The sequence below is a fragment of the Zingiber officinale genome, chromosome 6B (genome assembly GCF_018446385.1).
Source record: "Zingiber officinale cultivar Zhangliang chromosome 6B, Zo_v1.1, whole genome shotgun sequence".
NCBI lineage: Eukaryota > Viridiplantae > Streptophyta > Magnoliopsida > Zingiberales > Zingiberaceae > Zingiber > Zingiber officinale.
Window position 1 is genome coordinate 27964445 of NC_055996.1, and position 72089 is coordinate 28036533.

General features: G+C 39.3%; 2 protein-coding genes across 3 annotated transcripts; one reads left to right on the forward strand and one right to left on the reverse strand.

Moving 5' to 3' along the window:
* Window positions 1-12236: 12236 nt before the first annotated feature.
* On the forward strand, window positions 12237-51092 carry LOC121992302 (polyadenylate-binding protein 4-like). 2 transcript variants are annotated; one of them, XM_042546593.1, is made up of 8 exons: window positions 12237-12523; window positions 15300-15418; window positions 15503-16157; window positions 16235-16312; window positions 16379-16468; window positions 48312-48482; window positions 49635-49838; window positions 50704-51092. In XM_042546593.1, exons 3-8 carry the CDS (start codon window positions 15684-15686, stop codon window positions 50878-50880), a joined length of 1194 nt encoding a protein of 397 aa, XP_042402527.1. In that variant the 5' UTR covers window positions 12237-12523; window positions 15300-15418; window positions 15503-15683; the 3' UTR covers window positions 50881-51092. The 2 variants fall into 2 exon arrangements, with proteins under 2 accessions (XP_042402527.1, XP_042402528.1); XM_042546594.1 differs by having other exon boundaries at window positions 49638-49838; window positions 50704-51091.
* A 1058-nt stretch (window positions 51093-52150) lies between these two features.
* Window positions 52151-53941, reverse strand: LOC121990875 (myb-related protein B-like). The gene is made up of 2 exons (XM_042544929.1): window positions 53663-53941; window positions 52151-53557 (listed from the first exon to the last, which is right to left on the reverse strand). The coding sequence occupies exons 1-2, from the start codon at window positions 53939-53941 to the stop codon at window positions 52151-52153; spliced, it is 1686 nt and encodes a 561-aa protein (XP_042400863.1).
* Window positions 53942-72089: the final 18148 nt, after the last annotated feature.

Sequence of the window (72089 nt, forward strand, 5' to 3'; positions counted from 1 at the left end):
TAGACTTACGGCTATTCAACAATTCTATATGAGTAGAGAGTTCTGACTTTGGAAGGTACTATGTTCACTTCCGTTTCCAGAGTATATCCTTAAAATGAATTTGGTAATTTTTCTAAATAACTCATCATTAATCTACTTATTTCCATAAGAGTCTTATACCTTCCTTTTTCTACACCATTCTGTTGGGGTATACCAGGTGTTGTTAGTTGGGATTGAATCCCTACTTCTGATAAGTGACTCCTAAATTCTCCCAAAAAGGTACTTGCCACTACGATCTCACCGTAGTGTCTTGATACGTTTACTTTGACGTTTCTCTACATCAGCCTCTTACTCTTTGAACTAATCAAAGCACTTAGACTTGCGGCACATCAAGTAAATATATCCGTATCTCAAATAGTTCTATAGACGAGATATTTGAAAATACCTTTTGTCTGGATAGTCATAGGATCACACAAATCAGAATGAACCAATTCCTATATATCTTTGGCTCCATACCCCATAGACTTAAAAGTTCTTTGGTTATTTTCCTTCCAAGTAAGACTCGCAGGTTGGAAAGATTTCCACTACTAATGAACCCAAAAGTTCATCAGCTACCAATGAATCCTACTTAAGTTAATATAACCTAGCTTTAGATGTCAAAGATATAATTGATTCATTTTCGAAGGTTGCTTTCTCTTAAGTTAGAAGATGTGTTATTAATTTCCATTTGTTGCATCGTGGGAGTTATTGGATTATAAATTGTCAACCAACATACCAGAATAGATAACTTGCCTATTTTTCTTGATAACAACTTTGTTATCAAAATAGACACAATATCTATTCTATAATAGTTTAAACTGAAATCGAGTTCTTTCTAAACTTAGTATGTAAAGACAATTCTAATAATCCAAATTTTATTCCTATTAGAGAATAAACCTCTCCCACTGCAACAGCTTTTATTCCATGTGAACGGTGTTTTTTATTTTCATTTAGTTGTCGGGTTTCTGGAACCCTGCAATGATGCAGACATGATCAGTGGCTTCCATATCTACACACAAGTGCGGTAGATAACTCCACTAAACATGTATCAACTAATGAATAAAATACACCTATATTGTTCTTAGTTCTAAGAGAACAATCTTAATGTCCAAATCCTATTTCCAATCAATTATAATTGGGACCACTAAGTCTATCCTAAAGTATATCAGCTAGGGATTAACCATCATCCTAAGAATCACAAAAATATTTGGTTAAGACCAACTCCTTAAAAATCCCCATGAATTTTGTATGCCACGTTAGTGTGGACGTATACAAATTCAAAGAGGAAATTTTATCATTTAATTTTATTATCTCGTCAACCTTACTTTATGACGAATAAAATTAATAGTTGGTCTATCTTTAATCAAATATTTGGTCAAGACTCTAAATTTAAAATAATATTGATTCCTCTAACAATACTATTTAAATTTACCAACACCTCAAAACATCGTGAATTTTGCATGCCACGTTAGTGTGGACGTATACAAAATCAACTTTTGTAAGAGGAGGGTTTTACCCATTAACTATCTTGTCAACGTAACTTTATGACAAATAAAATTATCTCAAACACCGTTAATTTTGTATGCCACGTTAGTGTGGACGTATACAAAATCAATCATTTGTAAGAGGGGTTTTAACCCTTTAATTTTATTATCTTGTCAACATAGTTTTATGACAAATTAATAGTTGGTTTCATTTGGTCACACAAATAATAGCAATGACTCGATGGGGAGGATATTATTAGATGTGTCTAAGTGTATACCATTACTTGACACTAAGTCCATTAATAAGATTATGCCCCTTCCGTTGGGGAGATCACACGCTCTTAATTAACTTCCTATAGTCATCCAAAATGGAACTTCTAGTGATCTGCAAACAAGCTCATCCGATATGGAGAAAGGCACTCGAGCCAACGCAAGCTTGTTTGCATCACTTACAAACCAATAATGGAGACCATGGGATTTACTTAAAATCCCTCCCACTTAGTTATTTATAAATGAGGAATTTTTATCTATGCTAGCCTACTAAACTTGTAAACTAACATGCACACACAGCACAATATAAAAGCAATAAATAGAAAATCTAATTTTCAACTATTATGACTTTTATCTCTAGTTGTCCTCCGTGTGTTGTCATCCCAAGCTGCTGCCATATTTGGCCACCGCCACCGGGTCTAGCTGTCGCCTCCATCTTGCTCCTAGTTCCGCTGCGCCTCTGGTCCTTAGAAAGTTTCACGCTTTGCAAGATTCGATCCGCGACATAAATAAAATTTTACATTTTGATCCTATATTCCATAAAAGGAATGTACATATATCTAGATCAAAAATAAAATCCTAATAAAACTAAATACTGTAACTCCCTAATATTTTCAATCATGCATTATAATTATCCCTTGACATGTCCGGAATCACTACATAATTATTCATAATAGTTGGATTCTGCATCCACAAAGTTAGCACATCCTACTATTAACCTGCCTAAATTATGTATGACATGTGCATAATTAACCTAATACCAAATACACAGAGGCAAAACCCTAGCTCTGATATCAATTGTTGGTTGCTACTCGGAAAACCTAGAGGTTCCACTGTATAAAAATTTTGTACAAAGGTCTGAACCTTTTCCTAGCTACCATGTGTTCTTTTAAATTAAATTTTGGATCGCCTGCGGAACTTAACACGTTTGATCCAAAACTTAATCTATTCGTTCTTTTAGGTTTTGACTTGGGTCTCCTGCGGAACTTAACACGTTCGACCCAAATCACCTTAAGTTATTAATTCCATTAAATATTAATTTCCATAATTAGTTCCCAGTACTGACGTGGCGAGGCACATGACCTTCTTGGATATGGGAGCAACCACCACTGACTAGACAAAACCTTTTATGGAAAGCTAATATTTAATTTCCTAAAATAACTTTAGGTTAACCGAAAAGAACAATCAAATCACAAAGGAAAGAAAAACAAAAGAACACTATATCGAAAACAAATTCGAAAATCTAGAATCGTATGCCTCTTGTATTTAGTATTATTTCCAAAAATAACTAGTATGATGCGAAAACAAAAATTACTAGTTATACCTTTTAGAAAGACCTCTTGATCTTCTACCGTATTCCTCTTCTAACCTCGGACGTTGTGTGGGCAACGATCTTCCGAGATGAGAACCACCAAGCACCTTCTTCTTCCTTACAAGTTTCGGCCATCAAAACTTCTCCTAGGATGAAGAGGTTCGGCCATCACCACCATGCTCCAAGGGATGCTAGAAAAGAGACTTCTTTTCTCTCCTTCTTCTCCTTCTTAGATCCGGCCACCAAAGCTATCTCCACCATGAGAAGGTTTCGGCCACACAAAGGAGAGGAGAGGAAAGAAAGGGCCGGCCACACCCAAGGAGAAAAGAGAGGAAAAATAGAATAGAGTCGTTAGCCTTGAAGCCTCCTCTACCCCCTCTTTTATAATCCTTGGTCTTGGCAAATAAGGAAAATTTAATAAAAACTTAATTTTTTGCCATTGAAAAGGAAAATTTATTTAATTAAAATAATTTTCTCTTTTCAAATTATAATGGCCACCTCTTCTCCCCAAAACAAGGAGAGTTTTAATTAAAACAAAATTAAAACTTCCTAATTTGTTTCTAGAAATTTATAAAATTTCTCCAATAATTTTAATCCCTTCATGATTGGTTAATAAAAGAAATTTTATAAATTAAAATCTTTCTTTTAAACATGTGGATAATTTTCAAAAGGAAAGTTATCTCTAAAATTAAAATCTCCTTTCAATCTACAAATGAAAAGATATTAAATCTTTTCTTAATCTTTTAAAAACTAATAAAGAGAATTTTAATTTTAAACTTTCTTTAAATCATGAATATAATTAAAAGGAAAGTTTTACCAAAATTAAAATCAACCTTTTAATCTACAAATAAGGAAAGAGATTTTAACTCTTCTCTTAATCTTTTGTAGAATCTTATAAAAGGAAGGATTTAAATTTTTAAACTCTCTTTTAAATTATATTATCCACATAAGAAAAATTTTAAAATTAAAATTCCTTTTTATTTTAATAGGGACGACCACATGAATTCACCCATGAACATACCCATGGCCGGCCCTAGCTTGGTCTCCAAGCTAGCTTGGCCGGCCCCTATAGGATGGGTAAGAAGGTGAGTATAGGTGGGTATAGTACTCTATAATTAAGAGGCTACGATAGGGACCGAGAGGAGGAATTGGTTTTGGTCTCCCGATAAAATTAAGCATCCCGTGCTCGCCCCGAACACACAACTTAATTTTATCAATAATAATTCATTCAACTAGAGAACTATTATTGAACTACCGCACCAATCCCAAATTACATTTTGGGCTCCTTCTTATTATGAGTGTGTTAGTCTCCCTGTGTTTAAGATAACAAATGTCCACTAATTAAGTAAGTTACTGACAACTCACTTAATTAATATCTAGCTCCAAGAGTAGTACCACTCAACTTCATCATCATGTCGGACTAAGTCCACCTGCAGGGTTTAACATGACAATCCTTATGAGCTCCTCTTGGGGACATTCTCAACCTAGATTACTAGGACACAGTTTCCTTCTATAATTAACAACACACACTAAAAGTGATATCATTTCCCAACTTATCGGGCTTATTGATTCATCGAACTAAATCTCACCCATTGATAAATTAAAGAAATAAATATCAAATATATGTGCTTGTTATTATATTAGGATTAAGAGCACACACTTCCATAATAACTGAGGTCTTTGTTCCTTCATAAAGTCAGTATAAAAGGAACGACCTCATATGGTCCTACTCAATACACTCTAAGTGTACTAGTGTAATTATATAGTTAAGATAAACTAATACCTAATTACACTACGACCTTCCAATGGTTTGTTCCTTTCCATCTTGGTCGTGAGCTTCTGTTTATAATTTATAAGGAACCAATAACATGATCTTCTGTGCGTGACACCACATACCATGTTATCTACAATATAAATTAATTGAGCAACTACATTTATCATAAATGTAGACATTTGACCAATGTGATTCTTATTTCTAGATAAATGTTTATACCAAAAACTAGGCTTTTAGTATACACTCTAACACTAAGTCCGACTGACTGGACTGCCGGTCGGCTGGAGTGACGTCGCTCTGCCACTTTCTGGAAAGTTCCCCCTCACGGCCGCTCGGCCTCTTACTGCTACTGGCTTTGCAACCGTGTCGACGATCAACGCTGACGCCCTTCGGATCTCCTCGGAATTCATGCAAATCCTCTCCATTAATACCGAGCACGCGCGTTGTGCGTCGTAATGATGCTCATTAAATGCGCCCCTGTGGCATGGTGCCACGTGGCGCCTCTGCTGGCGTCATCGTACGACTTGTCGATGTGTCTGAGGGGACATCGGCGGCTTGAAATGAACGATCTGATGTGAGCCTCGGTTCCTGTGACCTGCATCCGACGGTCGAGGCCGATCGGGCCCAACCTTATAAAGCCTTCACCTTCTTCCTCCGCCGCACCTTTGCCTTCGCGTGTCCCGCAGCCTTCTTCGGTGCTTCAGCGTTCCGGCGACTCCGATTTTCCGTTCTCCGACGATTCCCCGCCTCCTTCCTTCGATCCTCCGCTTCTTTGTAAGGTTCTTCCGCCTTTCTTCCTTTGATTCCTGTGTTTTCTTCGTGCTCTTGGCCGTGTTTCGTCTTTTGGTTACTGCTTTGCTCCTCTTCTCGCTTGCTTATTTGCTTTCCCCTTCGATTTCTGCTTCCTCCATTGCTTTGGCGATGACAAGTTCTTCTCAGCCTGCTGACCCAGCTCTCGGCCCATGGTATACCACCATGGAGTCGCGGTTCGATCGGCGCGATGCCGAGAGCCTGTTTAACGCTTTTGATATCCCTTCCGATTTTGAACTGATTTTACCTTCACCTTCCGCTCGGCCGCACAAACCACCGAGCGACGCCTTTTGTCTTTTCCGCGACCAATTCATAGCCTGTCTATAGTTTTCCCTCCACCTCTTCATTGTTGAAGTTTGCAATTTTTTTGGCATTCCACTCGCCCAATTGGTTCCCAACACTTTTTGCCTCCTGTGCGGAGTTGTGGTCTTATTTAAGATACACAACATTCCCCTCCGCCCGGAGGTATTCTATTATTTTTATTATCCCAAGCAGTCTGAGCTGGGCACTTATCTGTTCCAAGCTCGGCCCGGCTTAGTCTTTTTTGATAAGTTGCCCTCTTCCAACAAACATTGGAAAGAGAACTTTTTCTAACTTCGTGTTCTCGGGCGGCTCCCCTTCCGTACGAAATGGCAGGTCGGACCGCCTATTTCTCCCGAGCTGAAGAAGTTTAAGACCTGACCGGACTATCTTCAAGCAGTGAATCTGCTAGCCGGTCTGAAGCTCGACATCAACAAGCTCCTACCTGAAGGAGTGATGTACATATTTGGTTTGAGTCCGAGTCGGCCCCCCCTTCCGAGCAGCTTTGGTAAGAACTTCACTTGTACATTTACCTTGAGTTTTAACTGATTTCCTTCTCTTTTCTTTGCAGCGAATATCGTAATGGAGTCCGTGCTGTTCGGAATTTTGAAGAAGAAAGCGGCCGCGCTCGAAGCGGCAGCGACCAAGGAAATGGAGCAATTGGGCATTGCTCCGGTCGGCTCTCACGAGGATGAGAGTGAAAAGCAGGCAGGGGAGTCGGCCGCTCAGGCTTCGCCTATAGATGTGACTGGCGGTGCAACTCCTAGCAAGGAACGGTCCGTTCGGGAGGAAGATTACGAACCGAAGGACGAGCTTCCGCTCGACAGGAAAAGACGGCGAGTTGAGAAGCCTCTCCGCTCGGCAACCTCCGCGGTGCAAGCGTTTGAGCGGATAGGCACCGCCTCTCAACGCGGCAAAGCACCATCGGTGGAGGCGCTCTCCTCCGACCGGACTCCCTCTCAGCTAGATGCGCCTGCGGCGCCAATCGAAGCGGTGCCGATTAGCTCCCTTCCTCCCGCACCACGCCGAGTCCTCCGCTCGGGCATTTTGTCCACATTGCCCAGCCCGGCCTCCGACCCTTTGGCCTCCACTCAGATGACCCCGGGCCAGCGCCGTACTATCAGGGCCACTCTGCACCTCCCTACTGAGGCGTTCATGGCCGAGTCTGATCAGCCGACGGCTCCCGAACACATGATCACTATGAAGGAGCCCCTTGCTGAGATGTGGGCGGACGCTCGGGCCCGGGTGGCCATGATACCGCTTGACAAGCTAGCTGACAGCCACATGCAGCAGTCCACAGGGGTAAGGTTTATTTCTTCTTTATGTAGTTTTCCCGATTGGCCTTTTAACCTTTCTGTGTACATCAGCGATGGGTGGAAGAGATTGTTGTCTCCAACCGCTTGGCTATGGTGGAGGAGGAGCTGAAGAGGCTGAAGAGTCAGGGCGACCTGTCTTCTTGGCGAGGTCCTTCTCATGACGAGCTGCAGAAGGAGCTCGACAAAACCAAGGATCTGTTAGAGGCCGAGAGAAAGAAGATGGCCGACCAGGTGTACATGCTGGACCAGCTTAACAAGCAGGTCAAAAGTTATGACCACAAAATTGAGCTCGCCACCACTCGGAAGAACACCGCCATCGCTGATCTGGAAAAGAAGAATGTGGAAGCCCGAGCTCTGCAGCAGCGTGTGAATGAGCTGGCCGAGCTGCTAGAAGGGGAGCAGAAAGGCCGTTCGGAGGAGGTGACCAAACTCAAGGATGATTTGAAGGCCTTGCAGGAGGCTCTTGATGCTTCTCGTGCCGCCTTCAAAGAGTACCAAGAGGCGGAGCCGGGCCGCGTCGCCGCCTTGAGGTAAAACTACATCCGCTCGGCGGAGTTCGTGGAGAAGGTGTGCGACCAGCTGGTCATCGCCTTCGAGTTGGCCATCACCGCCACGGCGGACTATCTGAAGTCCAAGGGTCAGCTCCCCGAGTCCATGGTCATCCCTGCTACGGAGCATGCGGTGCATCTCACCACCATCCCAAAGCATATTTTTGACTTCCTTGAATGAAGTATTTTTAGTAATTCTTCTGACCGGCTAGACTTTAATTTTCATGTGGCGTCTGTAACTTTTAAATGCTAAACTTAAATGAATGCCCACTCTTGCTGCGTTAGCCTTTCATTTCGAGTGTTCCTTTTAACTATGCCGATCGATCGCTAGACCTTTTTCCCGCAGGGAATTTCTTAATTTTGCCGATCGGTTAAACGACCTCCCACTATGCCTGGGACTTCTGAGTTTGTCGCTGGGGTGTTTGTCTTTACTGTGCCGATCGGTCACACGACTTTCCATTTTTCCTGAGTTTTCTGCTAGTGTCTCGCTGAAGTGCTTCAATGCGACGCTGCCTCATCAGGGGGGTTTATAGTCGTCAGTCCGACTCTAGAGTTTAACGTCGCCGCTCGACGGTCTTCCGGCCGGAGGGTTTATAGTCCCCGGTTCGACTCTAAGATTTAACGTCGCTGCTCGACGGTCTTCAGGCCGGAGGGTTTATAGTCGCCGGTTCGACTTTAAGATTTAACGTCGCTGCTCGACGGTCTTCCGGCCGGAGGGTTTATAGTCACCGGTTTGACCCTAAGATTTAACGTCGCTGCTCGACGATCTTCAGGCCGGAGGGTTTATAGTCACATTTAACGTCGCTGCTCGACGGTCTTCAGGCCGGAGGGTTTATAGTCGCCGGTTCGACTTTAAGATTTAACGTCGCTGCTCGACGGTCTTCCGGCCGGAGGGTTTATAGTCGCCGGTTTGACCCTAAGATTTAACGTCGCTGCTCGACGATCTTCAGGCCGGAGGGTTTATAGTCACCGGTTCGACTCTAAGATTTAACGTCGTTGCTCAATGGTCTTCCGGTCGGAGGGTTTATAGTCGCCGGTTCGACTCTAAGATTTAACGTCGCTGCTCGACGGCCGGAGGGTTTATTTTTGCTGGTTCGACTCTAAGATTTAACGTCGCTGCTCGACGGGCGGAGGGTTTATAGTCGCTGGTTCGACTCTAAGATTTAACGTCGTTGCTCGACGGTCTTTCGGCCGGAGGGTTTATAGTCGCCGGTTCGACTCTAAGATTTAACGTCGCTGCTCGACGGTCTTCCGGCCGGAAGGTTTATAGTCGCCGGTTCGACTCTAAGATTTAACGTCGCTGCTCGACGGTCTTCCGGCCGGAGGGTTTATAGTCGCCGGTTCGACTCTAAGATTTAACGTCGCTGCTTGACGGTCTTCCGGCCGGAGGGTTTATAGTTGCCGGTTCGACTCTAAGATTTAACGTCGCTGCTCGACGGTCTTAAGGCCGGAGGGTTTATAGTCGCCGGTTCGATTCTAAGATTTAACGTCGTTGCTCGACGGTCTTCCGGCCGGAGGGTTTATAATCGCCGGTTCGACTCTAAGATTTAACGTCGCTGCTCGACGGCCGGAGGGTTTATAGTCGCCGGTTCGACTATAAGATTTAACGTCGCTGCTCGACGGTCTTCCGGCCGGAGGGTTTATAGTCGTCGGTTCGACTCTAAGATTTAATGTCGCTGCTCGATGGTCTTCCGGCCGGAGGGTTTATAGTCGCCGGTTCGACTCTAAGATTTAACGTCGCTGCTCGACGGTCTTCCGGCCGGAGGGTTTATAGTCGCCGGTTCGACTCTAAGATTTAACGTCGCTGCTCGACGGCCGGAGGGTTTATAGTAGCCGGTTCGACTCTAAGATTTAACGTCGCTGCTCGACGGTCTTCCGGCCGGAGGGTTTATAGTCGCCGGTTCGAATCTAAGATTTAACGTCGTTCTCGACGGCGGGAGGGTTTATAGTCGCCGGTTCGACTCTAAGATTTAACGTCGCTGCTAGATGGTTTTCCGGCCGGAGGGTTTATAGTCGCCGGTTCGACTCTAAGATTTAACGTCGCTGCTCGACGGTCTTCCGGCCGGAGGGTTTATAGTCGCCGGTTCGACTCTTAGATTTAACGTCATTGCTCGACAGTCTTCCATAATGAGCTTTCAGCTCGGGTAATATGCGCCCGGTCGAACGGCACTGGGTCTTCGACATCTAGCTCGTGGCTCGGATCGACATTGAGCCCGTGGCTCAGATATGATGGAAATTCGGCCGATCGGCACGAGAGTCTTTACTCAACAAACTATGATAAATTCTATGACCGAAAAAGAATATAACCAAAAAACTGACCTGCCGACCAGCAGAAAATCTGACTCAATTTCTCGACTCCCAAATACCCGTGGAGTGAGGAGGATACAATATACTCATCGAAACACATCAAAGTCATGAGTAGGGCGAAACTTTCCGGGTTGTCCGTCTTCACGTTCCAGACCAGGTGCGTTCCCATCGGCCCTTTGTTCTGGCCCCATATTGAGAGCTGCTCCGGTCGGTCGTCTGGTACCGCCCGACCGCCTGATGCCGACGTTGCCTGTTGCGCTATCCGATCGGCTTGAGCCTTTTGCTGTTGCTCCACGATTTTTGCTGCTCGCGCTTGGATGAGTGCGTCGAGTTCTTCTGGGGAGAGCGTCACCATGAGTTGGCATCCAGCTTCTTCCATCGTCTCTGCTCGGATTCAGGTGCGTTTCTACAAACGGCGCCAATTTGATCCTGTCCGAGCGCTGAGTCGACGGACGCTGGGGACGTGGCACGCTCCGCTGTCTCTAGTCGGCGATTAATATCTTCGACGGACCTGCAAAGAAGCTGAGTCTGGAGGGGTTTCCCGACGACGTCCCTTCGACGCTCAAGTCAGGCAACGAGAAATGAGAGAGGCAGCGTAACTGTGGCTACAGTGAGGATTGCGCATACCTTCGTCGACGTCTGCGGGTCCTTATATAGGACCTCGGGGAGGCGCGGACACACTTCTCGATGCGTGCACACTTCCCCAAACATACCTTAACGAGCCCATGTCAGAAAAGTACCCCTGACGTCATTCCGCAATCGTCCGAGCATATCCCGGATGTGACGGTGGAAGCTTCCACTGTATGATCCTGTATACGGCTCGACCGCCAACCCTGCTGCCTGTCGGCGGCAGATGTCTCGAGGATGATGTTATCCTCTGTCTCCTTTGTCTTCTTGCGCCTCCTGTCTGTTCCAGGGCCGAGCGGTTCGGCCGCTCGGCAGACATATCACTTCTGCCCCGGTTGTAGGTATCGGTTCGACTGGGAGGACTCCCGATCGTATGCTCGGATGAGATTGCTTCTGCCTCTTTGTTGCCTTGTGACTCGGCCGAACGTACATCCCGCTCGGCCCTGAAACCTTTTTACCTTGAGCATCGGAAACCTGACCCCTAGTCGGGTTGTCTTTCATTCGGCTCGGGGGGATTCGTGGTCGGTCGGCCCTCTCAGTCCGGTCGGTTGGGAGGCCGGTCAGCCTTTCCAGTCCGGTCGATCGGGTCTCAGGGTTGAATCTCTTGATCTTTGACTTCCACGTGTCGTTGACCTTCCGCCAATGAGTATCCCCCGTCCTTACCACCGGATCAATCTTGAAGTATTTTGACTTCAAAATGTTAGATAACATGTCTATCTTGCAACAAATTCATGAGTTGCAAGTGACTGTAAACAAGTTAAAAGCAGTAAAAATTGAAGTACCATAAACTTTTCAAGTTGTGCAATATAATCATTGTAAAATTACCGACATCTTGTAAAGGATATCGAAAAATGATTCTTCATAGTTTCGAAGAATTTTCTTTGGAAAATATTTTGAAGCATATTTGAATTGAGGAAGAATCAAGGGGAAGAGATAAGAATGAAGATTCCTGTGAAGGCAAGAGGCAAGCTCACGAGTCACGAACCCGCACGGCACCGGCAGCGCTTCATGAGCCCGGTCGTGCATCCGCCTCCTGCATCTCCGCTTCCTCGCAATAAACCACATGCCAATGGCGACATCGTCGCCAGAGAACTGCCGTCTTACCAAGGCATCCACCGACTCAGGCTCGGTGCGGGTGGTCTCGCCGTCGTCGCTGGGACACTTAAGCGCTTCGCCGAATCGCCGGCATGGTGGCGTCGAATCGATCAGCTCGCTGGGTGAATCCGGATATCGGGTTACTGGATCCGTTTATTGTTTTTAGTGATCCGGCGGCCCATACGCAAGACGGGTGCGGACCCATCACCCGTTAAAAGAATCCGGAACCGTTGGAGGAGGCCAACGGCGGTACACTTACCAGTGGGGCTGCCAGTGCCACTCCCGAAGCTTCCATTCCCTCGTCCCTCTTCAACTCTCTCTATATATATGTCTTCCCTCTCACCTCGATCCCCCCAAAAAAATCGATATCCCCCTTTTCATCAGTCGATCTCACAGAACGGTGGAACAAGAGTATTAAGGGTAGATGGCGCAGGCTTTGGTCGATCAGCATCCGGCGAACGGGGTGGTCAACGGCGCCGGCGGGAACCCGCCTCCTTTGGCGTCGCTCTTCGTGGGGGACTTGCAGCCAAATGTGACGGAGACGCAATTATTTGAACTTTTCAGACAGATCGGACCTGTCGTGTCGGTGCGCCTCTGCCTGGACTCGAGGACGAACCGCTCTCTCGGCCATGCCTATGTTAACTACAGCAACCCCACGGACGGTGAGCTCATTTCTAGTTTTAACTCAGTTAGTCTATGAAGTATGAGTCACTGTTTAGTTTCTTTATGCTAGATTGCATATTAGTTATGTTGGTTCTTGAAGTTTACATCAACAGTTTGCGACTCTTGTATGCTATCTTTTATAGTTTCCATCTTCGTTTGTTTTAGTCAGCACTTTATGTTATTTATTGTTGGTTGGTGTGGTTAATCCTGTGGAATGATGTTAAGTCAAAGTTTCCAGCTCAAGAATGGGTTTGGAAGATTGCAGTTCTCTGGACAATGCTAATAATGACAGCATCCGTTTGGGAGTTCTCACTAGGCTAAAATAGGATGTCAAATAATTTTCAGGCTCTAGTGAACTATCTTGTTCTTCATGAAATATGAAATAAGGCGCAATAAATTCAATGATGTAAAATGCCTAATTACTTTGTGGCAAGATCCTCTTATATTTAAGAAAGAACTAAGATAGAGTGAAAATTGGTAAGTTGTTTTAGAACCCTAGCTAGGGTATCAACAGTCTTGGTTGCTTTTTTGCTTTTCCATTTATCCAATCATAGGTGTTCACATTTCTAGTTATGATTATTTGAAGGATGTGTCTACTAAGAAAAAACAAAATCTGATCATCTCATTCTGTTTGATTAAGTGGAAATGTTAGTAATAGTTAGAAACAGTCTAGTACATAACTGGAAACTCCAATCTTGAATGATACAGCATGAAGTTTCATTGTACGATGATTGCTGTCAATAAAGAAGGATTATGAGTGTTATACCATTTGGGCCATGGAACTCTTTTACTTGAAGTACTTCTACACCTAAGTTGTTATGTTGGATTCAATGTTATTATCAGCACCTTCAATTGATTTATGTGTTAATTTTATTAGTTTTTATTTTTACTAAATATTTACAAGGACAATAAAGAATCATCAATCATCGATCATGTCGAAGGAGTTCATGCAGGAAATGCTGATTAGAATCATTCTTATCATTGTCCTGATTGATCATCGTTTGTTAATTGCCCATATTATATCTGTGTTTATATAATGTGTAGTTGATGGGAAATTGAGAATATCCAGCTCATCATTTGATTTAACACATGAGAATTTGATAATCTAACTTACTGTTTTGAGTTTATCATGGTTCTCAAGATGATCATTTTGTCTTAGTGCACCCTTTATATTCTACACTTCCCTTCTTTGGTGGAAGCTGCCTTCCAAGGAAAAGAAAACAGAAATAAAAAAAAACACACTGGTCATATAATGGAACAACAGAGAAAATAGCATGAATGTCATTAACTCATCTAGCAAATCTTACATAACTTGTTTACAGGATTCAATGCCTGCTCTTGATCCCAACAAGGGATATTATCTTATTTTAGTGAACTTGCCCTTCTGCAACTGGTATTTTGCTTTTTTTCAATATTGTGTAATTCTTGCTTCCACATCCACATCTTCTTTCCAAATTGGCTGAATCTATTGCTGAACATATGTATATATTTTCCTCTTATTGATGGATCATACGAGGAGTAGGGAGTTCCTTGTAGGTGTAAAGGACAATAACCTTCTGATTTGAATAGGACATGCCACTCATACTGTACATGGCATTTGGCTTCTTTTTGTCACTCTTGCTCTGGTCACCCTTCTGCATCTCCTTAGCTGTATATTAATTTACCTTGGTGGCCCATTACACGGTTAAAAAACTAGTGTAGTTTTGCTTATTGTTCCAGTGTGCTTTATGCTTATTTTTCTTCTTTTGCTTCTAATTGTCTTCACCTTTCATTCAGTTCATTGCCCTGGTCATGCCCTTTATCAGTCTTTTCCACTTGGCATGATTGCCAAAGTTGCCTTAGATACCTTGGCTCTATAGAGCAATTTGGAGAATCAGATGTTGATTAGATAATAGTTGCCATCCAACATAGCTATTACTAGTAGGTCTGTTGGCCACACATTGCTTCTAAGATGGTAGCAGCTCAAAGTGGTATTACTTTATGAGGGTAACAGTAGTTCATGTTAATGCTTGCTTTATATGCCAGTTTAGTTTAGCAATTTGTTTTATGAATTTACTTAACTCTTGATGGTGAAAAGAAATCCGACACTGCTGTTACCATTTTACCTGTCCTCTAATTACCTAAAACAGTGAGCACTGTTATGTAGCATATGCAATTATATTCTGCTTGATATCCATATTATTAACATAGCCTTTAGCACTGTAAAACCTATTTTCCTTTACGCACAATGAAAGGAAAATTCTTGTTTTGATTTTTTTTTTCCTCTCTTAATTATGGGATTCTTGTTTTGTACAGACAAATCTTTCTAGAAATCATTCCACTCAAAGATAGATATTAATCTTTAAGGAGAATTCTGGGTTACTTTTTTTACTGTGTGTGTGTGTGTGTGTGTATTCTGGGTTAGTTTTTTTTTTACTCTGTGTGTGTGCAGGTTAGGTTGGTCTGTTAGCAAGTTAATTAAATTTGGTCATGTTTGATTAAGCTTATGTATCTTTAGAATCTAGTTTTTATTTTGGTAAAAGGTGAATACTGTTGTATTGGTTAATTTCTTGTTGTTTGCTTTTCAAAATTAAACCACTGGAATACTAGTAACAATTGCATTGAATCTATAAAACAATGAGCTATTTTTCTAATGCTTTTATTATGCTCTAATATCCCTTTTGAAGAACTTAATGCATATTCATTGATAATGATCATCATGTTAGATCATGGATCCAACTTTTAGTTGATAGAAGTTTTTCTTCTTTTGATCTCTGACCATCATTTGATTGACAGCTGCAATGGCTTTGGATGTGCTGAACTTCACTCCTATTCATAATAGGCCCATTCGTATTATGTATTCGATACATGATCCTAGCATTAGTATAAATGGGGCTGCAAATATTTTTATCAAGGTATTAAACAGTTTGTATCACTCAATTTTGTTGCTTCCGACAGCCTTCTTTAGTCTTATTTAATTTGTTTTCTCTTTCCTTTAGAATCTAGATAAAACAATAGGAAACAAAGAACTACATGAGATCTTCTGTTCTTTTGGTAATATCTTGTCCTGCAAGGTAGCTATAGATGCATTTGGCCAGTCAAAAGGCTATGGTTTTGTTCAATTTGAACAAGAAGAGGCTGCACAAAATGCCATTAACAGGCTAAATGGCATGCTTGTGAATGATAAACTGGTTTATGTTGGACCCTTCATACACAAGCAAGAAAGGGAAAGCTCTGCAGACGACCAAATTTTGTAATGTCTTTGTCGAAAACCTTTCAGAATCCACTACAAAGGAGGACCTGGAATTTATCTTTGGAAAATATGGGGAAATCACTAGTGCAGTTGTGATGACTTCGGAGGATGGAAAATCTAAGTGCTTTGGATTTGTCAATTTTGAGATGCCAGATGCTGCTGCCCAAGCAGTTCACGAACTAAATGGGCAGAAATTTGATGATAAGGAGTGGTATGTTGGAAAGGCACTGAAAAAATCTGAAAGGGAATTAGATTTAAGGGGAAATTTTCACCTACATGCCAGGGAGGCATTCAATAAGCATCAAGGGATTAACTTATATTTGAAGAACTTTGAAGACAATATTGAAGATGATATGCTGAGAGAATTATTTTCTGGGTTTGGGACAATAACTTCTTGTAAGGTACTTTTTCTATACTGATTTTTTTTCTCAACCTTTACATATCTGTTGGATATGGTTGATATGCAACTGAGTCACAGATTATGCGGGAGCCAAATGGTGCAAGTAAAGGCTTTGGATTTGTTTCTTTCTCAGCTCCTGAAGAAGCAGCTCGAGCTGTAAGTTCTCCTTTTTTTTTGTATTTTGAAAATAGTAAACTGTATCTTCTTTCTGTATTTCATTAGCTGGCAGAGATGAATGGAAAATTAATTGGTGGGAAGCCACTTGTCGTAGCACTTGCACAAGACAAAGCAGAAAGAAAAGCTAAGTTGCAGGTATTCAATTAGATACATAATTGGCTCAGTTGTTAGGATCCTTAATTTAAGCCTACAAATCAAATATGATGCATTTGGGACGGTATTATTATATTTGAATGATATTACTTTCTAGATATTCTATTTAACAGCTCTTGGGTGCTAAACTGCTAAACAAAAGGCAATATGTTCCTTGATTCTTGAATTTAGAATGTCATCCTGATATTCTTGGGTACATTATGTTAATCTGCTTGAAATGAAATTGGTTTTGTACTTGTATGAAAGTTTATTGAATGCGTATAATGTGCCTCTTGATTGCTAAGATAGAAACTCCTTTGAAGGAATATGAAGTCTTTGTTTATTTTTCCAGCCAATTCAAATAATACTTTTGTGGCTTTATTATTTAACCTTTAAAACACAAAGTCATTTTATTACTATTGTGTAAAACATGTAGGATTGAGACACGTGGGGGGGGGGGGGGATTGAATCATGTGTATTTTTCAAAATCTATCTTTTGCGGCTTTATTTAAAACTGAGTGCGTAGCGGAAGAAAATAAAACACAAGAAGAGACATAAAGATAAACGATTTACTTGGTTTGGAACCTTCAGCGACTCCCACTCCAAGATCCATACCCCTCGGACCTATCAATGAGTAATCCACTAAATTCTCTTGCGGAACCACCGGAAGAGTAATCCGAATACAAATAACTAGAGGAAGTGTAACAACCCTACACTTCCTTTATTCAACAATAAACAATAGATAATTGCAGCTTAAATTAAAATATACTGACTCGTAGTAAATGGCAGTCGAGGCTTGGAGTCAGTGTCATAGCGTTGTAACAGAGCAACAACTTGGAACAACAGAAGAAATCGTTTGAGCTCATATATGAGTTGTATATGAAATGCTGGTTGAATAGCTCTTTTAAGGAGTGTCGAAGGCGCCTTCAACCTTATTCAAGGCGCCTCCAACCTCAAAAATTATCTCTTAAACTTTGACTTTTATACTCCGACATCTGCGGTCTCTATTTGTGTGAGGGCACCTCCAATGCATCTAGGAGCCTCCAACGCCTCCAGAGCGCCTTCGCACCACGAAGTCTTATCTGCCAATTTAATCTCCTTGAGGGCGCCTTCGACAAGTTCAGGGCGCCTCCAAGCATCGATCCGAGGCACCTTCGAGCACATCTAAGGAGCCTCAGATACTGTTCATCTGAAGCTGATTTTTGCACACGAACTCTTGCAATGCATGTTAGTCCAAATAATAAAAATTAACTTGCAAAACAGAGTTAGCACAATAACATAAAATAATTATTAATTAGATCCTATCTTCCGGAGACCATGATCTAGTCATGGTCTCAGCTTAGACTTCTAAAATGGATCTAAGCTGCACCAACGCCTAAAATCTCTAATTGGGACTCGTCTTCACTAGATCACTCTCCTTCAGTGACTTACCTCACTTACTATGCATAATCGCTTGACTCTCCCTTGACCCATCAGGTTTTCTCGCCAGTTGTTAGGTTCATAGACCCAACTGGACTTCGGCCTGTTATTAGGTCTTGCGGATCTAGCCAGACTTCTCTCCAGATATCAGGTCACTCCTTGACCTATCTGGACTATCCACCGGCTATCAGGTCCAACAGACCTAGCTGGATTTCAGCCTGGTGTCAGGTCCTCTAGACTCGTCAAGTCTTGCACACTTAGTAAAAAAATTAGATCACATAACATCTAACTTTAATGCATTTGTCATTAATCAAAACCTAAGTTTGATCATTGGCGCTTACTGTATCAACAGTCTCCCCTTTTTGATGAAATGATAACCTGGGTTAAAGTTAGAAAAACATACAGAAAGAAATATGAAAATGCAAAATGATATAAGAGACATAAAATGATTTGATTGTGTTTATTCTCTTAATCATTTTTAGGGTTTAGTTTTTCTTTTCTTATTTTTTTCTTACTTAAATCCTTACCCTCCCCCTTATATTAGGGTTGATTGATACTAGAGGGGGGGAGGGGGGGTGGTGAATTGCTCGTCGCACTCCATTGGCTTATTTCGGTGTTGTTGATATGCGGTGGAAAGAACTCGAAACAAGACTCACAACCCTAACACGTAGATTTACTTGGTATCCACCTCAAGAAGAGGTGACTAATCCAAGGATCCACACGCGACACACACTCCACTAATAAAAACACCCCTTCTCGGTAACTACTGGAGGTGGTGAAACCTCGTACAAGACTCACACAACAAGATATACAGGAAGAGCGAAATACAAGCAAATACAATAGCAAATCTTACAAGATTTACCCTAGCTTGCTCTTCTTCTAGTTTGAATACACCTCTTGACTTGTTTGGAAGTGCAACAACACTCCTCTCTAAGCCTCCAAGATTTGGTGTGTGTGTGTGTGTGTGAGCTCGGTGGAGAAGAACGCGTGAAGATCGGGATGGAGCTGGCCAAGAAGTGACGAAGAAATCGCTCGCCAACGACTTTAACTTATGCAACAGTCACATCCCAATCGATTGACCAATCGATTGGGGAGGCTTGAATCGATCGGCTGGTCGATTTAGAGCGCCTCTGTGCTTTATTGGAAAATGCTTGAATCGATCGTCCAATCGATTCAACCTTTATCGCGTCGCGCGCGATTTCCGGCTGGCAATCGATCGGCTGATCGATTGGGTTGCTCTTTATCGCAGCACTCTCCCAATCAATCGGTTGATCGATTAGGCTTCGGTTCAATTGATCAGCTGATCGATTGACCACCCTTGACTTGCTTAGCTCAAGCTCAAGGGCCTCCAATTCCAACATCTGGTCAACCGTGACCTGTTGGAACTCCTCATGCCTTGCATCCGGTCAACCTTGACCTGCCGGGACTTCTTCACCAAGTGTCTGGTCAATCCTTTGACCATTTGGACTTTTCTCCTCGTGCCAAGTGTCCGGTCAACCTTGACCCACTTGGACTTACCGTCTCGCGCTAAGTGTCCGGTCCTCCATGACCCACTTGGACTTCCTTCCACCAGATGTTCGGTCACCTTTGACCCATCTGGATTTTCTTGTGCCAAGTATCTGGTCACTCCTTTGACCTACTTGGACTTCCCAACACTATGTGTCCGATCAACCTTGACCCACCTACCTGGATTTCCACATGCCCGGCTTCACTCACCAGTTTTTGCATCTGCCTGGCTTCACTCACCAGACTTTCAAACTGCCTGTCTTCATTCACCAGGACTTTCACTTAGTTTCACTCATTAGGATTTTCCCACTATTTGACTTTACTCACCAGGACTTTCACCTAGCTTCACTCACTAGGATTTTCCCACTGTCCGGCTTCACTCACCAGGACTTTCACCTGCCTAACTTCACTCACTAGGTCTTTCACCTGACTTTACTCATCAGGATTTTCCAACTGCCTAACTTCACTCACTAGGTCTTTCCATCTGCCTAATGTCACGCCCCAGAGGAGTCTCTGCCAGACAAAAATCCGACAACATCTTCCCTGTACGGGTGACAATTGAAGCAATGCATACACACACACACAACATATAGTATATTCATCAGCCCACACGGCTGGAGCATAAATAAAATAGAAACAATATATCACGCAGTTTAATATACTCAGCCTACCCGGTTGGACAAAAATGAAATAAACACAACCACGCAGTTAAATAAAAAGCAGTCTACACGACTGAAAGTAAACTTAGCGGAAAAACACAAAATGGTACGAATGAAAGACCAACAAAGTCACTAACAAAATTATTTGTAACGACCAGACCAGACTCCAAAATCCACATCAACTTATTGAAACGCAAATACACAAAGTCACTATACCACTAAACAGAAATAAAATCGAAAAGGGACTGTCCTCGAGTGTGATGTGGGACTGGCAGTCGGGACCCTCCAAGCATCCATGACTCATCTATCTGTTACCTGACGAAAGAAAAACCAGTTTGTGGGGTGGTGAGTACAGGGAACTTAGTGGGTATAGGAAAAAATAGTGCATGAACATAACATATAAATAGAGAATAAGCTAACAGTATACAGTCTCATAAAGGGAATAGCAGCTGCTACCATGATGTTAACTTAAGTGTTCATACCTGACGCCATATCCTAGGCTAACAACAGAAGGTCAGGGGTGACACAAACCTGCTACAGTACTGCTATAACTATAAGGTAATATGTAAGATGTGTCCATTTTACCAATAAATATACCAGTGTCTAAACACATATAACGCGTGTATATTTCAACATAAGTAAGCATATCAGCCTAAGAAACAACAGTAGTATAAACTAGTTACAACAGCATAAGCTCATAACAGCAGCATAAATAAACAATAATAACAACAGGTATAAAAATAGCGTATGCACGGATGGTCATCCCGCCCACCTCTCTACACCACGACCCCTGTATGGTCGAGAGGCCGGATCGATGACAACTGTAGCACCCAAAAGCCGCCACTACTCTCGAGTGACCGGATGGACAGGTGCTAAGTAGCTATATAGCTACCAAGCAAGAGGGGGTCCTTGCTGTTAGCAACTCCAGCTACCACTATTCATGAGTGACCTAGTGCGGCACGGCAGGACAAACGACATCTCCTCCATCTACCACTACCCATGAGTGGCCGAGTGTGCGGCGCGACCCGACGGCTCACTCCCCCACAAGGAAGAAGTGGTCGCCTGCATGCATGCAATGACATGACGCGTACAATGCAGCAGTCATCATATAAACATAAGCAAAAGTCAGGTATAAGGTATGCTACATGAAGCTAGTATGCTTAATACGGTACATAAGTAAACAACAAACAAAACATACAAGGTGGGTATCTCGTATCTGCTAAATATCATTGATAGCAACAAGAGACTGTATGGATATAGAAACGAATATCTTAAAGGTTTTGAGTGGAAGTATCAAGCACAGGAAAAATTACGAGTGGAGTCAAGGTAATGCAGTCCTTATCCAAAATAATTTATGCACTAAGTTCAAAGAACTAAAGAATCAAAGTAAGAAGTATCCGCCTTTATATGTAGATCGTGCCAACCGTCTTCAATCAACGTCCTGCACCTGTGCACACAAAATTAGCTATCTTCAAATAAATCAAATAGTTAATACCAATTGTCACACCATCTCCAACCCAGTCCTAGAACAATTGGTAGTCTATCCAATCTGTTGCTGGAAAAAGCAAGAGAAACATTACAAGGAAGAAGTGCCTCATCAGGAATCAATCGAGTCTCCTTAGAACAGCAACAAACTTGAACCACATCCCCTTATTCTGAGCAAAAATCAAAAACCCTTTCCTAAATCTAACCAAAACAGTAACTACCACAAAATAAGAACACAACAGCTAAACACACCATCTAAATGTGACACAGAACCGAAAATCATCTCAACCCGAGTACATGAAACCAAACCTAGTACCCTACACCGAAAATCTGTCCACCATATTACAACTAGCTTGAGGGATCTAGAACCCCATCAAAACTGAATGACCTTACCCAAATTCACAGTAGGCATAAGAGGAACAAGATAGAAAACAACAACCTCGATGCCCTAGACATCATCCCGGATTGTATTGTAACCTACGGAAAGAAACATTCATCTCATACTTACAAAGGAAATCTGTTTGCTGGATAGCTCTTGTAGGGGCCGGAGGTGGAATAAACTCGGCTGCCGACACTAGGACAGGAAGAAGTTGGTCGACGCTAGGGCACAAGGAAGGTGGCGCTGGGGTGCTCGCGTGCGGGAAAGGGGTTGGTTGTGTGGTGCTCGCGGGAGAGGGTCGGTTGTGTGGTGCTTGCGCGAGAGCCGACGGCTGCTAGGCGCTCGCAGAAAAGAGGAGATTGCCGACCGTGTGGCTCGCGTGAGGGAAGAAGAGGCCGGCAGCTACGTGGTGCTCGTGCACGGGACAGGGAAGAGGCCAGTTGAGCTCGGCGAAGGAGGTGAGTCGCGAGAGGGAGAGGGCTAGGGAAGAGGATCGACGTTGCGAGAAGCTAGGGCACGGGGCAAATTTGAATTTATAACTTAGGGGCTTTCCAATTAAACCCTAGATCGGTTTCTCAATTAACTCCCACCTCCGGGTATTCCAGGCTTTAACTAACTTAACCGATCCATCCCTCTTAAACTCGTCATATGAGCTCCGATTAAATCTAGAAAATTTTTCAAAAATTCCTAAAAAATTCCGTTAAGATTATTTCTCAAATAATCTTATTATTTAGTTATTATTTGGGTACCGTATTTTACATTCTCCCCCACTAATAAAAATTTGGTCCCCAAATTTATTGTTCAACTCAAGGATCCTCATCCAAGGATAACAACCAAGCAACATACTCATATACTACCCTAACCAAGTATCATGAATAAATCACCCACCGTAAAGGATGACTCTGTGGGTTATGAGCTCACACTGCTTCCGCTACTCCCACAGTAAGATTGTTTCAAATCCCAGTACATGCGAGTACCTTCTTGATGGTAAAGATACTACTAACCCATGTGTTCGGTGCACAGGTAGTCTACCGATTCTATTAAAAAATACTATAAGTATAACTGGATAAGAACTACCCGTATCTATCAATAAGTGTGCAATAAAGATATAAACTGAGACCTTACCTCGGAAGACCGATCCCTTGGCCCGCTGTGCCTCTTCCCGTGTGACTGCATAAGCATGTCCCACATCTGAGCTCGGTGGTGGCATCGCTGGGATAGTCTGAGGTGGAACTGAAGGTGCGACAGTTAACTGCTGATGCTGGTATTGAGGTTGCGGCTGAAATGCTGAGTAAGGCTGAGATGGAGGAGAAAGGTTTTGTTGTATAGGGTACGCCTGATGAAAAGATGCTGCGGTAGAGAACTATGTGGCCGCTGGCATGACTCGATACTCCTGACTCTGGATATGATATACCTTTCCCGGGGGGCCGACGGTTGCGATTGATGTGAAGCATTCTGCGTCCTCTGTGGTTCTTTCTGCTGACGTGGATGGGTGGGTCGCCCGCCCTGAGTGGTATCTTTAGTCGTCTCCAACTGAGCCTTCAGGGCATAATCCTGACTCTCATGGCCCGGAAGCTTACAATAAAAGCATATAGAATGATCCAATGGACAATTGGGTTTGAGATGACGTTTCGAGCCGCACTGAAAACACCTAGTTTCACTAATGTCACTCTTTCGGTCTCGCTGAGGGGAACAAGAAGACCCATCCGTTGTTCGCCTTGATTTCTGAGGCCGAGAAGATCCTCCGGAAGTGACCTGCAAGTCTTTACCCTTATTCCCTCTCTTCTGCAATAGCTGCTTATCATTACTTTTCTCCTGAGTCACTTGCTGCTGAGTCATCTCAATGAATAATGTCGGGGCGTGACAATTTATGGTATCAGAGCAATGCATACATACACACACAACATATAGTATATTCATCAGCCCACACGGCTGGAGCATAAATAAAATAGAAACAATATAACCATGCAGTTTAATATACTCAGCCTACCCGGCTGGACAAAAATGAAATAAACACAACCACGTAGTTAAATAAAAAGTAGCCTACACGGCTGGAAGTTAACTCAGCGGAAAAACACAAAATGGTACGAATGAAAGACCAACAAAGTCACTAACAAAACTATTTGTAATGACCAGACCAGACTCCAAAATCCACATCAACTTATTGAAACGCAAATACGCAAAGTCACTATACCACTAAACAGAAATAAAACCGAAAAGGGACTGTCCTCGAGCGTGATGTGGGACTGGCAGCCGGGACCCTCCAAGCTTCTATGACTCATCTATCTGTTACCTGGCGAAAGAAAAACCAGTTTGTGGGGTGGTGAGTACAGGGAACTCAGCGGGTATAGGAAAAAATAGTGCATGAACATAACTGATCAAAGTAAAACCTAAAATCTCGTGTCATAGGAACCCCACGAGTTAGGCCTTTATATAGAAAAGAAGATATACACCAAAAGACACAAATACCCTTTTACTTATTCTAACACTCCCCCTCAAGCTTGAGAATATAGATCATATATACCAAGCTTGTTACATATGTAGTCAATCCGGGGACCTCTAAGTGATTTAGTGAATATATCTGCTAGCTGATCATTTGAGTTGACAAAACTAGTAGATATTTCTCCAGATATGACTTTCTCTCTAACAAAGTGACAGTCAACTTCAATATGCTTTGTTCTCTCATGGAAGACTGGATTTGAGGCAATATGCATAGCGGCTTGGTTGTCACATATGAGTGACATTTGTGTAACCTCTCCAAACCTTAGTTCCTGAAGCAACTGTTTTAACCATATAAGTTCTTGACTAGCAATAGCCATAGCTCGATATTCTGCCTCTGCACTGGATCTTGCCACAACATTTTGTTTTTTGCTTTTCCAAGAAATAAGGTTACCTCCGACAAATATACAAAATCCAGAAGTGGACATTCTATCAGAGGGAGATCCTGCTCAATCTGCATCAGAATATCCTACGACTTTAGTATGTCCTTTGTCTTCATATAAAAGACCCTTTCCTGGTGCACCCCTGATATATCGAACAATGCGAGTCACTGCATCCCAATGTTCTTTGCATGGAGAGCTAAGAAACTGACTTACTACACTCACTGCAAATGAGATATCCAGACGAGTGACAGTAAGGTAGCTTAGTTTCCCTACCAATCGCCTGTACTGTTCAGGATCTGAAAGAGGCTCCCCCTGATTTGGTAGGAGCTTGACATTAGGATCCATGGGATTGTCGACTGTCTTTGAGTTTAACATTCATGTTTCTTCCATAATATCCATTGCATACTTCCTTTGGGATATAATGATCCCATCTTTAGATTGTGCCACTTCTATCCCTAGAAAATATTTGAGTTTGCCGAGATCTTTTGTCTGGAAATGTTTGAAAAGATGTTGTTTTACTTGTGAAATTCCAAGATGATCATTACCTGTGATGACAATATCATCAACATAAACCACTACATAGATGCAACCAGTAGATGAGTGGCGATAAAAAACAGAATGCCAAATGCTGAATTATGGTACTAAATCTACTGAATCATGCTCTAGGTGACTGCTTGAGACCATATAAAGATTTCCGCAAGCGACATACAAGACCAGAAGACTCCCCCTGAGCAACAAAACACGGAGGTTGCTCCATGTAGACTTCCTCGAGCAGGTCACCATGTAAGAATGTATTTTTGATGTCCAACTGATGAAGGGGCCAATGGCGAATTGCAGCAATAGACAGAAAAAGACGCACAGAAGACATCTTGGCAACAGGAGAAAAGGTGTCGCCATAATCCAATCCAAATACCTGAGTATAGCCTTTAGCGACAAGACGAGCCTTAAGCCGATCAACCGTGCCGTCTACACCAACTTTCACCGTAAACACCCATCGACAACCAACCACTGACTTCCCAGGAGGTAGAGGAACGAGGTCCCAAGTCCCACTGCTCTGTAGGACACTCATTTCATCAAGCATAGCCTGTTTCCATCCTGGATGGGCAAAGGCATCACCTGCAGTCTTTGGAACAGAAACATACGACAGGGAAGACAGACAATAATAATAGGATGGGGAAAGACGATGATAGCTTAAAGAAATATAGTGAGGAGAAGGATTACGAGTGGAACGCATACCCTTTCGAAGTGCAATAGGAACATTAGAGTCAAGAGATGGGACCGGAGGAAACGACGAAGGACTTGGCTCCACAGATGTGCCCACAGTAGTGTCAGTGTTGGTCGGCAGCAAAGCAGAACGAGGACGGCGCTGATAAACCTGCAAAGGAGGAGACGAAGCAGGAGGTGATAGAGGTGCCTCCGGAGGATAAAAGATAGTCATTGGTGCAGGTGGAGAGGGAGAAACCTCGGCCTTTGAAGCGGAAGGACCAAAAAAAGAAACTGACTCAAAGAATGTGACGTCAGCAGAGATGAAGTACCGACGAAGAGTAGGGGAATAACACTTGTACCCTTTTGAGACCGTGGGTACCCAAGGAAGACACACTTATGAGACCGAGGAGAGAGTTTGTCAATGCCGGGATCAAGAGCATGAGCAAAACAAATAGAACCAAAGACCCGAGGTGGTAGAGGATGAAGGGACTGATGTGGATAAAGCACCTGATGAGGTATTTTACCCTGGAGAGTGGATGAAGGCATGCGATTGATGAGATAACACGCAGTAAGTACCGCATCACCCCAAAACTGATGAGGGACATGAGAATGGAGAAGAAGAGTCCAAGTGGTTTCAAGGAGATGACGATTCTTGCGTTCTGCAACCCCATTCTGTTGAGGGGTATGAGGGCAAGACGTGCGATGCAGCACACCATGAGATGTCAAGAAGGTACGAAACTGAGTAGATAAATACTCGCGTGCATTATCACTTTGCAAAGTTCGAAGGGAAGTACCAAATTGAGTTTCTATTTCAAGGAAAAAGGATTCAAAAATAGAAAACAATTCTGAACGATCCTTCATTAGATATAACCATGTACAACGGGAAAAATCGTCTATAAAAGTAACAAAATACCTTGACCCCATTGTAGAAGAAACACGACTCGGACCCCAAACATCAGAATGAACCAAAGAAAAAGGAGACATAGCCCGACTCTCAATATGAGGAGAAAAAAAACTACGAACATGCTTACCTAATTGACACGACGCACAAGATAAAGAGTCTAAGTGAGAAAGACTAGGATGTAACTGTTTCAACTTATTAAGACCTGGATGTCCCAATTGAGCATGAATAAGAAGTGGAGATGCCGCCGCCGAACCAACAAAAGAGGGTTGGTGAAGTCGATATAGGCCATGAGATTCACATCCGAAGCCAATCATCCTCCCCGTACTCCGGTCCTGTAAGGAAACAGACGTGTTAGTAAAAGAAATGACACAATCAAGAGATCGAGTAAGTTGACTTATCGACAATAAATTAAAAGGAGTGCCGGGAACATAAAGAACATTATGAACTGAAAGAGATGAAGATGGATGAACAATACCAATACCCCGGGATTGAGTTTGGGAACCATTGGCCATGGTGATCATTGGTAAATTATCAGAAGTAGTGAGAGAAGAAAAAAGGGATTTATTACCAGTGATATGATCGGTGGCCCCAGAATCAAGAACCCAAGGACTCGAAAAACGAGATATGCCAGCAAAGGAAGTACCAGCGTCTGCAATGGTAGCAGTGGAGCCCGAAGCCTGTCGATCCTCAAACCATTTCAGAAAGTCAGTATAGAAAGGTGTTGAAGTCGAATCAGGTATTAACTGTGAAGTGGAAGCTGAAGGAGCAACAGAACTCTGAACAATCCGAGCAGCACGAGGAGGACGACCATGTAGACTCTAGCATTTATCAATCGTGTGTCCCGGTCGGTGGCAATGATCACACCAAGGACGTCCTTTGCCACCCTTGCGAGGTGGAGGTCCTTTGTGTCGAGAGACCAAAGCTGACGAGTTAACAGGAACAGAAGAAGGCATCGTCAAGACTTTGGCCGGGACACGGAGAAGAGTCGCCCAGGTATTTTCCTGTGGGGCTGCCCAGGATCTGGTCACGGACATGAGAATAATCTGTGGGCAGACTATATAAAGCCAAAGACATAAAAAATTTCTTCCGATTTTCAAGCTCTTCAACAGTATCGGCCGCAGGTGGGAGCAGTTCATTGAAGTCACAAAGAAGGCTAGAAACTGAACCCAGATAATTTGACATTGAATCCTTAATCTGATTGGCGCTGAGGATAGTCATGAGATCTTCACAAACTTGATAGAGTCGCCGAGAGGTGTTTGTAAAGAGTTGTTGAGCTTGTGTCCAAACAGCTTTGCAGGTTTTGTGAGTACGGAAGACATTCCTAAGAGATGAATGGATGGTGGCTCGGATAATATAACACAACTGAGCGTCAACCTTCTTCTACAGAGGACGATCGACGTCTTGAACATCTTCTTCAGTTTGAGTGAGATGTGTCTCATATCCCTGTCCAACAAACCAAAGTTCAATGTGAGATGCCCAGGAGATATAATTTTTACCATCCAACTGCTCGGAAGATAGAGGTGCAGTAATATGGTTGGTAAAGATTGAGATATCTGGCTTTGGGGCGCCAGATGTAGCCATGAATAGATAAACTGAGCTTCTGCTGGATTGCTTCTTCTGGTGTCGAGCCTTTCTGCTGGTGAAGGGCAGGGTTAGAGCTTGTAAGGAAGAATAAGGCAGGTAGAAGGGATTTTCGAGCCTTGTTGTAGATCCTTCACCTCTGCCCTTCCTCCTCTGTGCAACAGAAAACCAACAACGGCAGAGGTTTCTCTCTCGCGAGGGATCAGGTCAAAGCGCTACAACAGAAAACCAACAACGGCAGAGCCTTCTCTCTCGCGAGGGATCAGGTCAAAGCGCAGGGCGATCGAACGCAGAGACAGGAGAAGGATTGGGGTTCGTGCTCAATCCTTGGTCGCGAGCCTCGAAGAGGAGGGCGAAGAGATCAAGGGAGAAGCAACGATGATATGGTGGAGACGAGGCAGAGCTCGGCGTCCACAAAACGGGCGTCCCCCTTCTGGACCCTCCTCGCGACTCCCCCTTCTTTGAAACGACCGAAGCAGAGGAAGCGGTCGTCGCCCCCTTCGCGCTGGAGAAGCCGGCTGCGGAAGAGAAAGGCCGACGAGCGCTGGAAAAGCCGGCCCCCTTCGCGCTGGAGAAGCCGGCTGCGGAAGAGAAAGGTCGACGAGGCGCGAGCTTGAGGAGGAGAAAGGCCGACGAGGCGCGAGCTTGACCAGAAAGATGTGCGGCAGAAAAACGGCGCGGGGCAGAGGAAAGACGGCGCGGGGTAAGGAAAGAAATTAGGGTTTTTTAACTTGGCTCTGATACCATGATCAAAGTAAAACCTAAAATCTCGTGTCATAGGAACCCCACGAGTTAGGCCTTTATATAGAAAAGAAGATATACACCAAAAGACACAAATACCCTTTTACTTATTCTAACAATAACATATAAATAGAGAATAAGCTAAGAGTATACAGTCTCATAAAGGGAATAGCAGCTGCTACCATGATGTGAACTTAAGTGTTCATACCTGACGCCATATCCTAGGCTAACAACAGAAGTTCAGGGGTGACACAAACCTGCTACAGTACTGCTATAACTATAAGGTAATATGTAAGATGTGTCCAATTTACCAATAAATATACCAGTGTCTAAACACCTATAACGCGTGTATATCTCAACATAAGTAAGCATATCAGTCTAAGAAACAACAGTAGTATAAACTAGCTACAACAGCATAAGCTCATAACAACAGCATAAATAAACAATAATAACAGCAGGTATAATAACAGCGTATGCACGGATGGTCACCCCGCCCACCTCTCTACACCACGACCCCTATATGGTCGAGAGGCCGGATCGATGACAACTGTAACACCCAAAAGCCGCCACTACTCTCGAGTGACCGGATGGACAGGTGCTAAGTAGCTATATAGCTACCAAGCAAGAGGGGGTCCCTGCTGTTAGCAACTCCAGCTACCACTATTCATGAGTGACCGAGTGCGGCACGGCAGGACAAGCGGCATCTCCTCCAGCTACCACTACCCATGAGTGGCCGAGTGTGCGGCGCGACCCGACGGCTCACTCCCCCACAAGGAAGAAGTGGTCGCCTGCATACAATGACATGACGCGTACAATGCAGCAATCATCATATAAACATAAGCAAAAGTCAGGTATAAGGTATGCTACATGAAGCTAGTATGCTTAATACGGTACATAAGTAAACAACAAACAAAACATACAAGGTGGGTATCTCGTATCTGCTAAATATCATTGATAGCAACAAGAGACTGTATGGATATAGAAACGAATATCTCAAAGGTTTTGAGTGGAAGTATTAAGCACAGGAAAAATTACGAGTGGAGTCAAGGTAATGCAGTCCTTATCCAAAATAATTCATGCACTAAGTTCAAAGAACTAAAGAATCAAAGTAAGAAGTATCCGCCTTTATATGTAGATCGTGTCAACCGTCTTCAATCAACGTCTTGCACCTGTGCACACAAAATTAGCTATCTTCAAATAAATCAAATACTTAATACCAATTGTCACACCATCTCCAACCCAGTCCTAGAACAATTGGTAGTCTATCCAATCTGTTGCTGGAAAAATCAAGAGAAACATTACGAGGAAGAAGTGCCTCATCAGGAATCAATCGAGTCTCCTTAGAACAGCAACAAACTTGAACCACATCCCCTTAATCTGAGCCAAAAATCAAAAACCCTTTCCTAAATCTGACCAAAACAGTAACTACCACAAAATAAGAACACAATAGCTAAACACACCATCTAAATGTGACACAGAACCGAAAATCATCTCAACCCGAGTACATGAAACCAAACCTAGTACCCTACACCGAAAATCTGTCCACCATATTACAACTAGCTTGAGGGATCTAGAACCCCATCAAAACTGAATGACCTTACCCAAATTCACAGTAGGCATAAGAGGAACAAGATAGAAAACAACAACCTCAATGCCCTAGACATCTTCCCGGATTGTATTGTAACCTACGGAAAGAAACATTCATCTCATACTTACAAAGGAAATCTGTTTGCTGGATAGCTCTTGTAGGGGTCGGAGGTGGAAGAAACTCGGCTGTCGGCACTAGGACAGGAAGAAGTTGGTCGACGCTAGGGCACAAGGAAGGCGGCGCTGGGGTGCTCGCGTGCGGGAAAGGGGTTGGTTGTGTGGTGCTCGCGGGAGAGGGTCGGTTGTGTGGTGCTTGCGCGAGAGCCGACGGCTGCTAGGCGCTCGCAGAAAAGAGGAGATTGCCGACCGTGTAGCTCGCGTGAGGAAAGAAGAGGCCGGCGGCCGCGTGGTGCTCGTGCGCGGGACAAGGAAGAGGTCGGCAGAGCTCGGCGAAGGAGGTGAGTCGCGAGAGGGAGAGGGCTAGGGAAGAGGATCGGCGTTGCGAGAAGCTAGGGCACGGGGCAAATTTAAATTTATATCTTAGGGGCTTTCCAATTAAACCCTAGATCGGTTTCTCAATTAACTCCCACCTCCGGGTATTCCAAACAGGCTTTAACTAACTTAACCGATCCACCCCTCTTAAACTCGTCATATGGGCTCCGATTAAATCCAGAAAATTTTTCAAAAATTCCTAAAAAAGTCCGTTAAGATTATTTCTCAAATAATCTTATTATTTAATTATTATTTGGATACCGTATTTTACACCTAATCTCCAGTTGGGACTTTCCTAGTCAAGTATCTTGTCAAACTTTTGACCTACTTGACTTTTCTTCACATCTAACTGATCAGTCCTAGACCAGAGAGGAATTGTATTAACAATCTCCCCAATCAGACGATTACTCCTGCAATCTCTATATATTGTCAAATATCGAAACCCAAGCTTCGAGACTCAAACTTGAGCCAACTCAAGTTTGGTTAAGCTGCTCAACCTTGACCCAAGGAATATTGCACCAACACCTTAAGCATTCATCGAAAATGAATAAATAAGTTCCATCAAAAGTGTAAAACATGTAAATAAACCAAGTAAACTTGTAAAACACTAAAGGCTTTCAGTCTATTTTGGGGAGGGGTTTTCTAGGAAGGATTTTTTAAAATAATTTTTGAAAGATTTTTTAAAGCTAATGTAATTTTCAAGATAAATTTCCAAGTATTTTCTAAAAGATTTTTCAAACATAAAAATTTTGCAAGAGTTTTACACAATATTTGTCAAAGTGTTTTTAAAGAAGTGTTTTCAAGCAATATTCAAAGTATGTTCAAATGAAAACTAAGAGTTATGTAAAAGATTTTAAGAGTATTCCTCAAAAGATTTCAAGTAATTTTCATAAAGATTTGGAAAATAATTTTCAAAATGCTTTTCAAACTATTTTTCAAAATAAGTAATTTTTAAAGCAATGTTTAAGGTATTTTCAAATAGGTTTTCAAGGCAATTTTCAAACTAATTTTGAAAACAATTTTTAAGTATTTTTGAAAAAAAAAATTTCAAAAGAAATTTTCATATAGTTTGCAAAAGTTTTCAAATATTTTTAAAGCATTTTTCAATACAGATCTCCCCCCTTAAGTTGATACTCCGTTTCAAACTATTTTTCAAAATAAGTAATTTTTAAAGTAATGTTTAAGGTATTTTCAAATAGGTTTTCAAGGCAATTTTCAAACTAATTTTGAAAATAATTTTTGAAGTATTTTTGAAAAAATATTTTTCAAAAGAAATTTTCATACAGTTTGCAAAAGTTTTCAAATATTTTTAAAGCATTTTTCAATACAGATCTTTCTCCTTAAGTTGTCACTTTCCTTAAGTTGACACTCCCCTTAACCTGACACCTCTGGTTTTCCTTGTTAGTTACAAGGAGCTCTACCTAAGTGTCTAAGGGACTTAGTGTTAGGAATATTAATTTTCAAAAATATATTATTTTGAAAAACTAGTTTTTTTAATTAAGGTTAATTAAAATTTTTATTAAGGTTGAATTTTATCCAATTTTAGTTAAAGTCAAATTTTAATAAAGGTTTAATTGAAGTAAAATTTTAATTAAATTAAATTAAATGTTTTAAGTTAAATTATGAGTTAATTAAAGTAGAGTTAAGATTTTAATTAATGTTAAAGTTAAGGTTTTAATTAAGGCTTCAGTTAAGCTTTGATTAGATTATAGGTTATGTTAATTGATAATACAATTTGATTAAATTAAGTTAAGTTAAATTAAATTAAATTAAGGTATTAATTAAAATTAAATTAGAATTCAATTAATACTAATCTAAATTTTCAATTAAGGTTTGATTATTAATTAAAGTTAAATTTATGTTAAATTTTAATTAAATTGAATTGAATTTAGTTTAATTATTTAATAAGTTTAAAGTTTAAATTAAGTAAGTTTTAATTTTCCCGTTAATTTTTTTGTTTTAAACAATTAAAAACATTTTTAAAAAAAAAATTAAAAGAAATTTAAAAATAATTTTTAATACATTTTAAAAAGATTTTAAAAATAATTTTAAAAATAATTTTAAAAATAATTTTTAAAAATTTTAAAAAGTTTTTTAAAAAGATTTTTAAATTGATTTTTTAAAGGTATTAATTAAAGTTAAATTAGAATTTCAATTATACTAATCTAAATTTTCAATTAAGGTTTGATTATTAATTAAAGTTAAATATATATTAAATTTTAAGTAAATTGAATTGATTTTAGTTTAATTATTTAATAAAGTTTTAAGTTTAAATTCAGTAAGTTTTAATTTTTCATTATTTTGTTTGTTTTAAAAAATTAAAAATAATTTTTAAAACATTTTAAAAAATTAAAAATAATTTTTAAAACATTTTAAAAATGTTTTTAAAATAATTTTTAAAATGATTTTAAAATGATTTTTAAAAGATTTTTTAATTGTTTTAAAAGTATTTTTAAAATCATAATTTTTAAAATAATTTTTAAATGGTTTTTTAAAAAGATTTATTCATATGATTTTTTTAAAAAAATTAATTTAATTTTTACTTTTTTCTTATTAATCTCATCCGATATGTATTTTCAACCAAGGGTATCCTATAGTTGTGTGAGATGATTAGTTTCAAATTTTATTTTGAAAATAGTTTGACGTTGAGTTAGATTCAGATTTAACAGTCAGTTAATTAAATGTACATTTTAAAAATTAGTTTCTAGGCTGTGGCGAGACATACGAGCTTTCTTGGATATCGGAGTAATGACCACTACTAGATAAAACCTTTTAAAGAAATTGAACATTTAATTTGAAGTGCCAACCATTTTAGAGCCTTCCCCTGAATCATAGATTTTGTTTTGTTAAGTTTAATTAAACTTGATTAAGGTTTAATTAATGTTTTAATTATTTGTGGTTTAAGTTCAATTTAAGTTTTTAATTTTGAATTAATTAAGTTGGTTAAATTATCTTTCTTTCTTTTAATTTTGAATTTGTTAAATTATCTTTGTTTAAAATATTATCTTTAATATTTAACTTTTTATTAGTTTTTATTTTTTAATTTATTAAATTGTTTGAATTATCTTTGTTTAAAAGATTATATTTAATATTTAAGTTTTTATTAATTTTGAATTTTGAATTTGTTAAATTATTTGAATTATCTCTCTTTGAAGATTTATCTTTAATGTTTAAATTTTTATTAATTTTTAATTTCGAATTTATGAAGGGGAGCCTTGGCGCAATGGTGAAGTTGTTGCCATATGACTAAAAGGTCATGAGTTCGAATCCTGGAAATATCCTCTTGTAAAAAGTAGGGTAAGACTGTGTACAATGGATCCTTCCTCGGGACCTCGCATGGCGGGAGCTTCGTGCATCGGACTATCCTTTTTTTTTAATTTCGAATTTATAAAATTTAGTTTTGATTTTATCACAGTGTTTGAATTTATCAAAATCTTGATTGACTTGATCAAAATATAGATTATTTTTTAGTTTAGAATTTTTAATTAAATTTGAATTATGCAAATCTAGATTATCATGCATGATACTAGGCGTAATTTCGTAATTATCTAAATTATCATATAGATTTTTTTAAATCACTAATGACAGGGATATTTTGATAAATATTACTAACCTCAGACGTAACCCCTAATTCAGTAAGCTTCTTCGTTGGGTTAGATTCGAGTCTGGATTTGCTTTTAACTTGATTCTCTAGCTCCAACGTCTTTTCGTGAAGTTTGATCAACTGGGTCTAAAGCTCGTATGCATTTTTGTACTTTTCTAGTCTACATATAACATTGTTAGGTAAAATCTTACAAATTAATTTACTTACCTTTTTTTTTACAATTCTGAGTCCTGAAAAGGCTTTTCAATATCAGTAAATTGTCTAAATTTAGACTTCCTAAGAAGCATTCTATTGCTCGCCTCCGGTAGTTAAAATCTTGATTGTATGGTGGTGGGTGACATTTCGCTCGAGTATTTCTTTGTTCACCATTTTTCAACACTGAAAAAACACACGAAGATACCAAGACTGTCTTCGGGTAAATGGTGTGGGAGATAAAGAAATAAGACTCGAGTGGTATTACACCAATTCAAGAAAAAAATAAAAAAAAAAATAAAATAATGACAAATTTGTCAGAAAAGGTAATTACACTAATTCTGACTCAAAGCAAAAATAAAAAATATAAAACAAGAAAAAGGCGTAAGAATATTGTTTACTCAAAAATAATATATATAATTTTTCATTAAAAAAATCCCTGCTCGATTGGTGGTTGCACCAATTCAGAGCGAACTTTGTCTGATACCACTTGTAGAATCGAGGCACGTGAGTGGGGTGAATCATGTGTATTTTTCAAAATCTATCTTTTTCGGCTTTATTAAAAATTGAGTGCGTAGCGAAAGAAAATAAAACACAAGAGGAGACATGAAGGCACAAATGATTTACTTGATTCGGAACCTTAGGCGACTCCTTCTCCAAGACCCAGACCCCTCGGACATATCGATGGGTAATCCATTAAATTCTCTTCCGGAACCGTCGGAAGAGTAATCCGAAAACAAATGATCGGAGGAAATGTAACAACCCTACACTTCCTCTATTCAACAATAAACAATAGATAATTGCAACTTCAATTAAAATATACTGACTCGTAGTAAATGACAGTCGAGGCTTGGAGTCGGTGTTGCGGAGTCGGGCCGCAGCGTCGTAGTAGAGTAGCAGCGCGGTCGGAACAATAGAAGAAATTGTTTGAGCTCGTATATGAGTTGTATATAAAGTGCTGGTTGAATAGGTTTTTTAAAGAGTGTTGAAGGTGTCTCCAAGCTTATCTGAGGCTCCTTCAACCGTAAAAATTATCTCTTAAACTTCGACTTTGACAAACTCCGACATCGGCGGTCTCTATCTGCACGAGGGTGCTTCTAAGCTCTCTAAGGCGCCTCCAGGGCCCCTCCGTGCCACGAAGTCTTATCCACGGTTCAAAGTTTCGTTCTGTGCCGGGCGGAACAGGCGAAACTTACCATTTCGCCCGCGCACCAAAATAGGCACCAAACTAGCGACGATTTCGTTGCGTCGCGTGTCACGCGTCACGCGCTAGGAGGAATCGCGCGTGCACCAGAAGGAATTGCGTGCGCTTGTCGTCGCAAGACAGTATGGGCAGCGTCGCCAGACGCTTCCGGTGTCGCCGGAAGCATTGCGAGGCACCTAAAGCATCGTAGGCGCTTGAGGCGTTGCGACACAACATTTTTGGCAGTGTTGAAAGCGTCGTCGGACGCCTCCGGTGCCGTCGGAGGTGTCGTCGGACGCCTCCGGCGCCGTCGAAGGCGTCCACGGGGCGTCGGGCGCATCGTGGGCGCACGGGCCGACACGTCGCGGGCATGCGGATGGGTGTGGGGCGTTATTGTTCAAAATTAATATTTTAATTTAAATAAATCAAATAATTCTCATTTGATTGTGATATTTTAAATAGACTTTCATAAACTCTAATTAAATTATCTCAATAAAATATAAAAATTATATTTAAAATTTTAAAAAAATTAATACATTTTATCAAATAATACTATAAAATTGTTTTTACTGTTTTAAAAATTCTTAAAAAAATATTTTTTTTATAAAAATTCTAATAAATCAAATTTATATTCTTATATATATATTTTTAATTATTTTATATTTTTTACTGTTTTAATGTTTAATTGACATTCTAATTTTTTTTACTATTTTAAATATATATTATAAAATCATTAAATAAATAAATAGTTAATTTATATTATTATTATATATAAAATAGTATTTTATATTAATTTTTATAATTATGATTATTTAATCTAGATATTGGAGAACTATAAAGGTTATCTAAGTAAAATATTACAAGAACCATTGTTTTCATTTGATTTACGCCACTCCTTTTAATAAGGTAATATATTATGATATTATGATGTCTCAATTTTAATTTGAGTTATTTATAGATCAATTGTTTTTTAAAGAAAAATTATATTTAATTTTTTTTATAATTACATTAAGTTGTTTAATAATGGAAAACTTATATAAAATTAATATATAACTTATTTTTAAATTATACATAATAAATATATTTATCTAATAATTACTATATATAAATAAAAAATATTGAAATCGTATTGGCACAGCACGATACAATACAGAAACCGTATTGTTCCGGTCGGTCTTATCTGCCAATTTAATCTCCTTGAGGGCGCCTTCGACAAGTCCAGGGCGTCTCTAAGTGTCGATCCGAGCACCTTTGAGGCGCCTCAGATACTGTTCATCCGAGATTGATTTTTGCACACTAACTCCTGCAATGCATGTTAGTGTAAATAACAAAAATTAACCCGCAAAATAAGTTAGCACAATAGCATAAATTAATTATTAATTAGATCCTGTCTTCCCGAGACTAGGATCTAGTCATGGTCTCAGCTTAGACTTCTAAAATGGATTTAAGTTGAACTAGCACCTAAAGTCTCTAATTAGGACTCGTCCTCACTGGATCACTCTCTTCCAGTGCCTTACCTCATTTACCATGCAGAATCGCTTAACTCTCCTTTGATCCACATGTCTTCCCGCCAGTTGTCAGGTCCGCAGACTTAACTGGACTTCGGCCAACTGTCAGGTCATACGGACGCAGTCGGGCTTCCTGTCAGATATCGAGTCACTCCTTAACCTATCTGTACTTCCTACCAGTTATCAGGTCCAACAGACCTAGCTGGATTTCAGCCTGGTATTAGGTCTTTTAGATCCGTCAAGTCCTGCATACTTGGTAAAAAAAATTAGATTACACAACATTAATTCATTTGTCATTCATCAAAATCTAAGTTTGATCATTGGTATTTACTGCACCAATAAAACATGATTTTACGTACTAGAATATTCTCAAAAATGAATCAGAGAGTGTCTTTTTAACATAGTTCAATAAGCTTCCTTACTCGAATAGATTCAGAAAATATCCTTTCTTTTATGTATCTTTGTTAATTTCCTTTATACACTATGTTCACCAATTTTTGGAAATGATCATCATTCTGAATTAAGCTTTATGGTTGCAGACTATATCACTATAATCAGATTTCCCTTTTTTCTTCCAAGTGGGGAGTGCTGGTTTGAAGCCTAGGATTAGGGAAAAAAACATGGTTATGACTCAAACTGACCCTTTTTTTTTGGGACTTTTTGCTCTGTTTTGGGTATTTGTTAATATATAGGAATGCCAATCTGAATCCTATTTGCATTTACATATATTTAGTATAGTATAATATAGTATAGTGTGTGTGTATATATATCTATAGATATAGAGAGAGGGGTTTGCTATTCTACGTATCTCATGGTGCACACCTTGTTAGCACCATGTGTTTTTTTTTCTATTTTTTTTTAAAATTTCTTTAGCTTAGGTACTATAATCTAAACCCCAAGCTCTAAGTTCTAAAAAAATACACTTGGTGCTCAGAAGGTGTGCACTATGAAATGTGTAGGCTAATATTATTGTGTGTATGTATATAGATTTATTATCCTACATACCTTATCCTGCACACCTGTAAGCACCTAAATTTTTTTTTCGATTTGAAATTTTGTGTGTGCTTAATACTATAACCCAACTCCTAAACTTTAAATGCAAAATCTTATTGGTATAACCGAGAGCTTAAAAAAAAAAAAAAATCACCATAACCAATTCTTTGAGCGTCGCCCAGTCTTGGTGCTCAAATTGGGCACCCAGGATATATATATATATATATATATATATATATATATATACACATATATATATATAACCTGCACACCCACAGTGAGCGACCACCATGGGCGACTTTGCAGGTTATGAATTTTTATTTTTTTAGGCTAAGAAAGTAGTGAATGAAGCAAACAATGAAACTTTTCAGCGATTATATCAAAAATTGGATATAAAAGTAGGGGAAAAAGACATTTATAGAATAGATGAAATAAGAAAGGAAGACAAAAGAGCTTATCTAAATAAAATGTATTAAAGATAAATGTAATAAGGTACTAATGAACGATAGAGAAATAAAAGAGGGGTGGAAGATGTATTTTCATCAACTTTTTAATGAAGGTTTAGGTGATAAACTTAACTTAGGTAACTTAAGTAGGTTAAATAAGTATAGGAATTTAAATTTTTATCGTAGAATTCAAACTTCATAAGTAGAACAAGATTTAAATGAGATGCACAATTGAAAAGTTGTTGGACTAGATGATATTTCGATAGAGGTATGAAAGTATCTAGGGAAACAAGGTATTGAATGACTTACAAAATTATTTAACATGATATTGAAAATGAAAAAAATGTCTAATCAATGGAAGGTAAGTACTCTAGTTTCTTTATATAAGAACAAGGTGTTGGAACCCCAAAGGTTGTTTTGATGTGATCAGACAAGTTAAGTTAGGTCCTGTTGGTTTTTGATTCCTGTGTCTAAGTGTGCAGGAGCTTAGGAGCACAGGAAGTCGAGCGGAAGATGCGGCTAGCGAGAAGGACAACACGGGAGAGAGCCGACGGGCTCGGTGCGTCCGAGGGACAAGGTGCCACTGAAGAGTACACCGGTGGACGAGAAGAACGTACGCGACGTTCGAGGGACGAGAAGCCGGAGTGTAAGTCTGCTCGAGGAGAAGGCCGAAATTGGGTTTGGGTGAGCCTTATTTCGGTTGGCTGAAATCATCCAAACGAGCGGAGCCGGAGTGGAAGACCTGGACCGAGGCGAGCAACATCGGAGCAGACGACCCGGACCCATTTCGGGCGCTCGGACCAGTCTGGGTGCCCAGAGCGATTCCGGGCGCCCGAAATGTGATTCTATCCAGATCGCGTTTGACCGCGATCCGTTGCTAAGGGGATAAAATTTTATCCCCCTCCAGGCGCCTGGAACCCTTCTAGGCGCCTTGACCAAGGCTATATATACAGCATTGGTCCAAAAGTTTCATATCAACAAGCACTCTTGCAAACAACACTTGTACACACTTTAGTTTTCATTTAGCTTCTCATTTTCTGTGCTTCATTGCTGTAAAGAGGCTTCTTTGCCTGAATGAGATCTTTAGTGTGCGCGTTAACTTCCTTGGATTAACAACCTCCCCGATTGTAAGCAAGTAAATCTGTGAGCCTCGTCTTTTTTGTTTATTTCTAATTTTAATTTTTACAAGTGTTCTTTTAAGTCCGAGAAATATTCGGTTTTGTTTTAATTGTGCAGGGCTATTCAACCCCCTTCTAGCCGGCCAATGGTCCCAACAAGTGGTATCAGAGCCAAGACACTTTAGGAGGACTAACCGCCGATCGAAGCAAAGACGATGGTCGGACCAAGTATCTACCCACCAAAATTCGAGGGGAGTTCGCTAGTTGGAAAAAGCAAACGCAGGTATTCTTCAAAATCGACTTTGAATTACTTTTAATAATGAAGTTCAGTTTTGTAGCACCCGAAAGTAAGGAAGAATACCAGTGGACGAAAAAGGAGCAGGCTGACTACGTGACAAACGACGAAGCAGAGTTTCATCTGCTGAGCGTCCTTCTGCCACAAGAAGTCAACCGGATTGACACCTATAACTCAACAAAGGAGCTTTGGGAGAAGTTCCTTGAGCTACACGAAGAGACGTCCGAAGCCAAGCTCGCGAGACGGGACTTACTTTGCAACCAACTCACCAACCTGCGATTTAAAGAAGACGAAACGATTGCACACCTTCACTCGAGGATTAAGGAGCTCATCACCGGACTTTCGAATATCGGAGAAACGGTAAGCAACCGAGATTCGCTAAGGTACGCTCTTTAATTCATTCGCTAGGAATACGAAATGGGCATCACTAGGAGATGTCTTCTATATCTCTAAGGACTTAGAATCTATTACCTTAGAAGAATTATTTTCGCCGTTTGAAGTGCATGAATCGAGATATGTAGGTACGAAGGAGCCGAAGCACAATATTGCCCTCAAGGTAACAAGAGACGAATATGAGTCAGAATCTTCTCTCGACAACGAGGAAATAGTGATGATGGTAAGACGTTTTAAAAAGTTATGTAAACCAAGGAAAACTAACCATCCGTAGGGTAGAAAGAAAAGGACGATCAGATGCTACCACTGCAACTAAGAAGAGCACGTCAAAGACAACTGCCCCAAGCTAAGGAAAAAGGATAAGGACAAAGGAAAGAAGCCTGTCCAAACGAACAAGTACAAGACACTAAAGGCGATGTGGGGCGATACGTCGTCCGAATCGGAAGTCGAGGCTTTCTCTGAACTTGCATTAATGGCAAGTCATCCGAAATGAGCATCGAAAGTATCGATGAAGGGGAGCTACATCGGAAGAAAGTAGCAGTTCGGGGGAAGCTACGGATAACGAAGTCGACAAGGTAAGTCAGGTACGATCTCTCCCACTTGACAAGTTGTTTAAGTTTGTAAAATTATTAACCAAAGATTGTTGCAAACTTGAAAAAGAAATTAAAAATTAATTTTAGCAAAATCTTGCCCATTAGAAGAGTTTGACAAAATAAAATTAGAAAATGATATTTTGTAAAAAGAAATAAGTAACTTGAAAAATCATTCATGTTCATATAATACAAGTTTTAGAAAGTTCAATAACCTAAATTGGTATTTTAGATATCACAAGGACAAATTTGAAATATTTCAAAGAAATATGTTTCTAAGAAATACCTAATCAATCCAGTTGGCTGGAATCTATATTGGGTTCCCAAGTTTTGTCTAACTTGAACTTTATTTAGACTTAGAGCTTTCAGCGAGAACATTAAACGTTTAATTTCTTTATGCGGCTTTGTCTAGAAGTGGTTGATGATCCAATAACCAAGAAAGTCTAGTGCCTCGCCACAGCCTGGAAGCCAAATATTGAAATAAAATATTTAATTGACTAACTGATAAAGTATTAAAATTGAAATTAGATAATGCTTTGAATAGTTATTCAAATTTTTTTTGAAAATTCTTCTATGCAAATCTGTTTTAACTTAAAAAAAAAAAGGAAAAAGAACTTAGTAAATTTTTCTTTAGAAATTTTTTAAAGTTTTTTTAAATATATCAGATTTACTTTACTAAAATTTCTACAAAAATTCTTAAAAATTTGTTTAACTGAGAAAATTTTTCAGTTTTTTTACTTAGAAAATGTTTCTAAAAATTGCATTTGCATTTTTAGAGCTATCAAAATTGTTCTCAAAATTTTCAAAATCAGAGTTTACATAAAACTTTTTTTATTTGAAAATTTTTTCACTTAGAATTTTTTTTTCTACTTAAAATTTTCTTACTTAGAAACTTTTCCGCAACACTTAAAGCTTCTAAGACTACTGAGAAATTTTTTAAATTTTCAAAACTTGATACCATTTTTTTTAAAATCAGGATTACCCTTAGATTTTTTTTGGTACCCCATTTTAATGTGATCAAAGGGGGAGAAGAAAAAGATTAAGTCTAGGGGGAGGTAGCTAAATATTAAATTTTCTACTTTTTGTGCTTTATTGCAAAATTTATTTTTGCTTGGACTTTATTTGTTTACCCTAACTTAACTTGGGTTGCTCACATCAAAAAGGGGGAGATTGTTGGAATCCCAAGATTGTTTTGATGTGATCAAACAAGTTAAGTTAGGTTCTGTTGGGTTTTGATCCCTGTGTTTAAGTGTGCAGGAGCTTAGGAGTACAGGAAGTCGAGCGGAAGACGCGACTAGAGAAAAGGACGGCACGGGAGAGAGCCGACGGGCTTGGTGCGTCTGAAGGACGAGGTGTCGCGGAAGAGTACACCGGTGGACGAGAAGAACGTACGCGACGTTTGAGGGACGAGAAGCCGGAGTGGAAGTCTGCTCGAGGAGAAGGCCGAAATTGGGTTTGGGTGAGCTTTATTTCGGTTGGCCGAAATCACCCAAGCGAGCAGAGCTGGAGCGGAAGACCCGAACCGAGGCGAGCAGCGCCGGAGCAGAGGGCCCGGACCAGTTCGGGCGCCCGGAGCGATTTCGGACGCTCAGAACGTGATTCTATCCAAATCGCGTTTGACCGCGATCCGTTGCGAAGGGGATAAAATTTTATCTCCCTCCAGCTGCCTGGAATCCTTCCAGGCGCTTCGACCAAGGCTATATATACAACCTTGGTCCAGAAGCTTCATATCAACAAGCATCCTTGCAAACAACACTTGTACACATTTTAGTTTTCATTTAGCTTCTCATATTCTGTGCTTCATTGCTGTAAATGGGTATTAAATTAATGAATCATACTATGAAATTTAAGGAAAAAGTAAAAATAAAAAAGATTAAGGAGACCATGGTGACCGAAAATCAATTTGGGTTCATGCTTGGAAGGTTAACAATAGAAGCTATACATCTTCTTAGACAAATAATTGAAAAATATCTGGAGCAAAAATAAGATATACACATGGTATTCATTGACTTAGAAAAAATTTATGATAGAGTCCCAAAAGAAATTATATGGATAATTCTAGAAAAGAGAGGTATTAGCATAACATATATTGAACTAATTAAGGATATGTACGGGATGTAACGACCAAAGTAAAGATTTCAGGTAGAGTAATTGAAGCATTTCCAATAAAGAGTGGGTTACATCAAGGATCAACTCTAATTTCTATCTTTTTACACTGATTATGGATGAATTCACTACACATATTCAAGACACAGTACCGTGGTGCATGTTGTTTGCAGATGATATTATTTTGATAGATGAAACACATGTTGGAGTAAATGCTAAACTAGAATCTTGGTCGGAAACACCAGAAGGGAAAGATTTTATGCTTAGTAGAATAAAAACAGTATATATGAAATTTAAGTTTAACAATATTAGACGTAATGAAACAATTATTAAGATAAGAGATGACGAATTGTCTGGAACCGAGAGCTTTTAATATATATGATCATTTTTATAATGGAGGGATTGAGAGAGATGTCTTATATAAAATACAAGCAGGATGGTTGAAATAGAGGAGAGTGTCGGGTATTTTATGTGATCGTAAAGTACCTCTAAAAATTAAAGAAAAGTTCTAGCCGCAGTTAGACCTGCTATGCTATATGGAGCTGAATGTTGTGCTATGATTCGATCACATGAGCAGAAGATGAGAGTTGCAGAGATGAGGATGTTAAGGTGAATACGTGGACAGAATAAGAAATGAGAGCATTAGAGGGAAAGTCGGAGTTGCATTTATTGAGGGAAAACTCCGAGAGACATGTTTAAGATAGTACGAGCATATAACAACAAATAAATGCTCCAGTTATGCGATGTGAAACTATGATAAACATACATATCAAACGAGGAAAAGGAAGACCAAAAAAAGACTTAGTTAGCAACAATAAAACAAGATAAAATTTATTTAAGTATAGATGATGATATAGTAAGAGATAGAGTTCAATGGCGTAAAAGGATCCATATAGCCGACTCCATCAAGTGGGATAAGGTTTGGTTGTTGTTGATTATTTGTTTGGCTTGTGGGGTATGCCATTTAAGGTTTTTGTCTTTAGGATTTAGGGGCTGGGTTAAAGTATTAAGCACAACAAAATTTTCAAAATGAAAAAAATTTGAGGTGTTCACGGGGTGTGCAGCGTAAGGTATGCGAGATATCAAAACTCTCTCTCTCTCTATATGTGTGTGTAGAAAGTGTGCCTGCTCACCCATGGTGAGCGACCATGCATTTCACGTTTTATTATTATTATTATTATTATTGGCTTGCGGGGTATGCCAATAAAATTTTACCTTTAGAGTGTAGGGGTTAGGTTATAGTATTAAGTATAAAAAAAAATTTCAAATCGAATTTTTTTTAGGTGTGCAGGGTATCATATATCTCTCTCTATATATATATAGATATATAAAGTATGAACAAATTGGTGTGTATTTTCATAAAATTCAATATGTATAATGGATGATATGTAACAACGTGTTACCTGAGACTCCATTAAGTAAACAAAACCTGGAAAACTAGCTATCACATCTAACCCAACCTAATTTTTTCAGTTATTTTTTCCCCATATGACTAGGTTCAGTTTTGTATAACCGGATTAATTAGGGTCTGTCAGTTTGTATTTTTCAAAACTCAACTCTACCCAATTTGGTTCGGCCTCTACTGCTAGCAAATTATCCACTAATTAGATTGTATAAGAAATATTCTTCAATATATCGGTTTGGATTGGCTGGTGTTACAATGATTTCAACTATCTGGGATATTTTCCACGCACAGTTTTCACAATTTTCACAAGTCCGTCCAGCATCTATGGTGACTAATGTTGGTGCACGTCTTCCCATCTACTCCTCTAGTCCTCCTGGTATGGGACAACAATTATTTTATGGGATAGTGCCCTCTGCCTTTGTTCCACCTCAGGTAACTGCTTTGTTGTTATTATACACTTGACTACATCCCCTGTGTAGGGACAAATGGTTTTGATGATGTTTTGAACTGATACAATTGAGTCTTGGTGGGGGAACTCTTGTTTTTGGTCATTATTAGTTCTACATGATACTTTTTAGTTGATTGGCTATCTCAAGGGTCTTTTTTATGCACATATTGGGCTAGTATCTATTACAAAATTATGGATGGTATGAACATTGAGTTTCAAAAGTAATCACCTGTGTTGTAATGACCAATAACTTCTAGCGGCGTCCATATTCCAGATGTGAATTTCTACCACTAATGTATGTTTATTTGTTGATTAGTCAATACCCTACTGTTTGAGGTTTGTGTTATAAGAAACCATTATAAGACATTGACATTTTAGGCATCATGTTACTGCAAGATTAGTTTATCCCATATATACTCCTTGCTGCAAGGAGTATATATGGGATAAACTAATCTTGAAGGTTGCTATAAACTTCTCATCAATTACTAATTATGTTTCTTAATGTTCCCACTCTTAGGTTTGTGCATTCTTGTAAGGCTGTTTGTTCTCTTAATTTTGATGACAGAATTAGTTGGATTTACACTATACTTTTCGTTTTTAGCCAATTAATCTATTATTTTTAGATTGATGGTAAAATTGTTGGACAATCTATCGGAGATTTTGGAAAAAAATTATTGAATTGAAATTACATAAAATTAATTCTAACTTATCTGTTGCGATGACTTGAGCGGATAATCTCAAACTGCCAGTGGGGCTAGTTCTGCTAAGCTTCCGGTGGTTCGAGTGAGTTGACGCAGTGCGCATTTGAATCGGGAAAGGAATTCGTTGAGGAAGATGTCGAGGCCCACAATCAACGTAGTTTCTTTGAAATAGATTCACCCCATCTCTGCCTGTGCTTCGAGATTCTCTCGGGTCGTCTATTTCCCATGATATAATGACAAAACCACGCACACAACCAAGCACTGGTTGTTCGTGACGAACTGAGAATGCACCTGAGTGCTATCACGAGTAGTTCAGCCGAGCGGATGCACAACTGAGAGAAAAGAATCGGGAAATGATGGGCCTTGAATTTGCCCCCCCCACGCGTGAGAGAGAGCCTCTCCCTATGCATATGTCCACAACATCCATGCATGTGTTATAATTTAAACCAACAATAAAGCCAAAAGACTCCCAATGTGGGTCTAAAAACCTATGCACAACAGAATCTCTTCTTCTTCACCTCTTTATTTCATTCACATTTCTAACAAAAATTACCTTTCCCCCTCTCTATTCCATTAACCAAATGTCTTTTTTTGAACTTTGGTAGCAAATTTTGATTCATTTAGTTATCTTTTTTTTTTCTTATATAATGAAATTCCTTTATTACATTTATGACAATTTTAATGTTTAATTTTTTATTTCAATATTCTTATCAAGATTTGAAATCTTGTGCCTTGTAGTGTTTTGGTCTTCGATTAGAATGATACTATTTTCATATCATATTGACATTTCAATGTATGGTACTCTGGTAAACTGGAGGTGGAAGGAGGAAAAAATTAAAGAAGAAAAAGAAAAAATAAACAACTATATAGTTAAATATATAATTAAGTTTAATATTTGCCTTCTATTTGTAATGTTTTGATTTTGATATTATCTTGTATGGAGACAAACTACTAAATAAAAAAAATAACAATATTATCTTAATTTTAACATGCCAATGGGTGTCGAGCATTGGGATGAAATGGTATTGTCAATATGATTCACACAACCACATAGGAATCATTGTCTTGGTGTCGAATAGTAGAAGTTTCATAAATATATTTGAACAATATTTTTTTGACCGTCTTACCTAGTACAATGAGAGATTTTAAACCCTGATTCTTATTAGACATTGACTTTCCAAGATAAATCAGGCCCATGAAACCATCTTTCAGTTAAATTTGATTATTAATTTTTTGGTAGGAATTTGAAATAAAACAAAAGACGATATTAAATTCAAAAGGCGCAAGTTTTCCAATATGGGAAAAGATAGCAATTAATTTGGTGAATGCTGAACTAGGGTATAAATTGCAACTAGTTAAGAGCCATGTAACTGTGTACTACCTACATATGGTCGAAGCAACAAGTCTCTAGAACACGATACTATTATTGTATTATTATTATTTTTAATGTTATTATTATTATTTGATGTATCTGGATTTTGTGCTTTTCTATGACCAAGTATTTTTCATGCTTTCTAAGTTGCATTCTTGTTTCTCCTTTCTGTTTGTAGTATTCATGTTTTAAAGTTCAAACTTCTAGAACAAGTGTATGTTGGTATTTCTTACAGGGTTTGTGACCTTTATTCCTGTGTCGTTTCAAGTATTCTTGTAACCCCTAGAAATATGAATGTCTTCACATCACACACATACTGCACATTTTATATATTACATTCTTAACCTTTGATCTGCTTTTTGAAGGGGAGCCTTGGCGCAACGGTAAAGTTGTTGCTTTGTGATCAAAAGGTCACGGGTTCGAATCCTGGAAACAAACCTCTTGGAAAAAGCAGGGTAAGACTGTGTACAATGGATCCTTCCCTGGGACCCCGCATGGCGGGAGCTTCGTGCACCGGGCTGTTTTTTTTTTTTTTTAACCTTTGATCTGCTTTCTGAATTGTTTATCCCTTGATTCATCTACTTATAGTTAGCAACATGGTTGCCAAACTTACAATGCTCTTTGCTACTTACCACCATTTTTTATCAACAGCCAGATTTTGGGTTGCAGCAACAACTTATTCCTGGAATGGGGGCTGGTGGTGCTCTGATGCCAAATTTGTTTGCTCCCATAGTTCGACAAGGTCAGCAGCGGCATCGGCCAAGTGGTAGACGTGCTAGAGGAGCTGTGCAACAAATGCAGCAGGCTTTAATTCAGCAACAGGTCTGTAGCTAATGCTTCAACTTTGCCTCAGCTGAAACATACTATGGGAATTAGAACTCGCTCAAAATTATAAGAAAGGGCTGCGATGGCTAAATTCCTTATATATAAAACGTTTCTATAGGTATTGTGTAAAGTGTTATTATATTAAATATAGTAAGGAACTCAATTGCTTGTGTGGTTAATTAGTTGTGATTTATTTGAACTCCTTTACTTAGCAAGAAGATGCTTGAAACACACAATTATAACCCAAGTAACAAATTCACCAATTGATTTCTATTCATTGTCGGTTGAAATGATAATAGTTTTAAAAGTGGTCTAGCTAGGCGGTTGCGCAGCTGAAAATAAAAGGGGATCGCTTCATCTAGTGATTATGTGGGGTTCCCTTTAGGTGTTTGTTTCAAAAAATGTTTGTCTAAACAGCTCAAGCAGTTCAATAGATTTGCTTAGGTGACCTACCTAGGCGGTTCAAGTGGTCAATTTAGGCGGATTCATTAAAAAAAAATCATTTATTTATGTAATGAGTTTACTTGAATAAAACTCTAATTCCTCGACTTATTACATTTTCTCCTTTATTGTATTATATATCTGTCTAATTGTGATACTATTACAATTTAAAATATGATGTGTTTTGTTGTGCTTACGCGTGTATTTATTAATTAATGCTTGTTTACTTGTAAAAAACTTATGTTGATGATTAGTACATTTTATTTTTGAGAACAGATTCAATATAGTTGACTTTTGCCCTGTGATTGTTTAGAGATTATTTTAGACATACATAGTGTCATATCTATATATGATAGGTAGCATTACTGTTAGTTATACACAATGAGTGTAAAGTGCCAATGCTATTCCTCGATAATCTTCAATTTATTTTAAAATGGATCATCTAGCCCTTTTGCCTAGGTGTCCCATCTATCACCTAGGTGTTAGGACTTACCACCTAAATTTGCTTTTTAAAATCAAACTTGACACCAGTCTATTTTCTTCAATATATTCAATTTATTGGATTAGTGTGTCATTATATCTTTTTCCTACCCTTTTTGTGCTTGCAGTGGGAATATCAAAGACAACATGTTTTCTTCTTCATTGATTAATGGAACTTTCAATTAATCATTTAATGACGTGATATCATTTAGTGTTAAATATGTATAGCAGATGCTTCCATGGGATCATGTTCAGCGCTATGCTCCTGGTCACAATATTCCTGATATTCCAATGCCTGGCGTTGTTGGAGGTATGATCTCTCCATGTGGCATGGGAGGTTTGGGAATGCAAGGTGTAGCCAGATCACAACCTGTTCCCGTTAGGGCATTGACTTCAGCCCTTGCCAATGCAACTCCAAGGCAGCAAAGAATGGTATTGATCTCCTTAGACATTTTGCACGATATATACTATTTTCTTATATATGCTGGTTTTCTGCTATGTTTGCTAGTAGTTATATTCTATTGAATCTCCTTGAAGCACCGACTGCAACCTTAATTATACGAGCAATTCTACACTTTGAGGATCAACACAGTGTATTAGCTAGCAATATTTTATACCCATGTAATTGTGTATAGCCTGTACGGCTATAAATGAACTGAATGCTCGTGTTTAACATAAGATCAATTAAATAAACAAGCTTGAACAGCTCGTTAAACTAAACAAACAAGTTTAAACACATATGTGTTCAACTTATTATTGTTCACGAACCATGCTCATTAATAAAACTCTTATCAACATGTTAAATAAATAAAAAAACTTTTAAAATCAACAAAAAAGTATGAACTATTAAGCAAACTTGAATTGAGAGTTCGATAACATTTAAACGGACTAAGCTTAAGCTAAACTTGAACCAAGCTCAAGCTAAGCTTGAACCAAATTTAAGCTCATAAAAAATAAATCAAGTCAAGCTTGAACAATCATTTTAATGACTCAAGTTCATTTTAGACTCGACTCGACTCGACTTGACTCTATTATCTTATCAAATAAGCTTGAACATCCCAAAGCTTAGTTCAACTTAACTTATTTACCACCCTAATAGTGGCGTTCCAGTTGTAAGTATATCTTAATATTTCACACAATCACATAGCACAACGCATCTTTCATAAGTGGAATGCAGTTCGATCCTTGTGTAAATAGATCATTTCTTCCCGACCTTATTCTTTATCATTTAGATATCTTTTGATTTTTCCAGGTAAAATGTTTTTGTTTTTAGAGTTTGTGAATTCATTGCGTGTAGTTGCTCGGTGAGCATCTCTACCCACTCGTGGAGCAATACGTGTATGATCATGCTGCCAAAGTTACAGGAATGCTGCTGGAGATGGACCCAACTGAAGTCCTGCATTTGCTTGAATATCCAGATGCTCTGGAAGCAAAAGTCGCCGAGGCAATGGAAGTCCTGAGAAACGTCACGTAGCAGCTAGCTCTGGTAATTGCTCCGACCGATCAGTTATCGACCGGGACATGTTTTGGTCGCTTGAATGCATAGCTTTTAATTTAATTCCAAACAATTTTAGGAACAATCAGGGAGGGATTTTGGCTTCTGATTTAGCTAAGTCAATGTTAATATCCTCTTTGTTGTAGTGGTGGTATGAGCTTGCAAAGAATATCCTTTTGGCAATTTACTAAACTCGGTAGTTAACTTTTCCTAATAGTCAAATTGTTTACCCATGCTTTATATTTATATATAAAAAAACAATCTAATTTCTACTATACCCTTTATTAGCAATAAAATGCTCTTTACTAGGAGTCAAATGCCATGTATCTAATTGAGTAAGACAGTCGATTCCTGAATTTATTGTATTCCATTTATGGACGTGTTCACTTTACTACTAAATTTTCTATCCAATTTATCACAAATCTGTCACGACAGTCGACTAATGTTGACACATTAGTCGATTGATATAAATTTAATATTTCAATGCATGTATGAAGGTATGATTATACTCAGGATGAGACAAAGAGTTTAATAAATTTGGTTTGAAGTATTTAGAATGTTTCTATAGCTATCAATAAGTTTTGATTAAAAGTCATTGATGATTATACAATATTCAATTTTAAAATAGAGGAGTTCCAGAACTCTTTAATGGTATTGCTGAGTGCCTAAATTCTCCAGTGAGCTCATGATAAATTATTTCAAGATTATATCAATTTCAAAAACCTATCGCTTTTTATCTAACTTGTGAAATTCATATATGAAGACATGATTGATCGAAGTCGAGGAGTCAAGTGTCTGATGTCGAGTTTCTACTCCTAAGTGAGGGTAGTCAGGCTTCTATTCCTGAGTGAGGGGAGTCAGACTTCTATTCTTGAGTCAGGAGCTTGTCTTCGCGTCAAATTAGAGTTAGCTTTAGGTTCGGAGGGCCTTGGCTTGGGGTCCTTGTCCGCAGCTTAATTGAAGTTGAGCTTGGTTTGACTTCATTCGGGCTCCCTCTTGATCGAGCCTGTCTTATCCACTCGAGTTGACTTTTGACCCAATTGTAGACTGCCATATCTCCACCACGTCACCGGACAAATAACCTTTATATTAAAATATCTTTTATTAAATTGAATTAAAAAATAAAATATTAAACTAATTTACTTTAACACTTCAGGTACAAATACAAGACTTGCATTAAAATGAAGAATTCAAAACATCAGGATCTGTTTATGCTTGGACTGAAGGGAGCTCCTAAACAATTAATCTCCTAACCTAGAGACTCTAGAGCTGACTGCATCATGTCCATATCGAAATCAAAATCAAAATCGACGCCAAGATCCAACGAAGGATCCACGCCAACTGTAGGAGTCATCGACAGCGACGGAGGAGTTGGATGATCCACGCCGGCCATGGGAAACTGCGAAGGAGGCAGAGGATCTGCATTGACCATTGACATCATCGGCAACTGCGTCCAAGGAGCTTGCGGATCCACGTTGACTACGGACATCATCGGCGACGGCAAAGGAGCTGGATCACCCACATTGTCCATGGTCATCGTCGGCAACGACGCCCATGGAGCTTGAGGATCCACGTTAGCCATGGACATCAAAGGAGCTGGATCATCCACACTGACTACGGGCAACTGCGGAGGAGCTAGAAGATCCACATTGGCCATTGTCATCGTCGGCAACGACGCCCAAGAAGCTTGAGGATCCACGTTGACCATGGACATCATCGGCGACGGCAAAGGAGCTGGATCACCCACACTGGCTATGGGCAACTGCGGAGGAGCTAGAGGATCCACATTGGCCATTGTCATCGTCGGCAACGACGCCCAAGAAGCTTGAGGATCCACGTTGACCATGGACATCATCGGCGACGGCAAAGGAGCTGGATCACCCACACTGGCTATGGGCAACTGCAGAGGAGCTAGAGGATCCACATTGTCCATGGTCATCGTCGGCAACAACGCCCAAGGATCTTGAGGATCCACGTTAGCCATGGACATCATCGGCGACGGGAAAGGAGCTGGATCACCCACACTGACTATGGGCATGGGCAACTGTAGAGGAGATAGAGGATCGACATTAGCCACGGGCAACGACGGCCAAGAAGCTTGAGGATCCACATCCCAAGGATCTTGAGGATCCACGTTAGCCATGGACATCATCGGCGACGGGAAAGGAGCTGGATCACCCACACTGACTATGGGCATGGGCAACTGTAGAGGAGATAGAGGATCGACATTAGCCACGGGCATCGTCGGCCAAGAAGCTTGAGGATCCACGTTGACTATGGCCATCATCTGCGACGGCGAAGGAGCTGGAACTCGTGGAAGAGAATTAGGAATTGTAATTCCCCTGCTCTGCAACATCGCTACTGCGATCTCCATGACTTCTCCGATAGCCCCAGGATGCAAATAATGACCAACAATATCAGGCATCGACGGCGGCACAGGCACACCGTGCACGGGAACGTTAGGAGCCCTGGATTCGAGAGCTACAAGTTGGAGAAGAGACGAGTCCACCAATGGCGGCTGCTGCTGCTGGACATTCGAAGGATCCCAAACTGGAGGTGGCGAAGGAAGGGGAACAACACCAACCCCGCGAGATTTAAATTTCTTCATCTTGCAGTTCCAGAAATTTTTGATCTCATTATCAGTGCGACCAGGCAACTGCAATAGATTCATATATAAACGAGCAGTGAAGATACGTGTGGAATATATGGAGCGAATTAACTAAAACAGATATGGAATTAAACTAGAAGAAGAGTTAATTACGTGTTTGACGATGCGAGCCCATTTATTGCCCATCTGGGCTTGGAGTTGGATGATCAAATGCTCTTCTTCAGGTGTAATCGGACCTTTCTTGAGGTTCGGCTTCAGATGATTGAGCCACCGGTGGCGGCAGCTTTTGCCGCATCGAGCGAGTCCGGTGGCTTTGGCGACGGCGTTCCACTTTCCTTCGCCGTGATGCTTGACGTAGTCAAATAGAATGGCGTCTTCTGCCTCCGTCCAGTGTACCTTTTTCGATGCCGGAGATTCCGACCGCACGTCCATGACTCTCTATTCTGATGTTGTATAAGATACGAAGAAAATAAATAAATAAATAAAAGGAGGCGAGCTAGGTTAGATATGATTTAAGATTTCTTGGAAATCGACAAAAGAAATGAACGCGATCGATCGGATATTCTAAACAACAAATTATTACCCTAGGGCTAGGGCTGTAGTTTGAAGTACATGGTTAACTGAAGGCACAAGAAGCAATCTCCTCCTCGCCGCCGCCGCCGCCGCCTGCGAACTGCCAGACGAACGAAGGGGCAGAGGAGTGGATCGACTAAATAGTGAGGGTCGATGCGACGGGCACGTATTTATAGAGTCGTGAGTCTGTTAGAAAAAATTGTAAATAAGATAGGAACGGAACTCACATTTAATTATTAGTTACGATTTGAAAATTGATTGACTACATGGAAACCAAAAAATAAAAAATAAAAGTAAAAAAAAAAACTTAAGAAATAAAGTCATTACATTGCTGATCTGCTAAAAACAAACTGTTAATTTACTTAACGACAGATTAGAGGAATTAACGGGAAATAAAGTCATTTCATTGCTAATTTTATTTATTTATTTATTATTATTAGCAACTTATTTAACCAATTTATAAAATCAACGGCATAATAACGACTTATTCAAATTTCATTATTACGTCCCCTCCGGTCCCTCGGGATAGTGTGATGATTAAGACATAAAATGTTACGATACAAAGTCTTGGGATCAAAATTTGATATATCTAAGCATGTCTTCTCTCATGTCTTGATTACCTGTACTAATGATTAGTAGTCACTTGTGATTTACCTCCTCTGTATTGCTTTAGGGATGGGTTGGAGGGGCGCTGGGGCGAGCAAATCACCTTTTGCCATATTATTACATCCCCTCGGGGTGGTACAGTGATTGAGTCATGGAGTGTTGCCGCAGTAAGTATTAGGGTCAAAATTCGGCTTATTATGTCCCCTTGGAATTGTATTGTGATTTATCTCCTCCATGTTGGACTAATGATGGATTGACGGGGGCCTTAGGACGAGCAAATCACCTGTTGACACTATTAATTTTAAACAAGTCCTTTTAAGACGGTGCGATGGTTAAGATATGTGATGTTACCATATGAGGTCTTGGAGTCGAAACTCGGCATGACCAAACATCCATTTATACTAATAACTAGTAACCGTCCGTGAATTATCTCTTTCGTATTAACTTAGGGATAGGTAGGTGTGAGCGAGCAAATGTATTATAAATTTTAAAAAATTTATTCCGTCATTAAATTTTTTACATTTTAATATTATTATTATTTTTTGACTTATAACCATTTTCAAAAATGATCATAAAATAATAATTTTGATTTTATTATTTTTTCACTTGACCTTCTTCAACCAACAATAAACCTAATCAGAATCTTTCTCCTCAGGGGTAACACCCTAGTGACTCCCTCCCCTTCCTATTCTCTTCCCTTCAATTCGACCGACCAGCGATAGCTCCTTCCCTTCCCCTTCTCTTCTCTTGCCTTCGATCCGGCCGGCAGCATTGCTCCTCCCCCTCCCCTTCCCTTGTCCACGCAAGGCGGACCCTGGTTGTTGTGCGCAAGTGGCCGACTGGTTGCTGCGGGCGAAGGGCGGGCCTAGCTGCTGCATGCGAGCGACCGACCCTGGCCACCACCCTCAAGCGGCAGCGTTTCCGGGCAGGGACAGGCCAGACCGTCTATGACCCCAACCGCCTTCAATTTTTTTTCCCTTACCATTGGGAGGGAGTTTTTTTTTTTCTTCCCAAAGATATGTTAAAAAATCGATCATTTTATTGTATTATAGTAAATAGTGCTCATCCTGGTGGTTGACTGAATAGGTAAGTTGATAGGGGTGAGTTACATAAGATGTAGGGATTTATATTCTATCAGTATCGAAAATCGACCTCATGTGACAAACAACTATTCACTCATCACCTCAACTATGTTTATGAGGTCTATCACCCTCTCCTTATAGAGACAAAAGATGATTTGCTCGGGTTTAATCCGTCTTTCAGACCAACACAGAAGAGGTAAATTATGGATGATTACTAATCTTGGACAGTTGAATAATATATGGGGGAAGACAGACACCCAACTACTAGTCAAAATTTGATCCCTAAATCTCATGATGATAACATCATCATGCGCTAATCAACTTTCTATCTCAATATATATTTACATACTTACACGCACATATCAGTCATTAATTATATATCTGGATAAATATCCAGTTCAGCTCCTAACTGTCAGTCTGTCACCCTTTCCATTCTACTTGCATATCATGCTGACTAACTCCTCTCCCACCGGCAACCACTAGTGAAACTGTTCTTATTGGACTTCGATTTCAACTACTTTATTTCGATTATTGATCCGTTTGATCGAATCCGAAGTGAGTAAAATTTAACTCAGTTGTTATTTGCTTTTGATTAAATCATTAAACTTTTAAATTTTGTATAGGAGTTAGAATTTTAAAATTTTGAGGTATAAATTAGAAATCCCTAAATTTGGATATAAATCATATTTTTCGAAAGTTAGGATGGAAGATGAGCACGTCATCATCCGTAATTTAAAATATTCATTTTTTTTAAAAAAATAATTATTCATCTTTTCAAATTAAAAAAAAATAATTGAAGACACCCGGCATATCCCTGCATATGAAGACACCCACGATGGGCTATCATATATATATATATATATATATATATATATATATATATATATATATATATATATATGATAGCCCATCGTGGGTGTCTTCATATGCAGGGATATGCCGGGTGTCTTCAATTATATATATATATATGATAGCCCATCGTGGGTGTCTTCATATGCAGGGATATGCCGGGTGTCTTCAATTATATATATATATATGATAGCCCATCGTGGGTGTCTTCATATGCAGGGATATGCCGGGTGTCTCCAATTATATATATATATATATATATTTTTTTTAATAAGTAGTGCTATATATGGTTAAATGAGAAGCTTTGAATTAATTTCATTATCATTATTGAGTTATATATTCACTTTTAATAACTTATAGGCATAATAAAAAAGTATTAAAAATATTTCCTAAATATCTGTCTAGAGCTCAAAAAAAGAAAAATAAAATAAAAGGAGGAGTTATTAATTAAAATTAAGCTGGTAATATTAATAAATATTTATTAGAAGTAGTAGAATAGAAAGAGAGTAATTAGGGGATAATTTGATAGTTGAAGACCAAAGTCACTATGAAAATGAAGAATTGGTCCAATTTGGTTGAGTCAAATGAGAACTTAGAAGAAGACTCTAAATATAAAAAATTAAATTAGACAATAAATTTGGAGGATCATGGAAATTGAAATGACATTTGTCAAAAATTGAAAGATTACTCAATAGAAATGGGTCCAAAAAGAGTGGATGATTTTTTATTTCCTAAGGATAGTAATACCAGATATTTTGATTCATCATTATACACAGGTTATGACAAATTGATAAACATTAGATAGAAGATAATTTGTATATTTTATTTCATTAGATATAATATTTTGCTTATGTTACAAGTTGTTTAAGATTGAACAAATGATGAGTAAAATGGGAAATTAGGATAATGATAGATACAAAGGCGGGTGTAATATCCATAGAAGTCTTAAACATCATGAAGCTAGTAGAGACCATATGGATTGCATAATTCCTTAGGTTGAATTAGAAAAAAAAAACAAACAATTGATTATAGTATGCAACTTCAAATTAACAATAAAAGACAACATTGAAGGCAAGTGCTAATAAGAGTAATCTCTATTGTGAAAATACTTGTCAAAAATACTTTGGCCTTTCGAGGAGATGATGAGAAATTTTATGCCGAGAAAATGAGCTATTTTTTGCAAATGATAGAAATTGTTGCTGAGTATGATCTCGTGATGGAGGAGCATGTTTGACTTTGTGAAGCAAGAGACTCTCAATATATATATTTTAGTCTCAAAATTCAGAATAAATTGATAGAGACTTTGGCAAACAAAGTGAAAAGGGCAATCATTGCGAAAGTTAAACATGCAAAATATTTTAAAGTAATACTTGATTGTACTCTAGATACGAGTTATCAAAAATAAATGTCATTAGTGCTATGATGCTTGGATGATTTGACAGACACACCAAAAGCAAAATATTGGATTGAGTTTTTGAAGGTGAATGACACATCAGGTCTTGAGTTATCAAGTGAACTTTTGAATGCATTAACTAGAGTTGGATTTGACATTGATAACATAAGAGGAAAGGGGTACGACAACAGGTCTAACATGAGTGGAAGATACAAAGGTGTAAAAAAAGATTGCTTGAAATAAATCCTAGAGCTTTTGACACACCATATGGTTGCCATAGTTTTAATTTGGCCTTAGTTGATATGGAGGAATGTTTTCCTAAAACCAAGTCCTTCTTTGGAGTGGTGCAACACATCTACACATTGTTTTCTTTTTCTACAAATAGATGGAAAATTTTTAAAGGTAAGATGTATGGTTTGACCATTAAGCTATTGTTACATAAGCGTTGGAAAAGTCATGTTGAAAGTATAAAAGCAATAAAAGAGCAAATTGTAGTACATATAAGAGATGCTTTACTTGACTTGATGGAAGTTATTAAAGATTCTAGAACAAAGAGTGATGTTGAGACCTTAAGACTATACGATCTTGAGGGTTTTGAGTTCTTGCTTGGAATGGTAATATGTATAACTTGTTATGAGCAATAAATATTGTAAGTAAGTTTATTCAATTTGAAGATATGGATATAGATATTGATATTGTGATGAACCTCTTACAATGACTTGATCAATTTCTTGATGAGTTTAGAGAATATGGGTTTGCTAGTGCTAGGAATTAAACTATGCAAATGACAAATGAAATGGGATTGAACCTAAATTTTGAGAAAAATACATCATTCGAAGAAAGAAATAATTTGATGAAAGTAACAATGATGATGTTGTTGGTGCAATTAGCATAATGGCCAAACTCAGGTTTTGATAAATAACAAATGGATTAAAGTCAGATGTTATATTTTCTAACACATTTACTAAGTATACACAATTGAAAGACCCGATGGGACCTGACATAAGGTTGAAGTCTAGTTAGGTCTGGAGGACCTGATAATTGGCACTGGAAGATCAAATAAATTGATATATGACAGGAAGTCTAGTTGAGTCCGTAAAATATTACAACTAGCTGAAGTTTAGATGGGGCATCTGGCAGGAAGACTTGGTGGGTAAAGAGATCAAGGTTAAGTAAATCTGTAATGGTAAGTGAGATAAGCACTGGAAGAGAGTGATCTTGTGAAGATGAGTCCTAGTGGTACTGTAGGTGCTGTCCAGCTTAGATATATTTTGGAAGTCTAAGCTTAGACCATGACTAGATCTTGGTCTTGAGAAGATAGGATTTAATCATAAATTGATCTTATTTTTAATGTGCTAAGTTTATTTTTCAGGGTAATTTTTATTATTTAGATTAACATGTCTTGCAGGGAATCAAAGCTGCAAGTTTGCTGGAAAAAGGGTTTCCAAGTGCCCAGAAGGCTCTAAGGGTCTAGAGTGGGCCCAACGCATGGATTAAGCCGAACCCAACCACATGTGCAATTGAGTTGGCGTGCTTCGATTGGCCTACAGACGTCAGTGTCTAGGCGCCCGGGGTTGGTCTAGGTGCTTGGGAGTTGATAGAGGCTACCAGATAGATCTTTGTTGAGGTGTTCCACACTAGCAATCCAGGTGCCCGAGGGTGGTACAGGCACCCAAAGTTGGATAACTCAATGTCGAACTAGGATCGGAAAGGCTCCAATAGGGGTGCCCGAGGTGGTTTAGGCTCCCGGAAAGGCCTATAAAAGAGACTTTGACCAGCAACCACAGAACAACATTTGATCTGACTTTCTTAGTCACTCACTGCTCTGAGAAGATCTTTACGACACTAAAAAACTACTTCGACAAACAACACTCAAGCTCCTACTCTTCTTGTTGTCAGTATATTTTACTTATTGTCTTTGTACTTAAAATCTATATAATTATTCAAGCTTATAGTGATTGCCCAACGAAAGTACTCACTAGTGCAGATCTTGGAGATGGAGTCGTCGAAAGTTTCGAACCAAGTAAAATCAACTTGTGTTAGCATTTGATTTTCTCTTTCTACTTTACGAGCATTCTCGAGTTTTTGAAAAATGTTAAAAAGTGACTCATGCTATTCACCCCCATAGCGCTTAAGGATTCTACAATTGGTAACAGAGTAGGTTCGTTCTAAATTGGTGTAACCACCATTAGAGCAGGGGGTTTCCTCTTGTTTCTTTTTTTGCTTTATTTTCTTTTGGTGTTGAGCTTTACAACTTAAGTTAGAATTGGTGCAATCACCCCTTCTGATATTTTTTCATTTGTGGTTCTTCATTTCACGAAGTTGGTGCAATACCATTCAAGTTAATTTGATTTTACATTATTCTTATCCCACACTACTAATCCAAGATCTAGTTTTGACAGTTCTTTTGTTTTCATTTTTTTTGCAAGTATTGATCTAAATGGCCCAAAGAGAAGGCTACAACACTGCTCTCCTTCCAATCTTCAATGGAGATGATTTCCTGTACTAGAAGAAAAGAATGGAAGTATACCTAAATGTTGGAGCAATTTGGGTACCCTAGGTTTTGATCTTTGGGTAAAGGTTTAAGATAGGTTTATTATTGTATTTGATATGCATTGTGAGTGTGCAGGATACAGATACAACAAGGAAAGTCCAAGGGCGATTTTAGCAAAGGAGGAAAGTCCAAGGATGAGTCTTGGCGGTGTAAGTCTAAGCATGTAGTCTTGGCAACGTAAGTCCAAGTGTGACTTGACAATGTATGAAGTCTTGGAGGCGCGACCTCTTGGCAAAGGAAGATCCGACAACAATGACAGGGCCGATGGAAGCTCCAGAAGGTAAGACGTGAAGGATGGGGAGGCATCCGAGGGACACAAGGCTGATGGAGGAGGCTAGAAGGCTAGGTCTAGGTTGGTTGGGTGAGGACGAGTGCTGAGTGAATGTACTCGGGGGTTAAATCCTAGGATTAGGATTTTGCTGTAGCATTAATGTAGTAGTACTATAGTAGTCGACTGATGTTTTCATCAGTCGACTGGTGCGATCGACCGGGCAGTCGACTGGGAGCGAACAGAATACTTTTGTTTGTTTGGTTAGTGTGGAGTAGTCGACTGATGGAAGTATCAGTCGACTGGTATCGAGCCGTTGGGTTGTAATGGTCGAATCGCCACAGAGAGCAGTCACTGATGGTTTTGGCAGTCGATTGGTAGGCGGAGTTTTCCAACTCGTGGCCTATATATATAACCAAGCATTGGAAGCTTGGTTAAAGTTGACGAAATTATTGGTGGTTAACCCTAATTAGAGTCTCCAAGTGCCTAAGTGATCTAGCGTGCTTGTATGAGGTTGTGGCGAGGTTTTTCCACCGACAAGGAGCTTGAGCTAGCCGAAGGTTTTTCTAGGAGTCATCCACCGACGGATCGAGATCGTCCACCTTACAGATAGCCGTGGAGTAGGAGAAGCGATCGATTTGGGTGGGACGCTATTTCCCCCTCTAGTGGACATCAAGATCCCAACAAGTGGTATCAGAGCTTGGTGAGCTCTTGTTGGACTAATCGCTAAGAGAGCGGCTAGAGGAAGAAGATGGTGTCGAAGGGACCTCTCGGATGGGGTGTGGTGAGTGGGGACACTACCACACAAAGTGCCCAAGGAGAGGAGAGCTCAAGAAATTGGCACACTTGAAGAAATTGGAGTAGAAGAGAGCTTCAAGGGTAAGGGAGGTAAACCCTAACTTGAATTCAAGTTCAAATTTAAATTCTTCCATGTATTCTAGAAATAATTTTCATTATTTACCCAAGCATAATCATGGATTTAGATATAATGATAGGAATAGGGTTAATATAGGAGATAACCCTAGGAGACCTATTCATGCTAAATCTAGTAAGAGTAAACCTAATAAGACCCAAACCACTTTGCCAAAGGGAAGAAAAGTAGGTGAAAACCTAAGAAAATCCCAAGAAAGGGAGACATATGCCTAGGAAGGTGGGTAGGTCTAGAGATGTCCAAGGTGGATATGTTGACTCTAGGGTTAGAACCCTAGAGTTGAAAAATCAAGCCTTGAAGACAAAGCTTGAGAAAATGGAGAAAGTCCTAAAGAGGTTCATTATTGGACCTAAAGGACTTGACATATATTTGGGTGGTCAAAGACCCAAAAATATCAAATTAGGTCCCTCCAAGACCAAAGGAGGTCAAGTGCTAAGGTAGCACATGACATTGGTAAGGGATGTGTGACCAATGACAAGGGAGAGTCATCCAAGGCCAATAAGAAGGAATATGATAGGGTGACATATAATTATGGCAAGGATGAGGTGTCCAAGGTGAAGGACAAGAAGAAACTAACCAAAGACAAGGTGTCTAAAGTTAAGAAGGTGAGTTTTGTAGGCCAAGTGTCACCCGAGGTGCACCGAAGTAGCCTAGCCATAGTAAATGAGTCACCTAGGGAGGTGAATAAGATTAAGAGCTCAAGGAGGAGCTCAAAGAGTATTTGAGACATATGATAAATAATCTCAAGTGAACCAATATGCGCCAAAGGGATTAGAGATGGATTTGAGTCTCTATTGTAGTTGGTTGGCACAATTGGGTTAAGTTTCATGCATGAAAATATGACATTGGAGTCATATTGCATGAAAATTAGTTTTTGATGTATAGATTCATATAAACCCATGCTAGGGAAGTATTGTGGATTAGTATGAGAAAATCCATCAAGAGGAAGCCAAAACTAAGACTTTAGGACAATGTTCAATTGAACTATTTAGATAGTTTTAAATTTTGTGTCATTCTTGGGATTTGTGATAAATATATTTTTATATATATTTTTTCCAAGTAGACAAGATTAAAATAGACTTCTCCACAAAATTTGAAAATTTTTGGAGGTTTGTAGAATTTCTGGTGCATTTCTAAAGTTGGTAAGAAAAAGCTAATTTTTACAGAAATAGAGTATCAGTCGACTGCTACAGTTACCAATCAACTGGTAATAGTATTTTTGAGCACAGAATGTCTCTGTAAACTCATTTTGACGATGACAGTCGACTGAGACTTATGGCAGTTGACTGATATTGTCAGAAAATATTTTTCAACATTAGAAAATGACCAAAAGAGTGGTGAACATGTATGTAATCTTATGGGGGATTAATACATGATATTTATGGTCATTAGAGGTCAAAGAGTCCAATAATTGAGATATTATTGGAGCTCTTTTTAATGTATGGTAAAGGGGGAGAAGTTTAGGTTTAAGTTGGAAACCTACACACCTTTGCAAGAAATCCTAGCTCAAGGGGGAACTTAGGTGAAGGGGGAGCGATTGCTCATTTATTAGCAAAGGACGAGAAGTTTACCTTTGCAAGAAATCCTAGCTCAAGGGGGAGCTTAGGTAAAGAGGGAGCCTAGGGATTTAGGTTCCATTATTTATGCATGAGTTGATTTACATATTTATTTGTATTATTATTGCTATATTGTTTCCCTAACTTAAACGAGTTGCCAAACATCAAAAATGAGGAGATTGTTGGAGCAATCTGGGTACCCTAGGTTTTGATATTTGGGCAAAGATTTAAGTTAGGTTTATTGTTGTATTTGATATGCATTGTGAGTGTGCAGGATACAGATGCAACAAGGAAAGTTCAAAGGTGATCTTGGCAAAAGAGGAAAGTCCAAGGATGAGTCTTGGCGGTGTAAGTCTAAGCATGTAGTCTTGACAACGTAAATCTAAATGTGACTTGGAAATGGATGAAGTCCCGGAGGCGTGACCTCTTGGCAAATGAAGACCTGACAACAATGACAGAGCCGATGGAAACTTCAAAAGGCAAGACATGAAGGATGGGGAGGCATCCGAGGGACGCAAGGATGATGGAGGAGGCTAGAAGGCTAGGTCTAGGTTGGTCGAGCGAGGACGAGTGCTCAGTGAATGTACTTGAGGGTTAAATCCTAGGATTAGGATTTTACTGTAGCGTTACTGTAGCAGTATTATGGCAGTACTATAGCAGTTGACTGATGTTTTCATCAGTCGACTGGTGCGGTCGACTAGATAGTCTACTGGGAGCGAACAGAATGCTTCTGTTCATTCGGTTAGTGTGGAGCAGTCGACTGATGGAAGTATCAGTCGACTGGTATCGAGCCGTTGGGTTGAAACAGTCAAATCTCCACAGAGGGCAGTCGATTGATGATTTTGACAGTCGACTAGTAGGCGGGGTTTTCCAACTCCTGCCCTATATAACCAAGCATTGGAAGCTTGATTAAAGTTGACGAAATTAGTGGTGGTTAACCCTAATTGGAGTCTCCAAGTGCCTAAGTGATCTAGTGTGCTTGTACGAGGTTGTGACGAGGTTTCTCCACCGACAAGGAGCTTGAGCTAGTCGGAGCTTTTCCGGGGAGTCATCCACCGACGGATCAGGATCGTCCACCTTACGGACAGCCATGAAATAGGAGAAGCGATCAATTTAGGTGAGACGCTATTCATCCCCCCTCTAGCGGACATCAAGATCCCAACACTAAAGACAAACATCGACCAGCAGTTCTCAATCCAACAAGGGCACAAGGTATCAATCAATGATGCGACAAAAGTTCCTCTTGACCAGGAGAACTAGAACCTAGAAACGAAGAATAAGACCCAAATTGATTCAAAGGCACTGAACACTCTTCAATGAGACTAACTAAAGAAGAACTCAACTTGATCGGGTTGTTCGACAATTAAAAGGAACTCTGGGATAAGTTGATTGAGTTGCACTAAGGCACAAGCGATGCTAAGGTAATGAAGCGTGATCTTTTATTAAATATTTTATTTAATATAAAAATACAGGATGGAAAAACGAAGAGCCAACTACTCATGAGGATCAAGGATATCTTCAACGGACTACATCTGATCAGTCACTAATTAGAAAATAGGGTTATAATTAGGTATACTCTTAACTATTTTCCTCAAAATGCTCTGTGAGCATTTTTAGTAGATGCCTATCAAATTTTGAGGAATTTATCTAAATTAAATTAGATGATCTTTTTTATGAGTTAGAACCTCATGAATAGTTTCCTTAATCAGGTATAGATGTCTATCAAATTTTGAGGAATTTATTTAAATTAAATTAGATGAACTTTTTTATGAGTTAGAACTGCATGAACATATTAACTTAAACTAGGTCGAGAAAGGTGTCCCTTTTCTTGTAGGTTCTCCAAAAGAGATGAAAACTAGAACTCGAGCCAAGCCTAAGTTAGAAGATGAATCTGACTTAGAATCATATGAAGAAAAACAACTAGTGAACATGGTTAGAAAAATGTTCATTAGAAGAAAGAACAAGTTTACAAAGAAGGACCTATAAAAAGTGATCAAATCAACACCCATCAACGCAAAGGTAAGAATTACGTGCTTTGGATGCAACAAAAAGGGTCATTTCAAACATGATTGTCAGAATTGAAAGGAAGACAAATCCAAGAAGACGAAGAAGAAGAATACATTCTAAGACACCTAGGATGAATCTTTCTTAGAAGAGTCAGACACCGAAGATCGAAAGCAAGCTAGCTATCTCGACTCATGGCAACCAGACATGAGTCAGAAAGTGACTCAAATCAAGAAAGTGAGTCCGAATACAAATCAAGTCATGGGTCTATACCTATTTTCGAAGGTCCCAACAAAGTACAAACTGAAATTATTACATGTCGTCTAAATAAAAAGTTAACTAACTCTGAAGAATAAGTTAAATTATTCTTTAAGAAAAATCAAGACCTTAAGGAATAACTTAACTTAAACTCCTCAACTGAACATATTCAAAATAGAAATTCAAATCAAGTTGCAAAACTTGAAGAGGAAAGCTCCATTTTTGAAATATGAAGTTAAGAAGTTTAAAGAACTTTTAGAAACCTTCACAACAAGATCCAAGAATTAAGATTTAATACTTGGATCTCAAAGAGTTGTATAACAAATATGGACTTAGATACAAATCCATCTCAATAAATAAATCTTTTATTTTACTAGTTTGGCAAAATAAGATACAAACAAAAGTCTAGGTTTTAAAAGCTTTTTTAACAAAGTCAATAGGAGGGAGGCACCAAATTAGTTGGTACCTTAAAAACATAACCTATCCATTTGGACAACTAAGACTAGATTAGAAAGATAATTTGATTATTGTCCAACATAGTATCAAGGTGGGACGAGATGATAGTATGTTAGGAAAACTTAATCTAGGGAGTCAAGCAGGGTAAGGTGTATCCTACTTGGTCTACTTAGCTAAGTGAAACCAATCAAAGCTATCTCACCATATCCTAGACTAGTTAGACCAAGGTTTTTCAACAGGAAGGTTAAATATATAATTTCTTAATTGTCTAGAAGTGATCGTTTCTCTAATACTCAAGAAGGCCTGTGTCTCACCACAGTCTAGAAGTCAATTTTTGAAATGTATATTTAACTAGCTAACGATTAAACCTAAATCTAATGTAAGGTCAAACAGTCTACAAAATAAAAAGTTGACTAACTCATCTCACAAAACTATAAAAATTAGATCGGGTGAGATAATAAAGGACCTTTAAATTAAAACTAAAACTAAAATTAAAATTAAAATTAAATTAAAAACTTAATTAAAATATAAATTTAAAAACTTTATTAAAATCTAAACTTAAAAACTTAATTAAAACTTAAATTTAAAATTTAAATTAAAAACTTGATTAAAATTTAAATTAAAACTTAATTTAAAATCATATTTTTTAAAAAATAATAAAAAAAAAATATAATAATAATAATAAAAATAATAAAAAAAATAAAACAAGACTTATTTTTGATTAAGTGATTGGACTTAGCCTAGGTTTTCCCCCTAGAAAGCATGCATCTATAGTTTTAGGTAGCCAACATCTCACAAGTACATTAAGACTATCTTGCTTGTGTATTCAAAAACTTAGAATGATGTGAGATGTATAGGATATTCCCTAAACTTTAGATGCTTATGTTAGTACATCAATATAAGTCTGAGTAAAAAATACCACTTTAAATTAATCAAGTTAAGTAATTCTTCATAGTAAACAACTAGCTAGATAATTTTACATAACTTAACTAACCGAGTGAACATTACTATCTTCTGGATAGTTAGCTAGTAACTAAATGTTAGACATTTAACTAAGGACAAATGATAGATGATTATTTTTAAACAAATATTAGGTTAAGGAGGAGGATCCAATTTGAAAAACTTTCTTGATATATTTTGAAAAAAATGTTTTGAAAAATATCTTTAAAAATTTGTTAAATTTCTTAAAAAATACTTGAAAAATACTTTAAAAAATCTTTTGATTTTTTTTTTCAATTTTTTTTGAAACTACTTTGAAATATTGCTTGGAAAATCTTTTGCAAGACACCTTGAAAAATCTCTTTAAAAACATTTTTAAAAATGCTTTGGATTTTTTCTGAAAAATACCTTGAAAAATGCTTTGAAAAATACTTTCAAAAATGCCTTGAAAATTTCTTTGAAAATAGTTTTCAAACTTGTCTTAAAATTATTTTTGTTAAAACTGATTTTTTTTTTTTCAAAAATACTCTGAAAATTTTGAAAAAGATTGTTGTTTAGAAATTCTTTCAATCTTAGTATTTCTACAATCTTTTTTTTAAAACTCTCCCTAAAATAGATTTGAAAATTACTACTTATAATACATGTTTGTAACTTACTATGTGTGTTTTTTTCGTTTATGCATACTTATTTTAATGAATGTCAAAGGGGAGGGTAAGTTTTTAAGATAAGAATAATCTAAAAAATTTGAACAATTTTAAAATCATAACCCAATAATGGTTAAGAGGATGACCACAATGCTAAATTATTTTGTTTCTCTTAAACATATTTAGTATGTTATTTTTGTTGCATATTTTTCTAATTTTAACTCAGGTTGTCATTATTGACGATAAAATTCACACATATTATGAATGATAGCATATGGTATATATAAATACCATTACAAGTGAAAATAGAAAACTACATAAATTAGGAAAATAATAAGTATTTCCTAATAATAATTATTCACTAATAACTAGGAAACAAATAACTATTTTCTAATAATAATTATTCTCTAATAAGTAGGAAAACAAATAACTATTTACTTATAATAATTATTTCCTAATACGCCTCTCAAGATGGTGTGTGAGATATCGGAAAATTAAATAAATAGGGTTATTTCAGAAATAGCCTTATGAAATTCTTCCGGAATTTTTAGAAATTTTCTGGGAAATTTTTCGGAACTCGTACGACGAGTTTTGAGGGGGCAAATTTTTGGTTCAGATAATGCCTGTTTGGGATACTCATTTAAGCGAGGAAATGTTTTATTTATAAATTCAATTTCTTTTCCTTTTCTCCCCCAAATCGCCAATCCACTCCTCTTCCCTGACCTTTCTCCCCGACCCTTCTCTGTTCTCTCTCGCGGACGAACCGAAACCAGCGGACTTTCGGCAATCGTCGACGTCGACTGAGGGCTCGTCGCCGGAGCTTGCCAGAGATCGAAGAAGGGGGCCGGATCATCTTGATCTCCTCTTCTCAACCCTTCCCCGATGCCGACACCAAGGGAGATGATCGCCGGAATGAAGAGGCAATTAGGGTTCCGAGGCTAGCTTTGATTTCTTCTTCTCTGGATGTTCTCCTATCTGTACCCTAGCACGGTTTGCGTTTCCCCGATCGATGCCATTGGATCAAGCCAGATCCACCGATCGCCGGTGTGGAGAGGAAGTTAGGGCTTCAATGGGTAAGCAATCCGAACCTTATTCCTTCTATTTCTTTGATTTATGCCCTAGCTTCAAGCCTTACCCTTCGATTCTTCCTACTGACATCGCGGGATCAGATCTTGATCCTCTTCTTTGAGGTTGATTTAGGTCACGGATTGGGCGATTTCTTTTGGAGACAACCGATTGAGGTAAGGTTAGGTTGTTAATTTGGTTGGTGTTTGGATCTGTGATCTTCTTGCTTGATTCATTGCTTGATCCGACTGATTCCAATGAGGATATGTTTTGTGGATTTCATTTCTTCGTTGTAGTGGAGTAGGATTTACATATATCTGCGATGATTTCTATATCGTCTTTTCTTTTAGTAAATTTTGTTGACAGCCGGAGGCTGTATATTAAACTGCGTGGATTGTTATAGTGTTTGTATTGTATTGTTCTGGCCATGTGGGCCGATGGATGGATGGATATATGTATTCTGAGATTCATATTGTCACCCGTACAGGGGAGATGCTGCCGAAATTTCTTCTGGCAGGGACTACCTGGGGCGTGACAATATTTTTGGTATCAGAGCTGGTTTACGATACTTGAGATGTATTCTGAATTTTCGAGATTTATCTTATACCAATTTATTTGGTATCAGAGCAGGTTTGCGATACCTGTTCCAGATTTTTGAGTTTATCTGATACCAATTTATTTGGTATCAGAGCAGGTTATGATACTTGCTAGGCATTCTGGATTTTTGGGATTTTATCTGATACCAATTTATTTGGTATCAGAGCTAGGCTCTGATTTTGGATTTTGTGTTCTGGAGTTTGCGAGCGTATTTGGATATTTTTTTGGATTTGTATGGATTTCCATCGATTTTTCGATTCGAAATTCTGAGGTATTTTGACAAGGTTTTATTAGGGGGACTAAGCAACGACAGGACATCTCCAGACGACAAATAGGTAAATTAGGTAATTTTATAGTTCTCATACCTGTAGTGATATTTGGGTAACATTTTGTTTACATATATGACATATACATGTATTCCGGTACCGAGACGTGGTCGTCCATGTAAGAGGGCGATAGATTCTCCGGAGATAGAGTCTTCAGAGAGGCTAGGGTTGAGCCTGTCCGTCAGGGACAGACTCGTCAGGATATTATAGGCACGTCGGATTATAAGACCCCGACGGTTTCGACTTCAGAGGTACTTACCTCGACTATATCACTAGTGGTATCACCTTCAGTATACCCGGCACCCCCTCCAGTTGTGCCTACTACTGCGTACTTGAGGTACGAGACGGGGCAGAGATCTGGTGGGACACACAACACTCGATTATAGGCGAGCAGCATATTACATGGGCGAGATTTAGAGAGGCATTCGAGAGTCAGTATTTTCCCCGGGCGTATCAGATGACACGTCGGTAGGATTTTTTGAGTCTTCGGTAGAATAACCGCTCAGTGATGGAGTATAATGCCGAATTTAATCGGTTAGCCAGATTTTGTCCTGAGTTAGTTATCAAGGATAGATCTCGTATGCTTCAGTTTGTCCAGGGATGGGACGGGCATCTTCAGGTGAAGATTGCTGGTTTTGGTAGTTTATCATATACCGAGACACTGGATAGAGCTCTTATGATTGAGTCTGCTCATCAGAGAGTGAATGCAGATAAGAAGAGGAAGCAGACTGATCGGACTTTCGGACATATCCAGTAGCCACAGACCATAGGACAGCAGCAGAACAGTCGCACTTAGACGGGTCAGGGTACTTTTGGGTCATCGGGACGACCCCAGAAGTCAGGACAATCTTCATTTGGACGTTCCCGGTCTTCTCAGCAGAACCGGAAACAGTCCACCAGTGACCCTTACTGCACCCGATGCGGATCCCAAGATCACATCACCTTTGCATGCACCGTGGGACAGTCAGTTTGCTATTATTGCAAACTACCTGGGCACTTGAGCCAAGATTGTTCGCTGAAGGCTTAGCATGTAGCTTCCGGGATTTCTATTCCTGGAGGACAGTTTGGTCAGTTCGGGACCAGCGAGGCGGGCCGAAAGCCCAATCTTTGCATCGTTAGTAGAGAACAACTCCCCCTGCAGTAGCTGCATATGGCTTGCATGGGCAGGAGCATTCTGGTGTCCTTGGGGAGAACCCCACGGTATTCCACCTTAGGATTCTCCTGTATTATTCGTCAAGAAGAAGGATGATACTCTGAGGTTGTGCATCGATCATAGGCAGCTGAATGCAGTGACTGTCAGAAATAAGTACCCCTTGCCATGAATTGAGGATTTATTTGATCAGCTCAGGGATGCATCAGTGTATTCTAAGATTGATCTGCGGCCTGGATATCATCAGCTGAGAGTCAAAGATTCTGATATTCAGAAGACAACATTTTGCACTAGATACGGACATTATGAGTTTTTGGTGATGCCATTTGGGCTTACCAATGCTACTGCAGTATTTATGAATTTGATGAACCATATCTTTCTGGAGTATCTAGATCAGTTCGTTATTGTGTTTATCGATGACATATTGATCTATTCGTGTTCCGAGGAGGAACATGCACAACATCTTCGCATAGTCTTGGAGACTCTTCGATGACATCATTTGTATGCGAAGTTCAGTAAGTGTGCATTTTAGCTATCTTCAGTCGGTTTTCTGGGACACGTGGTGTCAAGCTGAGGTATTTCAGTAGATCCTCAGAAGATCGAGGCTATCACTAGCTGGGAGAGCAGCCGAAGTCAGTCCAGGAGATCCCAGTTTCTTAGGACTGGCTGGATATTACAGACGATTAGTTGAGGGTTTCTCCAGTATTGCTATGCCATTGACATGTCTGACCAGAAAAGGCATGAAATTCACATGGTCAGAGGCTTGTGAGACCAGCTTCCAGGAGCTGAAGCGGAGATTAGTATCAGCACCAGTTTTGGTTTTACCTTCTGGTAATGACAAATTCGTACTTTACACAAACGCATCTCTATAGGGCTTGGGCGCTATTTTGATGCAGCACGACAGGGTAGTCTCCTATACTTCTCGCCAGTTGAAGGAGCATGAGAAGAATTACCCGGTACATGATTTAGAGCTAGCCGCTATTATTTTTGCTTTGAAGATTTGACGACATCATCTTTATGGTATTACTTTTGAGATTCTTACTGATCATAAGAGTCTCAAATATCTTTTTACACAGAAGGAACTCAATCTCCGACAGAGGAGATGGATGGAGTTCTTGAAGGATTATGATTATACTATTAGCTACCATCCGGGTAAAGCTAATGTGGTTGCTGATGCACTTAGCAGAAAGTCCAGAGGGACTTTAGCTTGTCACCGAGTTTTAGTTACCGACTTGATTCAGGGATTCTCCGAGTTGGGCCTTGAGGAGCAGGGATGGACAGAGCAGGGTATTCTTGTTACCATGGTTGCTCAGTCGTCGATCAAGATGA

Coding starts and splice junctions, on each gene's coding strand:
- LOC121992302 (XM_042546593.1), top strand. CDS start 15,684: ATGATAAACTGGTTTATGTTGGACCCTTCATACACAAGCAAGAAAGGG. Junction 16,158..16,234: donor GGACAATAACTTCTTGTAAG/GTACTTTTTCTA, acceptor ACTGAGTCACAG/ATTATGCGGGAGCCAAATGG. Junction 48,483..49,634: donor AGGCTTTAATTCAGCAACAG/GTCTGTAGCTAA, acceptor AAATATGTATAG/CAGATGCTTCCATGGGATCA.
- LOC121990875 (XM_042544929.1), bottom strand. CDS start 53,941: ATGGACGTGCGGTCGGAATCTCCGGCATCGAAAAAGGTACACTGGACG. Junction 53,558..53,662: donor GGGCTCGCATCGTCAAACAC/GTAATTAACTCT, acceptor AATCTATTGCAG/TTGCCTGGTCGCACTGATAA.